General features: G+C 36.2%; 5 protein-coding genes across 7 annotated transcripts in view; all 5 read right to left on the reverse strand.

Moving 5' to 3' along the window:
- Positions 1-786: 786 nt before the first annotated feature.
- Positions 787-6095, reverse strand: LOC136805719 (stromal interaction molecule 1-like). Its single transcript, XM_067062265.1, has 14 exons — positions 5941-6095; positions 5501-5667; positions 5286-5403; positions 5040-5151; positions 4766-4881; positions 4417-4523; positions 3892-4003; positions 3456-3567; positions 3184-3299; positions 2844-3018; positions 2585-2669; positions 2126-2377; positions 1927-2027; positions 787-1763 (listed from the first exon to the last, which is right to left on the reverse strand). Exons 1-14 carry the CDS (start codon positions 6029-6031, stop codon positions 926-928), a joined length of 2502 nt encoding a protein of 833 aa, XP_066918366.1. The 5' UTR covers positions 6032-6095; the 3' UTR covers positions 787-925.
- Positions 6096-7425: 1330 nt separating this feature from the next.
- On the reverse strand, positions 7426-13726 carry LOC136805738 (rab proteins geranylgeranyltransferase component A 1-like). Its single transcript, XM_067062284.1, has 2 exons — positions 13648-13726; positions 7426-9034 (listed from the first exon to the last, which is right to left on the reverse strand). The coding sequence occupies exon 2, from the start codon at positions 9024-9026 to the stop codon at positions 7515-7517; it is 1512 nt and encodes a 503-aa protein (XP_066918385.1). The 5' UTR covers positions 9027-9034; positions 13648-13726; the 3' UTR covers positions 7426-7514.
- A 9453-nt stretch (positions 13727-23179) lies between these two features.
- LOC136805746 (uncharacterized) lies at positions 23180-24842 on the reverse strand. The gene is made up of 2 exons (XM_067062292.1): positions 24667-24842; positions 23180-24215 (listed from the first exon to the last, which is right to left on the reverse strand). Exons 1-2 carry the CDS (start codon positions 24783-24785, stop codon positions 23681-23683), a joined length of 654 nt encoding a protein of 217 aa, XP_066918393.1. The 5' UTR covers positions 24786-24842; the 3' UTR covers positions 23180-23680.
- A 238-nt stretch (positions 24843-25080) lies between these two features.
- Positions 25081-32091, reverse strand: LOC136805722 (grainyhead-like protein 1 homolog). The gene is made up of 20 exons (XM_067062267.1): positions 31731-32091; positions 31414-31561; positions 31101-31132; positions 30934-30982; positions 30767-30831; positions 30621-30666; positions 30410-30468; positions 30235-30329; positions 30077-30132; positions 29522-29722; positions 28876-28932; positions 28214-28315; positions 27801-27873; positions 27496-27626; positions 27202-27257; positions 27039-27087; positions 26853-26922; positions 26676-26764; positions 25934-25998; positions 25081-25678 (listed from the first exon to the last, which is right to left on the reverse strand). Exons 1-20 carry the CDS (start codon positions 32000-32002, stop codon positions 25561-25563), a joined length of 1833 nt encoding a protein of 610 aa, XP_066918368.1. The 5' UTR covers positions 32003-32091; the 3' UTR covers positions 25081-25560.
- Positions 32092-50081: 17990 nt separating this feature from the next.
- Positions 50082-63852, reverse strand: part of LOC136805731 (hsc70-interacting protein-like) — an 18223-nt gene continuing 4452 nt past the window's right edge. Inside the window, exons 2-16 of one of the 3 annotated variants that reach the window (XM_067062276.1) lie at positions 59279-59363; positions 59001-59085; positions 56235-56308; positions 55948-56014; positions 54881-54965; positions 54683-54793; positions 53689-53791; positions 53477-53547; positions 52381-52420; positions 51973-52060; positions 51716-51751; positions 51468-51512; positions 51103-51165; positions 50534-50628; positions 50082-50386 (exon numbers count right to left, since the gene is read on the reverse strand). In XM_067062276.1, the coding sequence (XP_066918377.1) occupies positions 50249-50386; positions 50534-50628; positions 51103-51165; positions 51468-51512; positions 51716-51751; positions 51973-52060; positions 52381-52420; positions 53477-53547; positions 53689-53791; positions 54683-54793; positions 54881-54965; positions 55948-56014; positions 56235-56308; positions 59001-59085; positions 59279-59363 (1186 nt within the window). In that variant the 3' untranslated portion in view covers positions 50082-50248. The remainder of the gene's footprint in view (positions 50387-50533; positions 50629-51102; positions 51166-51467; positions 51513-51715; positions 51752-51972; positions 52061-52380; positions 52421-53476; positions 53548-53688; positions 53792-54682; positions 54794-54880; positions 54966-55947; positions 56015-56234; positions 56309-59000; positions 59086-59278; positions 59364-63852) is intronic. The other 2 variants (XM_067062277.1, XM_067062278.1) reach the window with 2 other exon arrangements.

The raw sequence follows: 63852 nt of genomic DNA on the forward strand, positions 1-63852 counted from the left end.
TAAGGTTAGGTTTTTCAAGTCCTTTGATCCACTGTAAGGGAGCACTTTTGATTGAGCGTACTAAAGGGTCTCCTTTTAGCCTCGCTTTTATATCTGAATGCATTAACATTGCAAGGGTGTAATTTTGGGGACAGTGACATCTTTATAGTTTCAACTCGCACCCATTTAGCATTTCTGATTACTGTTTTACACATTGCGTCAACGTCCGGTCTCATTTTCGGGTGGCTTCAGCAAAATAAGACATGAAATTCCTTTTCACTGCTCATAAGGGTCCAATTTTGACAAAGCAGGATTGGGCGAAAGACGTGTATTACTTGTATTCAAAGTATCTTTTAAAATGGCGATTTATAATTTAGTACAAAAAATATATAACTAGTAAAACAATTAACCATAATTTTACATTAAAAATTTACGATTTATGAGAATGATGTCATAATATATGATGCTCGAAATATACTAATATACCGTTCTATCTTTGATTTTTGTAAAATTTCAAAAAATCTAAAAAACCCTGTATTTTTATTATACTGAATGAAAGATATTTGGTAAAAGTTGCCCAACAAAAACTAACTAACGAGACAGATTGATGGTCCAAGAATTATTAGGGGCCGTCCATATAGTACGTACGCAAAGATTTTCCAAATATTTGACATGACTTTATTTAAACAATAGATGTACGCTTTTGCTAAACCCCCCTCTCCCCCCTTCACTGCGTACGTACTATATGGATGGCCCCTTAGAGAGCAGACTTCCACACAGAGAAACAGAAGAAACATTCGTCTAGTCTAGTTTGTATATTGAGTCTCTTAAACAGAGAAATAAGACGTTTTAGTCTGTTGATACCAAAGCGTCAAAACCCAAGCTTTGATATCAAATAACGTTTATAAAAAAGAAGAAAAAAAACTAAAATCTTTGTAAAAAATTTTCATCTATCCACTTTCTGTTTGCGATGAAAAATATTCTTTATTCCGTGAATGCCTTTCTTTTTCTTTTTTGTTGTTATGGAAACAGATGACGCCACCGAGCCATCAGACATGTCCCCATTTGTCGAATTACCGTCATTGTCATTAGTATCTTTAAGACTGTGGTTACTGGCCGATCGATTCAGTTCGTCAACAGATTGGGCGGTAAATATTTTCCCAGAAGAAGATTGTCCGTCACCACTACCACCACCAATGGCGTCAAATTTTAAATCGCCTGAGCTCCGAGGTCGACCATTCATAGCATTGCTCAAAGCTCTTTTTGACATATCGATAGGTTCAGTATTAACACGTTGGAGCTTCTTTTCCTTGCGACCATCCGATAAATTACCGAACTTTTCTGACGAGACTCTACGAATTCGTGAATTGCTTTGATTTGAGGAGCGACGATTAGATTTGCCACCGAGTGAAACACTATCCGAGTTGTCTTTGTTGGATAGAACAGACGACTGAGTGGAGATCATGGATACTTGGCGTGATGTTGCAGACGATGAACCTCCTGAACCGCTATCGAAGCTATTCTCTCGAGAGTTCTTCACATCAGAAACATCTGATTTTTCACTGACACTTCCCTCCTCATTAATGGTGTCTTGTGTGGGCGGAACCGAAAGCGCCAGAGATGTGACGTCAGCCAACGCTTTTTGCAAAGATGACCTGCGACTTTTTTTGGATATGTTACCATAGAGGCCATCACTGGCGATGGTGAATTGACACAAGTCTTCAATCTCCATCCACCGATGTTGACGCTCCTGCAACATATTCGTTACCTCTGCCAATGCACTTCTACAAGGAAACATACACAAGTCACAGAACATATTGAGAATAAATTGTGGATTTTTATTCAAGAGCTTCCCTAACTAACCAAGTATACAAAATCTAGCTGGGAAAAAAGAAACCTGCAGATGTACCCTTGCATTTGCAACACTAATTGAAAGAGAACACCTACTTGGCATTGATGATTTTTTGATCCACAACATCGATCGTCTGTCCATGTGCCAGTCTCAATGACCCAAACATTGTTCTTCGTGCCTTGCTTACTCCTTCACACTAAAAAAAAGAACAATTCTTCCTTATTACCAAATCCTTTTCTTGACTCTCAATAGTGTTAGATTTTTATAATCAAACATCAAAAAAGGACAACGTACAGCTTCTTTAGCCTCATTCATTTGTGTCATAGCAATATCTTTCCTCAATTTGAAATATTCCGATTCCATTTGATATGTCTTTTGAAGCCATAGTTGAAGCGCTTGTGGTGGATGCGTTCGACTTGCTTTCATTTCAAGTTCAGCTTTAGCGAGAGCCAATCGAACTTCTGATAACTCCTGCTCCACCAAGGCTAATTTGATTTTCTCCTCTTGACTTTTACTTCGTTCCTGGTGTAATCGCTCTGCCTCTTTCTATCTCGAAAAGAAACAATAGAATAAAGGGAAAAGGTAATCAATGTATTTGCGTGATGCGCTTTTCACAAGTTTCATACTTGCAGGATGAATGAACAATGAGAAGCTTTGTTATCTCGTAAAACTGGCATGGCTAGACTGAAAGACTGACTGTGGCGTGGCCAGTGCATGGAACCAGTGAACATTAAACAAAAGAAAAGTTCTTACCTTGGCCTCTTCGATCTCTTCAAGAAGTAACTTTTCACGCTCCGAGCTATTTTCACCGTTCAGTGATTGCTCCGCATCTGCCAAACTATAAATGAGTTCAGATGAACAAACATTTTTAAACTTTGAAGCTTTTGCAATAACACGAGTCTGCTAGTAAGTGAGGTAGTTTTCAGATGATAATGACAATCTCCTCGTTTCTTGGTTGGTGGGAAAACTAAACAAGAAATGAGCTGAATTTAAATTTTCAGGGAGGACTTACGTTTCCTGCATGGCTTTGAGATTGTCTTCAGCTTGTTGGAGAGCCATCAAATCTTTGGACATGTTTTCAATTTGTAGTTTGCTCATCCTCTTCTCGCGGAAGGCGTACAAACACAGCAAGGTGGAGATGAGGACGATGATAGCAATCACCATGTCTTTGTGGTGATTCGAAGCAACTGAAAGAAAAAGAAAACAAGTTCGGAAAACAAACCCCACCATCAGGAACCAGGGGAGCTCACTAACGGAGTTCAGTTGATTTCGGAAGATATCCTGGTTTGCAAGAGGATCTGAATAAGTCAAGCATAATAGCATTGTCGATGGCATATAAACTAAGAACTTACTTTCCGGAGCTCCAAACAAGATGATATCTGATGCTCGAAGGTAAATTTTCCGTCGATGTCGAGGGTTTTGAACTCCAAGTTCAATCTGTAGGAAAGAGGACTTGTCTGTTGCAATCCTAGAATAAACACCCGAAAAAAAGAGTATACTTTCGGGAAAAAGTCCAGGATATGAATTGGGAAAACACAGATACGAAAAGTAAAAAATTCACGTAGCAAATTCTTTGTACTTTGTTCCGGTTTTTCCTTTTACGAAGAATTTTACCACTACCGACCTTGGTATGCATTTTCCGTTGATTTTCTTTTGGCGAAATTTCTTCTCATACTGGGGAAGCCCAACCACATTTTTCAACCAATCAATCACTTGATCGGTCGTCCAGCTGTAAACTATAGGAAAAATGAAAAACCAATTTTTCTTTAAATGGCAGAACAAATTTCGTTATACAGAAAAAAGTAGACGAATAGATAAATCGAAAAGTTGGGTACAACTCTGTAAGAAATAAGCGGGATTAGGTTACAATCCATAAGATTCAAGTTCAACTGTGATATGAAACACCACTATTTGGTTATCAGCAATTGAAGAGAATTATTGGAAAAGTGAGCGAAGAAATCCAGTAAGAATGAATGGTTTCCTGTTGATGACAATCGAAACGGAAGAATTCGAGTCACCCCAGACAGCAATAGCAAGCAACCTTTTTGAGGAAGGCTCACCTGGACTTTCTTGCCAACTTTCCCACAATTCATCAACGGAAACGAAGTTATCGTGTGTGTGCAATGCTAAATGTCTTTTGGAGCTGGAAGCTTCCAATTCTTCATCTAAATACTAAAAGAAAAGAAAGGTGATATCATGAAGTATCTGTCAGAATGGTGAGAATATTTTTTTCTTTTTTGCGAAGGTTACAGTTAGCTTCTGTTGTGTCTAGATCCTAACTGACTGAGGATGACGGTAGATTAGCACTTTACCGTCCTCGATTTTGCGGGTCAAAACTGCGGATTGCTCACAATCGTTTCAGTTACTCAGCCGTCCTCCAAAGCGCAAAGACATAACCTCGCTTATTTTATCAGACACGAAGTGTTCGAATGATAAATACTTTTTTTGATAAGTTGAATTTTTTATTCTCGTATATTGACTGAGAGTTGTTTTACTAATCCGAAAACAAACACTTCGTAGAAGAGGATAGAAGTCTGATCTTGCAATAAACAAACAAACGCAAACAAACGAGCAAGCGGACGAACCTCTTGCGATTCACCAGTGTCTATAGATCCGTCACTATCATCGTCCAAATGCTGATGCACTGCTCGAATGGCCAGAAAACTCTTGTCGCTTTGTAACGGTTTGTAATCTAAACATAAATATTTGTAGAAGGTCCAGTAGTCCTTTCTTTCTTTAAATTGTATGAATTAGAGAGGAGCAAACCACTTGAATAGAGACATTGAAACATTGGAAATTTGGATAACTTCAACTTTTTTATTTACTACAGCCACGCTTGCTTTCGCGTAAAGCTGATGGTGAATCTTAGAACGAAAGCCCTAATTAATTACAATATTGGAATACAAAAAAACTTTTTCCGAGGTTTAAAGTTACCGGCAGGAACACCAAATAATATGAGGTCTGATGCACGAATGTAAATTTTCCTTCGGTGTTGAACGTTACTAATCTTCAATTCCTTTTGTAAATATGAATCTTGTGGTGTAGCAAGTCTGTGCAAAGAAAATCAAGTGTTTATTTATTTTTTTTTCTTTTTACATTTCCCACGAAAAGGTTTATTAGATACACATTATAATAACGAGAGACGTAAGAGACCAGCAAAACCTTAAAAAAAACTACTTTACTTTTTTCATTGTTAACGTAAACATACCTTGGTATTTGTTTTCCGTTGACTTTGTGTTGACGAAAGATTCTAGCGTATTCAGGAAGGTAGACGGTGTATTTCAACCAATGAATCACTTCCTCCACACTCCACTTGTAAACTGTAAAGAACGATACAGGGGTGTTACAAATAATGAAGGGAAATTCGCCCACTGACATTTTGTGACATAACATGCTTGGCATAGTATCTTTCAATTCTAAAAAAAAAAAATTCTCACAAAGCTAGATTTGTTACCTTTGTTACGAGTCCACTTGACCCATAGTTCATCGACAGAAATCTTTTGATCAGAATCGTCAATAAACATATAATTTTGCTTCGTGTCCGTGTCTTCCAATTCGTTTTCTCTCATATACTGTAAAAAGTGAAAAAGAATTTCAAATTACTAAATTCATTTATACTCGATTTCTAAAAGGATTCCCGAGTATTCGTCAGTCATAAATATTGCTTACGTCAGCAGATTCGTCATGGTTAACTATCCCGTCTTGGTCATCATCAAGAACTGCGTGTAAACTTTTGATAGCGTCGAAATTCTCATCATGTTCCTCTGACGTTGTGCTGGTGGTCGTTGTTGATTGGTTCCCCTTTGTCTTTGGCTTTGGCTTGTTCTCCTTTGTCTCTGTAACATCAATAACAAGAAATTGAATGCTGGGAATAAAATCGTACTCGAAATCGTTTTCAGACTTTTCACTGATGATTTGTAGACGCTATGAAACTATGAATTCAAAATTAGGTACGAAACTCTGGTCAAACAATGAATTCAGCATTATAAATATAAAACTTTAAACACGAGTTTATTTCGATTGTCACAAAAAACAAGCGTGTTGCGTCAATCGGCTTCAAATCTGGTGTGAATTGAACTGTTTTTGATAAGCAAGAAGTTGGTACTCACTAGTGGTTGTGGATGGTGTGTTGGTGTCCGCAACAGTGGCGTGCCACGATATCAACGACAACAACAAAATCAAAAGTAATGGAGATCGCATCCTCACTCAACCAAGCCATCTAGTCAGACATTCTTTTCACAGGATTTAATGTATCTTTTTTTCACTATAATATAAAATACGAAAGAAGTTAATTGAGTGAGAGACAGTCATCAGAATATAAGACGTCAAACAGATCTTTTCCTCTTTAAACAGAGAAATCACACAAGAAAAAAATGAAGAAAAAATTGTTTCAAAAAGACTGATTGGTGGTGAGAAAAAAACTGGAATATATAATTGAAAAGTTGAACAAAACAACAAGATATATATTTCTTCATTAGATTAAAATTGAGCAACTCTTCACATATACGTTGTCTCTACCTTGCATATCAATATACGAAATTAAAAAAAAACTACATACGGTAAAGCAAAGTTATTATACAAACAGGACTCTCTACTAAATGAATGTTTGTTAAACGATCAGCTAATCCTCTACTTCTCAAACATAAAATATAAATGGTGATAGAGAAAAACTTAGCAAGCAAACATTACAGATTCTTTAGTAGTACTAACCGTAACCGTTTAACCTTTTTAGATCTTGTGACAAAAGTTTTCCTCTGGGCTAGACACTGCTACAATTTTCAGCAAAGAGACCACATTAAAATGTAATATGGAGTTCACAAAAGACGAGGTATTATTAAAAACAGATCACTTTTTAATACTTATTGATAAAATTCAAACTAAAAGACAAAAAGACAGAATAAACATGACAATATGTAGGAAGTTGAGCGGAGGTGTTATAATAATGTGAAAAAGTTGTCGAATTTCACGTAACATGTAATATACAAGCCATCCAAAATTGCAAATTAGAATGCTCGTAATTCAGAACAGTTTTTCTTGTTTATAGAGAGAAGAGGTAAATCGTTCACGACGAGTTGAGTGCTAAACATTTCACTAGTAGAAGATATTCATTCAATAAGAGATTCTCTAAAGCGCTAAAGTTAAAGTAAAAGCTATTTGTATGCTTATCCAAATAAAACGAAAAAATATTCTATTATATTCAAAAGTTTAATTTAAAATACAAAAATTCGAATAAATCATATATATAAAAAGAAGCTTTTCCTTATGGAATGACATTACGTTGTGTTTTCAGTTTTGTCGCCATCTTTTTCTACTTCCTTTCCCCCCTGTTCAACTTGGGAAAGCTCGAGATCTTGTTCATTTTGCTTTTCTTCTTCCGTTGTTCCGTTTTCATTCCCCTCCTCATTCTTCTCCTCTTGAGTTTTATCTGTGTCCCAAACGATGTCTTCCGCATTGGGCACTGTCATCAAGAACTCACCATCAGGGAAAATCCTCTTCGAAATCATCTCTGCATTCTCAACAACGTCTTTGAAACCTAAAGAAGACCCTGGCATTGTTGTCACTGAAAGGTTTTCTGGTAAGTCAACCACATCATTATTATCCGCTAGCTCATTGAAATAAATGGACCATAATAACTTTGGTTTATCATCACTTTGTGTTTCTGTCAATAAGTGAACATAATCTTCTAATCTTGCAAAGCTTTACCAGTGGACTTACATGTCAAATACAAAACATAAAGACCAGCGGGGCAAGCAGCAGCAGAGGGTCCTAACTCTATAACACGTACTAGTTCTTCTTTACCAGCTAATGGAGGTATAGTTAGGAAGGATATAAACTCAGTCTCTGATGGCAATATTGATCCGTTCGTTATGAGAATGGCTTTTGAAACTTTGTTCCTGCTAACTGATGGATTCAGATAGGATTGAGGTAAAAAGCTACGGTTCATAACAACATGAGCACACTTAATGGTTTGATTCTCCAGCACTACATGTGTACATTTGTTCTCCTCGATTTTGAGTTCAACAGGTGATTTCCCCAAGCAATAAAGTGCGCCAAAGACAGCACTCATTCGGCAGAAAGCCTGTGGTAGTTCGCCCACACCATACAGAGGCCAAATAAAGGGGGATTTGCCATAGCGACCAAGTGATTTTAGGAATGAACAAGTTTCTTTGAGACCTTCGAGTGTCGAGGTGTTTGGCTTGACCATTGCTATTGAAAAGATGATGAACTTTTGAAGGTTTTCACTCAACCTTCTAGATTGAAGAAATTCCACAAAAGATTTCTCCTGGTACTTTTTCACATCTTCGCTCGGTGAATCTGCATCAAACTCAAGACAAAGTGTAAGAAATTTCATAAGGGTTCTTTTCTCTATCATTGATAGAAAGGAACTACTGAAAATATCACTTCGATTACAAGGTACTTCAATGATACTGTCGTTCTTGCATGTCAAAATTCGGTTTACAACTTGGAATTCTGAATAATGGGAAATGTTGGCTTTAATGATAGCATTGACTAGCGGACCAGCAGAAAAAAGAAACTTTGGATTCACATCTAAATTGAATCTTCTGGATAAAGCATTGAAATCTTCTAATGAAATGTCAGGAGATTTTTGTTTGATTTTAGCCTGGCTAACAATGGTAGATTGTTTTGGTGGATTGAAGAAACTTGGCTTAGGTTTTTCTTCAGATTTCTGTTGTTCATCTTCTTGTGGTTCAACTCCTTCACTGTTATCAGTAACCGCTTCTTGATTTATACTTGGTTGTTCTGTGCTTTCATTTTCACAGTTAGCCTCTGCTGGTGTGTTTTCATCGTTTGAAGGAACATCTTCTTTCTCAGAATTTGAAGCAGCACTTGAGTCTTTCTCAGAAGAAGTCTCCTCGCTTTTAGCTATATCATTTACTGGAGATGTTTCAGGAATAAAAGACCTTATTTCAATGTTTGAAATAGCAGAGTCGTGAGAAGGGACTTTATCATTTTCATCTGATATTTCTTCTTCGTTGCATTTCTGATAACAGTCTGCCCATTTCAAAATGGAATCAAAGTTGAAGGTAGCCCAATGGGAACCATAATAATCATTTCGGTCGATATGAAGTACACTTTTTCCAATCCTTGATAAAGACGCAGCTACAATAGCCTCACCTAACCCTGTTCCAATGATCACTACATCAAAACTATCAGGTAATTTATCGCCTTCCATTTTGTCTTCTAAAACGAGACAAATTAAAACCATTATTTGGTCAATTAAGAATTTTTCTACAATAATTGGCCACAATTAAAGCCATGTAATAATATTGTTATTATTCTATACCTGTAGGCAAAAACAATTTTCTTGATATTTTTACTGTTCTTATCAGAGAGAGTCATTTTAACATGCTTCTGGGTGTAGGATAAAACATGATACTCAACAGATTTTTGTTGGTTTTTGGATTTATATCAACCCTCAATTATGTACAGTATGTCACAAAAAAGTGGAAACTAATTTTTATATAAAGTAAAATCCCCATGATTTTTGTGAAATTTTATAACTATACATAATATTTCGATATCCAAAATCTATTCAATAATCTTGAGAAATGAAAATCAATTGATTGAGTGAGTTTTGATTTTATTCAATTTTTCTAAGCCCAGTTTAGATAATTGAGGATTTTACTTAAAAGAACATTTGTCTGCAACAATATATAATGAAAACTACGCAATAGTAATGACTGTTCATTTCTGAACAGTCAAAAAAAATTGCCAAAAGAAGACATTCTACCAAAAGCTTCAAAAATTTTGGCTTCGATTTCTATTCAAAGATTATTTGGATCTTCAGAAAGACATAGGTCGAATCAGATGGTGTAAATTGTCTTTCTTTTCTACTTGTCAAAGCAAAATCAGATGTACAATCAAGAATTGTTGAGTCTAGCTATAAGCTATTTGGAATTTGAATGTGATTCTAGATTTGATCTCAAAGACTTTAAACGATGAAAGTATACAGAATGACTGACAGAATGATTGATGTCTTGTCAAGACTTGCTTTACTTCATTTTATGCTGAAACCCAGGTTGACAATACTATTTTTGTAAGTTTTGAATAGTTCAATAACAAAAATTAATAGTTATCGGACAGTTGCTAGTACAATATGAGAAATATTTTACAAGTTCCGAGATTTTTCTGCTCCGAAAAATCCAGCCAGAAAGAGTGAAATATTTCCATATTAAACGAGCAAATGTCTGGCACAGTCAGTTTGTATGAGATATTAAGGGTGGAATCAAGTTGACCAAAAGCCCCCTAAAGGGCAACCTAAGCTAAAAATAGAGCTTTATTCTACCTACTTTTCAAATGTTTTTACTTGAGAAAAGTCTATTTTTTAAAAGTTAATTCCTGTGGAGATAAATTAACCTTACATTGGGTATTTTCACGTTGTGTAATCATAGCAAATGTCAACGCAAAAGATCCAATTTTTATTTATATAATAATTGACTGTATGGTATGGAAATTTGTATGAAGTTAACTGAAAGCACACAAAGTTGACCAGGCTGAAAATATTTTGGGAAAGACCAATTTTTGTGTGGTCTCAATTCACCCATTAGAGAGTTTCCGCAGTCACAACAGCAACTGCAACGGTAACGTGAAAACGTGTGAAATTGCATATGGGTGTTAAAAAAATCAGTGTTCCAATTGTTGCCCTTTTTTGATTCTGAAATTATTTTTCACATGGGACGGCAATTCGGCCACCCTTTCACTGAACCTCCAAAGTCATTTGATTCGAGTTAATGAACGGCGTATTAGAAAAAATACACAATTTCTCTTCCGCACAGAGTAGGCTTTTAAATCGAAATATGAAAAAAATTCGTAGTGGAACATTTTCCCCTCTACTCTCGGGTACCTAATAGCCGCCCCCCCCTTAATTACTTTTTTGAAAATTTTCCACCCAGGACATTCTTATTCCAACCTCCCGCTTATTCATTTTTGGGAAAATGTTTTTTGAAAGTTCCCTCTTTTTGTCCCAATTCTTAGCAACTCCAGAAGATTTTTCAAATTTTAATTTTTTTTTCAAAACCTATCCTATCTTGTAGAGCTTTGAAAAAGAAAGAAAATGAGGGGTCATAGGCCTGCAGAGGATAAGTGGTTGTAAAGATTTTCAAATTTTAGTGTCAAAAATTTGACTAAAAATGTAAAAAAAACGGAGTGGTTGTATCCACGTCAGGTTATTTTTAGAAAGGACGTTGACCTAACACCGTTCGCGCAATCTTGTTATATCCACGTCAGATTGAGAAATCGGCGATTCGCATTGTTTTACTTATACTTTGCATTTTCAGTTGGGAATCAGCTGCAGTGGCCGAGTGGTTAAGGGAATGCCCCCGGAGCTATTGGTTCTTTTCTTGTGCGAGTTCTAGCCCCAGTAAAAGTCTAAAGTTTTTAAAAAGCGAGAAAAGATCCTGCTCAGTTCATCACGGCTCAATTCACTGCTGCAGCTGAGCTGGCTGAGGCTGAGAATTGGCAGACAGCTTGACAACTGAAAACACAGAAAGATAGTATAATATTCTTAGCTTCTTGAGGCATTTTGTCACACTATTTGGTGAAAGTTTAAGCTTGCTTGACACTTGAGAAATCAAAACAAAAGACTAGATATTTAGCAATAAAGTCAAGGTAAAGGGTCAGTTTATCTGCTTATGCACTATACAAAGTGTACGTGGAGCGAGTTTTTACTGCGGAGGAGCCAGGAGGGGGCGGGAGTCCTGTCCTGTTCTTGCATATCTCTTTTTCTAGTGTAGCTAGAGACCTGAAATTTGGAGGGAGAATTCTTTGATGGTGTTAGAATATTATTATATAAAAATATTTGTAAAATATTTAGTATATTTATCAAAATAACAAGATATATATTTTTTTGAAAAAAGAAGACAGTTGCATTGTTTTATTTTTGTTTTTGAAGAAAATAGCTTGGAAAAGGTTGAAATGAGTCAAAAAAGGTGGTAGGACCCGTTTACAAGGGGCCTCTGGAAATGGAGGAACAAAAACTTATGAGTAAAGAATAAGTTTTTTCTGAAAGGAGAAACCCTAAATGAAAAGAAAATCCATTTTGGCAGAAATAAAAACTTTTTTTTGGGACATTCCCATGCAAAAGAAGCAAAAAAGTGAAAAAAACTACATGAAAATGAAAGAACTAAAATTAGCGAATGTGATTTTTGAATTCCTCACCCTTTTTCTGATAAACATACAAAGTTTCAGCCTTCAAATACATTTTCCTCCGTTTCCAGACACATTTGTTCATCGATAGTTGCATTTTTTTTTCTCCCGTCGGCAAAAAATTTTCAAAATGTTGCAAAATGTTAGGCATTTTACCAATTTGCCGTCTAGCCCGTGTCCACAGTGTTATATACCGCTGGAAAGCTAAGATTAAGGGCTTTCATTTAGTAAAAACCGGAATGCATACATAGAAAAAAAGTGCGAAGGGTTCAAAGTTCACGGAAAAATTAAACACTTGGTTTGACGTCAACGAAAGTTGCATGACTTCTGGAGTCGCTACAATTCTGCTGTATTAGCCTCCTTTTCAAAAACTTTCCACCCAGGACATTTTTATTCCAACCCCCCGCTTATTAAGTTTTGAGATTTTTTCCAACCCCCCCCCCCGCTTATTCCAACCCCCGGCTGTTAGGTACCCGAGATTCAAATCCTAGACGCAGGACACAGATGTTATGCGAGGTAATCGTTACAAGCCAAAATCCATGTTCAACAGATGTTGAAAACGAAAGTGTAAAGAATAAACATTGCCGTAAACGCGTTTAAAACGCGGGTAAAAAGTCCTGGGCCGAGTCCCGCGTTTGCTCATTCAGCCAATCAGATCACACAATCTAGCCGGTTCCCAACTCTCGCTATAAAATCACATTGTAAATATCGAAATAAAACCGGGGGTTTAAATATTTACTAAAGGCTTATTTCGCTGAAAGAAAATAGCTTTAATGAAACAAATTTTGGTTAAATATCTTTGTTATTATATATAAAACCTGAATTTAAATGGTTTTGAGAAGTAAAAGATTGTACGACTGCAAAATAGACAAAGATCGTTTATGACCCCCGTCTCAGATGAGGTTTTCAGGCTTTATCTAACGATAGAGAACTAAAACAAGCTTAACCCACTAAACTATATATTCAGCACCAGACTCTCTGACATTCTGAGAAATTATTTGCCCGGGAAGAGCAGCAGATTTCAGCGAAATGCTGCTTTTTGCTCTAAAAGTGTATGGTGGAAATGGTGCTTGTTTTCAAACTTAAACATCAATTCATTTGAAATATTTTGTTTATTTGGATTATTGAAAGGTTAAAGGTTTGTTTTCTTTTTATTTTTTGATGATAGCTTCACTCAATCACTTACAATGAGCCTTTGAAATTTGTTTATTTTGGTATTCTGTTTGCTCTCGCACGATGCCGCCATTATAGAGTTTTTTTTTGCGTTTGCTAAATGCGATTTTGTGAGACTTTGCATTACCAACTTTTGCTTACGGCAAACACCTGTGAGGACCGACCCAAACATTCCCGCCATACATACGTGCGTGCCAAAAAAGTTCGAACCATATATACCATGAGTCTAGATGTTCCAATCATGTTGACTATTACCAGACTCTCCCATTTGATACATTATGATCCAATCGATGAGCAATTGACCAATCAATTGATATCGATTGATTTTGATGGATGATGACATGAAAAAAGAAGTGAAACAGCATTTTCCAGAGCAGGCTGTCCCCAGCCTAAGAGGAGGGGACAGGAGGAGTCAAATTTTAAGGAGTAAAAGACGAAGGTCAAAATCATATTTAGAAATATTCAAGAAATATTACCTGTGTAACCCTGAGAGTGAGTACCTGTGACCTTTGTGGCAATGACGCCTTGACTTAACCATTGACGTTGACTGTTTGTTTGGAATTAAGCAGTCGGGTCAAACTGGAGAGTATTTGAGTTATGTAAATTATATGGGAATGATGTTACAATTATATTACGAAAAAGACTTACGAAGACAAAGGGTACGCTAATGATAAAATGGTATTGTATTATTTTGTAATATTATTTGTTTTATTTTAACGGATGTAGTAATTTCTAGTCGAGCCCGACTAGAATTGGAATTGTCTCGTCATGTTTTATTTTGAACTTTAGACATCCCTGCCTGGTGCTGGGGCGCTTTGGCACCTTCGAGGAGCCGGGCGGTTGGGGGCCTGGAATTCCCGAGTTTTTTTCGTGCCTTTAACTTTTCGAGTTATTTTCCATTTGTTAAGTTAACTCGGGTTTATTTCGTGCCTCAAAGTTTTCGAGTTATTTACATTATATTTTTAAAATAGATATTCGATTTAGATTTATTACCTTGAAGGGGTAGATTTGTGTTAAATATATCAACAAATAACTCGAAAAGTTGAAGGCACGAAAAAAACCGAGTTAAAATTTGTCAAATAACTCGAAAAGTTAAAAGCTCGAAAAAAACTCGAGTTGTCATTTTTGTGGTGACGTCATAAAAAATGAAATTATGACGTCACATGCAAAATAACTGAAATGAATGAAAAATGAAAAAAATAACTCGGGAATTCCGTGCCCGCCCCAGGCGGTTGGTCTCCGTTTTTTGTAACGATGAAACTATATAACTGACGACGAAACTGAAAATGGATCAGGTGCACTTATCGATACCTAAGAGTGGTTTTATTCAAAATACTAACCAGATTTCACTGGTGAAGAATCTTACCTAAGGGTTATCTCCTTGCACTACTGGTAAAGAATCTTACCTAGGTATCTTGAGGGTTACTGAAGAATCTTACCTAAGTATTTTGACGATCACTGGTAAAGGATCTTTACAATTGAAAGTTAGGATCAGGTCCGGTTATCGTGGTCGCTGGTTGGATTCTTTAACAGTGAACAGAACTGTTAAAGAATCCGCCCCAGCGTATTTTACTGACCAAAAACTGTTTAAGAATCCGCCCCCCTTCAGTTAAAGAATCCACCCCTACTGTTTAAGAATCCACCCCTCTTCAGTTTAACAATCTGCCCCTCTTCAGTTTAACAATCCGCCCCTCTTCAGTTTAACAATCCACCCCTATTGTTTAAGAATCCGCCCCTTTTCAGTTTAAGAATCCGCCCCCCTTCAGTTTAACAATCCGCCCCTTTTCAGTTTAAGAATCCACCCCTCTTCAGTTTAACAATCCACCCCTTTTCAGTTTAAGAATCCACCCCTCTTCAGTTTAACAATCCACCCCTTTTCAGTTTAACAATCCACCCCTTTTCAGTTTAACAATCCGTTCCTCTTTAGTTTAACAATCTCCCCCCCCCCCTTATTAATCTGATAGCAGCTCATTTGATTCATCAAAAAATTTTACAAATCCGTGCGGATAGTCTAGTAACTACATGACAGGACAAAGACTTTCCTTCAATCAGATTATTTTGCTTACTTTAAAGCAGTCGCCCGTCTGTTAACCCAAGAAGTGCCAATGTCGGATATATCCAACACGGCTTTTGGAGATGAGGATAAAACCATCCTGACAATTATTTTTCAACTTGAAATCTTTGTTTTTTGCCTAAGTTGATGGCAATGAAATGTATGAATTACTCTTTCTTGCCCTGTCACCACATTAAATTCGTGAGCATGTCACATTTGGCTAGAGTTTTGCGGGTAATTTAACAAAAATTATTGTTGGATAATGGTCGGCGTTTCAACCTAACCAAAGCCTTTATAAGGTCACAAAGACCGACAAAGACAAACAAATTTCTCTAAGGGTCTCGTCGTTTTAAAAATAGACCAAAGTGTTGTCTCTTTAAGCGTTGAAGTTTTGGCGAAATTATTCGAAATCAATGTTTCAATGTTTCTTTTTTTTTAAACCTATTTATAGGTCGCTTTATCGGCAAATTTTATTTCAGTGAAAATGAGTCTGTAACGTGTAAGGTTTAAATTCACAAATTCACGCGCAAAAATGTCTGCTTTCATGGTCACACAAACACTTTGTTTCACGCATTCACGCACACGTTCAACTCAATTGACGCACAAAAAAAATCCATTTAACGCATTCACGACAGCAAAAAAGGCCATTTACGCAGACCTCAAAGCTCCCATTCCGAAAGGGTTGAAAAGTAGCCCACTATTCCGAGATAGGATCTAATCCGTTCTGTGGAAGGCTTACTTCAGAAGCTGAAAAGTTTTAATGGTTTGTGCAGCAGGCATTCATGTAATCTTTTCAACAATTTACGGACGGATTTTTAAAACTTTCACGCTAAATCGGGGAAATCGGGCAAAATTCTTCAATTCACGATATTTATCGAACGAAAGTTCTCCAATGCATCACGTGCAAAGATAAATTCAAAATTCATGTATCCACACAACGTATAACGTATCCGTATTATTCACGCAATCCTCCAAATTACGGAGAGATCTGATAAAAAGATCCCTCGATTTAGATATAAATTGCCACATCCTTTTAGGGCAGAGCGTGGTGTGCGCAGAATTTTCATGATCTGTTATGATATTAAGTTATCACGGAATTAATTAATGTGAATGAATAAAACCTTAAAAATCCAATCCAAGTAATTTGAAGGTAAATATAGCCAAATACGGGCCTTTATGTTGGCAAAAGAAAACTTCTTAGTCTTCGTTTTGGAAAATCACCAAAGTTTGAAAAGAAAATGCAAAAGGTCACAAAAAGTTTTCAGTTTTGCGAAATTTAATAATGCGAATTTGTGCCCATTACTTCCGCATTGAGTTATTTCACATCGATGTATTCTCGCATTGATTTATTTCATTGAGGTAAGCATATCCAGCCTGAGATTTGGATTTGAATTTGGGTCTGATTTTTTTAAAGCTAACATCTACCGCTTATCCCGCTCTGCCTAAAACAAACTGCCTTCGAAGGCCTAAAAGAAAAAGTTATTAGCAACGAGCTACACGCTTTTTTTTTATAAGAATACACTTTATAAGAATGTCCATGATGAAAATGGCCAAAAAAGTAAGAATATGGTAAGAATATCACCATCGTAGAATTTAGCAACTGAACCTAAGAATGGCATTTTTAATGCATTTTAACCTGTAGATTGCCAATTTCGATCTTAACCTAAGAATACCGTAAGAATATTTTTGGATGATTTTCGCCAAAAAGTTAAGAATATCCATGATGGAATGAAAAAACACCATTCTTATAAAAAAAAGCGTGTATTAACCAACCTCTTATTAATTTCTAGTTTAGGGGGTATCAGTGTTTAAAGTGCGACAATTTAAGAGTTGATGACTCTAGTCTTCATTACAATAGTGGAGGGGGCGTACTGGTTGATCGGTACATCGGTATGAGGCCTTTATTGATGGGTATTTCGGGATTAAAGGAAAAAGTCGATCGGTACTCGGTATTCAAACCACCGCTCGGTATCGATAATTGACACCTTTTTGTGTCTGTATTTCGGTATTTTCTGACTATTATCGGTATTTTGGGATCTTAAAGCAACCTTATTTCAAATTTACTGCCTTACATAAGGAACACACTTAACCCTTTCATTGTGACTCAATTTATGGTCAAAATTGTTCAATGTCATAGTAATAATGAGCGATCGAGTTAAACCTCTGAGCGCCAATATCGGCTCCAATGTCGGCTATAGCCAACATGGGGTATGCAGGAGGGCGAAGCCTTCCTGCCAGTCCCATTTTCGACTTGAAATCATCATTTTTAGTTGATGGAAATGAAATGCACTTTCAGGATCAAGACAAAAAAGTTGCAAATTTGTTCTTTTTGGAGAGATTTTGGCCTTTGAAGTCAAAAAATGCCAAAATTTCCCAAAAACTCACTTTTTTGAGATTTTGACCATTTTTTGGCCATATTTGGACGACGAGTGAACGAAACTCCAAAGAATTTGCCTCAGATATTCTAGATTCTGTCCTCTAGCGAATAGAATTGAAACAGGAGTGATCTGAAGCCGCACCACCTAAGAAATTTACCGTCAGGTAAGTCAGGGTCACGCAGCAGCCCTGACTTTTTTAGAATGAATAAACGCCGCCCACCCCGCCCTGCCTAAAATAGGCGGCACCGAATGCGCCTTAAAAGAATAAGAAGACTCTCAGCTATCTAACGAGCTATAAATCAACCTCTTCTTGTTCAGGAGATAGTCGTTTAAAGTTTGAGCTAGCTCATTTTACCAAAAAAACAACCAAAAAAGGGCCCTGGCAATCAACGGGTTAAGAACATTGATCTATGCTTATGAATAGTGTTTCTTATAAATTATAGTTCAAAAATTGGGTTTAGTCATTATCAAACATTTCACAATTCCACATAAGTAAAATGTCAAGCATATCTAACTAATCTGAATCGAAAAACTGTTTTTTTTACTAATTTGCTTATGAAAAAGATCAAATTAGGGTTACTTTCTTATGAAAAACACTGCAAGTGACCCAATGATCCAAACCGAAACTCAGAGACTTTCTTGAAATTCAGTTTCATGACCAAAAACACATTTGTCCAATCAAAACAGTAAATGATTTGATTTAGTTTAGAACGTTAGTTTATGCTCATAAATAGTGATTCTTATGGAAAAAAGTTCCAGTTCTAAGCCTTGAAATTTTTTCAAAATAAAATAATAAAATCTACTTTAGCCATCTTTTACATATGATGCTAGCCTACTCAAATACAAAACTTTAGAAAATAAATCGTTTTTGTGGGAACTGCTCCAAAAGCAGGCTCTTAAACAGAGGGGTGAATTGTTAAACTGAAAAGGAGCGGATTCTTTAACTGAAGAAGGGCGGATTCTTAAACAGTAGAGGCGGATTGTTAAACTGAAGAGGCGGATTGTTAAACTGAAGAGGGGTGGATTGTTAAACAGTAGGGGTGGATTCTTTAGTGAGTTTATGTATTCGAGATAAATCGAGCAGGACGGTATAAAGCAAAGCTGACATGGGGCCGAAATCGCCGTCCACTTTGCTCGACGACGGTACAAACACCAAGATACCGTCGTCTGTTTAGGTGAGCAAAGGCGGAGCTGTACATCAACTATCGACTTTGTTTTGTATCGATTTCACTTACCGTCGCCGTCGATATCCTCCGATGCATAAACTCGGTTTTAACTGAAGAGGGGCAGATTGTTAAACTGAAGAGGGGCAGATTCTTAAACTGAAAAGGGGCGGATTGTTAAACAGTAGGGGTGGATTCTTTAACTGAAGAAGGGCGGATTGTTGAACTGAAAAGGGGTGGATTGTTTTAAACTGAAAAGGGGTGGATTGTTAAACTGAAAAGAGGTGGATTCTTAAACTGAAAAGGGGTGGATTCTTAAACTGAAAAGGGGTGGATTGTTAAACTGAAGAGGGGCGGATTGTTAAACTGAAGAGTGGCGGATTGTTAAACTGAAGGGGCGGATTCTTAAACTGAAAAGGGGTGGATGGATTCTTAAACTGAAAAGGGGTGGATTGTTAAACTGAAGAGTGGCGGATTGTTAAACTGAAGGGGCGGATTCTTAAACTGAAAAGGGGTGGATTCTTAAACAGTAGGGGTGGATTGTTAAACTGAAGAGGGGCGGATTGTTAAACTGAAGAGGGGCGGATTCTTAAACTGAAAAGGGGTGGATTCTTAAACTGAAAAGAGGTGGATTGTTAAACTGAAAAGAGGTGGATTGTTAAACTGAAGAGTGGCGGATTGTTAAACTGAAGGGGGCGGATTCTTAAACTGAAAAGGGGTGGATTCTTAAACTGAAAAGGGGTGGATTGTTAAACTGAAAAGAGGTGGATTGTTAAACTGAAGAGTGGCGGATTCTTAAACTGAAAAGGGGCGGATTGTTAAACAGTAGGGGTGGATTCTTTAACTGAAGAGGGCGGATTGTTGAACTGAAAAGGGGTGGATTGTTAAACTGAAGAGGGGTGGATTCTTAAACTGAAAAGGGGCAGATTCTTTAACTGAAAAGGGGCGGATTGTTTAAACAGTAAGGGTGGATTCTTTAACTGAGAAGGGCGGATTGTTGAACTGAAAAGGGGTTGATTGTTAAACTGAAGAGGGGTTGATTGTTAAACTGAAGAGGGGTGGATTGTTAAACTGAAGAGGGGTGGATTCTTAAACTGAAAAGGGGTGGATTCTTAAACTGAAAAGAGGTGGATTGTTAAACTGAAAAGGGGCAGATTCTTAAACTGAAAAGGGGCGGATTGTTAAACAGTAAGGGTGGATTCTTTAACTGAAGAAGGGCGGATGTTGAACTGAAAAGGGTTGATTGTTAAACTGAAGAGGGTTTGATTGTTAAACTGAAGAGGGGTGGATTGTTAAACTGAAGAGGGGTGGATTCTTAAACTGAAAAGGGGTGGATTCTTTAACTGAAGGGGGGCGGATTCTTAAACTGAAGAGGGGTTGATTGTTAAACTGAAGAGTGGCGGATTCTTAAACTGAAAAGAGGTGGATTGTTAAACTGAAAAGGGGTGGATTCTTAAACTGAAAAGGGGCAGATTCTTAAACTGAAAAGGGGCGGATTGTTGAACTGAAAAGGGGTTGATTGTTAAACTGAAGAGGGGTTGATTGTTTAAACTGAAGAGGGGTGGATTGTTAAATGAAGAGGGTGGATTCTTAAACTGAAAAGGGGTGGATTCTTAAACTGAAAAGAGGTGGATTGTTAAACTGAAAAGAGGTGGATTGTTAAACTGAAGAGGGGTTGATTCTTAAACTGAAAAGGGGCAGATTCTTAAACTGAAAAGGGGCGGATTGTTGAACTGAAAAGGGGTTGATTGTTAAACTGAAGAGGGTTGTTGTTAAACTGAAGAGGGGTGGATTGTTAAACTGAAGAGGGGTGGATTCTTAAACTGAAAAGGGGTGGATTCTTAAACTGAAAAGGGGTGGATTCTTAAACTGAAAAGAGGTGGATTGTTAAACTGAAAAGGGGCAGATTCTTAAACTGAAAAGGGGCGGATTGTTAAACAGTAAGGGTGGATTCTTTAACTGAAGAAGGGCGGATTGTTGAACTGAAAAGGGGTTGATTGTTAAACTGAAGAGGGGTTGATTGTTAAACTGAAGAGGGGTGGATTGTTAAACTGAAAAGAGGTGGATTCTTAAACTGAAAAGGGGTGGATTCTTAAACTGAAAAGAGGTGGATTCTTAAACTGAAAAGAGGTGGATTCTTAAACTGAAAAGGGGTGGATTGTTAAACTGAAGGGGGGCGGATTCTTAAACTGAAAAGGGGCGGATTCTTAAACAGTAGGGGTGGATTCTTAAACTGAAAAGGGGTGGATTGTTAAACTGAAGAGTGGCGGATTGTTAAACTGAAGGGGGCGGATTCTTAAACTGAAAAGGGGTGGATTCTTAAACTGAAAAGAGGTGGATTGTTAAACTGAAAAGAGGTGGATTGTTAAACTGAAGGGGGGTGGATTCTTAAACTGAAAAGGGGCGGATTCTTAAACAGTAGGGGTGGATTCTTAAACTGAAAAGGGGTGGATTGTTAAACTGAAGAGTGGCGGATTCTTAAACTGAAAAGGGGTGGATTCTTAAACAGTAGGGGTGGATTGTTAAACTGAAGAGGGGCGGATTGTTAAACTGAAGAGGGGTGGATTGTTAAACTGAAGAGGGGTGGATTCTTAAACAGTAGGGGTGGATTCTTTAACTGAAGGGGGACGGATTCTTAAACAGTTTTTGGTCAGTAAAATACGCTGGGGGCGGATTCTTTAACAGTTCTGTTCACTGTTAAAGAATCCAACCAGCGACCACGATAACCGGACCTGATCCGAAAGTTATATATAATTTCTTTTTTTTACATAATAATTTATTTATTTATTTAGTTTACTTATTATAAATAGGACGAATAGCCATTGAGATATATGGAAGTGCCTGAAATACAATTAATAATAAATAATAAAATCTTACCTAGGTATCTTGAGGGTTACTGAAGAATCTTACCTAAGTATTTTGACGATCAATGGTAAAGAATCTTACCTAAGTATCTTGAGGGTTACTGAAGAATCTTACCTAAGTATTTTGAAGATCACTGGTAAATAATGCCCTTTGGTAACCTCTTGGATACCGTCGAAAAAAATCGAGAACGAAACTAAAAAATATTTGAAAAGTGGAAAATGGAAATAAATATCACCGGTGTCAGTAGAATCATTGGAATTAATCAATGGAGCAAATAATGGAATCAATGGTGCAAATTATTTTATCAACTAGAGGAATCAATGGTGGAGATGATGGGATCAATAGTGCAGGCGATGCAACCAACCATTGATTCCTTCATTTGCACCATTGATTAATTCCAATGATTCCATTGACACCGGTGATTCCAACATCACATCCTTAAGGTTCACCATTGCAAGCATCTTATTCACAAATACCATCTTCACCAGCATTGCATTTCATCAGAACTATGCGGGAGTGGTCAGAAAGTATTTACTAGGGGGAGGATATTTCAAAAAATCAAAAAAAAATCCCCCCCTAACCTGGAAAATTCTTTCTAACCCCCCCCCCTCAAAAGGGTTAACAAAATTTTGCATCCCCCTTACTAAATTTTTTCCCCACACTCTGACTGACTAAAAAGGTGAGGGTTGTTATACATATTTATATGTATAAGGGCGACTTGTCACAGATAAATCGGGCTTTAACTACGGTAAATTTCTAGATCGTGAGTGATGCTGTAAGCCTCAATATTAAAATGTTGTGCACTCATATGGGGAGAACTTCATTTTTATATAGAAAGCATAGCAAGTGGCTTGTTATCAAACGTGCACGGGCAAATAAAATTCAGTGATGAAGCAACAAAAAAAGAGAATTCTGGCGGAGAGGAAATCTTGGTGAAGGAGCCCATTCGCCAATTTTGCAAACGACCCATTTTTGTTCTTTATTTTAGCTGAGAAAAGAGGGAAAAGAGGATTTTTAGGAGAAAATAGAGACTAAATTGAAAGAAAATTAAATTTAAAAGACGAGAATTAATTTTGGCGAATGACCTATAAATTTAATTTTGGCGGAAAGAAATTGTTTCGAATTTGGCGAAATTTTTAGGCAATTCGCCAAAGTCGCCAAAATATCTTTCCGCCAAAATTTCTTCCCTTAAGGTAGTCCAAAATTTATCACAAACGTCAAATGTAAAATGGGAAATTCATAAAATACACCCCTGTCTCACGCAGCCCCTGTGAAACTTTTTCCTACAGCGAGGATAAAAATTTCGATTGAAATCTCAATGGGGACAAAAATTCTATTCTTTTAAGGTTAAAAAATTATGGTTTTAGAGTGCAATTTCTAAACAATGAATTTCGAATGGGGATGAAATCAAAGTCAATTTCTCAGTGGGGCTGAAATTTTAGGGTATTTTCCCAACGGGGACGGAATATTTGCCAAATTTTCCAGTGGAGATGGGCCCCAGCGGATCTGTGACACAGGGGTGTTAAAATATGTGTAATGGGAAGGTATGTATGTCTTAACCATCTGTCGAAACTAATGGCTCATTTTCGAAGGTGTCAAAGTCGATTTAGCCTATAGTCAAGGTTAACTCATTTCATAAAATATACTTCTTCAAATATCCAGATTTCTCTTGTACTTTTGAACAAGTGCAGAAGCACGAAACTTTTAAGTCTTTAAGTTTTATTGAGTTTTATTGAAAGAAAACTATATCAATTTTTCTTCAGAGATCCACCTCATTTGATGGAGTAAGTTTTTCGTGTTTGACAATTCTCCCCATTACTGTCAGGATGAGACGTTGAATGCCAACTTCTACATCGAAGCATCGTCTTTTTTCGATGTTGTCGTACAGAGGTGGTGTTACTACGAGACGTCCTCGCTACGAATTCTTCTTTATATTGTAAACGATTCTGATGGCAAATCTTCATGATTTGCAGTTTACTATCGAGGTTCGTCCGCCGTAAAATTAAATCCTCCGTCGTTTTGGATACCTTTGGAAGTTTCAGTTCGTGAGTTAGCCTCTTTTGTACTGCTTCTCGCTCAGCTTGTTTTTCTTTTTTAAATGTTCTTTTCGAAATGCAAGGTCTGTAGTAAAAGTGTTCAAGAAACGTTGCCGAGAGATGATTTGCTGGTCTACGAAATTATTCCATTTTGCTCTTTTTAAAGGTTGGTTTTCGTTGAGTGGCGGCTGTTCCGATTCTTCTCTTTCTTCTTGAATGGTGTTGGAGTTTTTATCCATTAAATGACATTGGTTCAAATCGAGAATGATCTTGCGCATTGTGTTAGACATAGGAGGTCGTGGTGTAACACAGGCTTTAAAAAGTTCTTTTTCATCTTCCACGACAAAACTATCACGTGGCGTAAAGAGATCATCAAACGTTGTCGTCGTATCATTGGAGATGTGACCTCGTTTGATGGATTTGATGAAATGGTTGCCAATAGTAACATACAAGCCGATGGTTTTGAAGGACGCCTTTTTCTTCTTTTCATCGCGTACTTTCCTTCGTTTCTCTCTTTTCTCCATCTTCTTTCTGTGATAACGTTTGCTTCTGAAAATACCAATGTGAAAAATAAGGAGTAATAGAGTAAGTAGAGGGAAATCCGTAAAAAAACCTGTTTCATCAAAAGACAGAACAAGTGAAAAGAATATCAGACCCCGTATTAAATAATTTATAGAAGCTTGAGATATCACTTTTTGATGTCGAAAACAAAAGCATTTGACACTATCTTCACATTTCGCGATAAGAATAGTTTCACAACTTAATTCTTATTTGGTTTTTAGTTGTGATTTCATTTTACTAGTTGTTCCTTCAAATAAAATTGCAAAACGATATTGAAAACGTACTCTCAAAACTACGGCGAAATTGTAATAAGTCATCTTAATATGCTAAATGAAAAGCTTTTATGAGTTCACGGCGAGAACTTCATAGTGCCTTTACTTAAAAACTAAATAACTCTTTTTGTTAAAAATTGATAACACGTTTAATAAAGAGCACTTACCTAAAAGTGTGTGAATGTTCGCTTGGCATGTAGAGGCGTTTGTTAATAAGGATAAAACTTTGTTCAGGTGATATATCAAGGTAGAACTGATTGCTCCCTGGTATCCGCTTCCTTGACATCTGAAATTTCTTGAATATAACAACAAAACACAAAATCAAAGAGTGAGAAATTTCTTTTTCAGTTTATGCGAGTGAAAGATTTTATTTCAAAAACAAACTGATTAAATTTTTTAGTGAAGTAAACATCCAAAATTATTTTATCTTCTCATCTTTCAAAAAACTCGAAATCAGACAAACCACAATTTTCAAAAACTTCAAAAGTCTTTTGGAAAAATGATAAATTCGATGGGCTTGGAAGTTTCTTTCTATTCAGGGGAAGGTAGTAGGAGTTCATGAATTCAAGAGAACTGGAATATTGAGGTGGATATAATATTTGATAAAAACAAATCATCTTTCTATGTACAAATGTTATGAGTTATCTCTTTTTCTCTGTTACAATATAATAAACACCTTCTCATAAAAAAGACTTCCAAAAAGTTTATCAAAATAAAAAACAATATTTTCTGGGGGAGAAGAAGCAATTGGGATTGCTTTCTGGAGTAGAATTAATTCTAGCCTTTCTACCCTGAAAAATATTTTAGAAAAGCTAAAGTCAATAAAAAAGTAAATTTTAAATATTACTTTGAAATGCATGCATACTACCAGTAAAAAAGATTGCCACTAAAACACAAAAAGTCTGCAAAAGTAAAAAAAACGGTCGAAACAAATTTTGAAATAAAAAGCAATGAAAACTCTTATTGTCGAGGAACCTGTTGGAAAGATATTTTGAAGTAGTGGAATGAGCGAAATTTTTCGACTGATTTACCAACTCGAAAAGCCTACTAATTAAATTAAATCAGCAATTGAAGACCACTTCAAAATGACCCATTTGATTATCGAAGTCGATGGAAATGAGGAAGTCATCTTCATCCACAAATTGCTCCACCAACTGATCGTCAACAAACACCAAAATCCTGGAAAAGAACAGATGTTCAAAATTGCATTACTTTTTATGATTTTCTTTTCTTCAAACAGTTTTAGTAGGATTCTGACCAAAGAAGAACTCAAAATTGTTTCTTCATGAAGGCACAAGGTCATTAAGTAAAACATCACACAATAAAATGAAACAAAATTTTGAAGTTTGAAACATCACAGTTAACATAAAAAAACAAACAAAAAAAACATCGTGAAACAAGTAATTGAAGAAATTATTGAAAAATAGGCCGTACCCTTTTTTGGTCTTCTTAAAGACCTGTTTGATCATCTCTTCTGGAACATTATATTTGACTGAAATCTTTAAATGAAAAACGTGAGAAATTGTTTATTCAGAATGAATGAGCCACATGAGTTGCCACTTCCGTCTCACTGACGAATACAGTAGACTCCCGGTTATTCGAATAATTTGGTTATTCGATGTGAGATGGCGTTCCCCTTGGATCTGCTTACTCAACCCAGGCAAAAACACTCTCGGTTATTCGAACTTCAGTTATTTGAACTTCAGTTATTCGAAGCGATTTCTATTCCCCTTGGGGTACATTATAGGCTAAATCACCCTCGGTTATTCGAATTTCTCTTATTGGGAGATCGTCGAGTTAGAACATTAATTTTCTGCGATTGAAATAATTTTTTTCTTCAAAAAACCAAGTTTCAATATTCAGGGCTATATATCGCTATTCAAGCAATTTCTTTGTGTTTCTGTCTTTCAACTGAACTGCCTCAATTACTTCAGAAAAGCCCCTCCAATTAAGGTTAAGTTTAGAATCTGGTGAGAAAATGAATTTTGCAGTTATTTGAACTCCCGGTTATTCGAAGTAAATTATCAACCCCCTTGGAGCTTCGAATAACCGGGAGTCTACTATAACACTATAATTTAAAGCCTACCAGACAAGTTAGAGTGACACGCTTACTAATACTTCGATCACTTAACAACGACTTGGAAGGAAATATCAGGAAACAAAAGATTTAACTTACAGCATTTTTAAGCGAGTCAAGAGTTGCAACTTCTAACATCAAAGCATTGTAAGCTTTTTCTTCTTCTTTGCGTACATATATTGTGACGGCTAAAAAAAGGTTTTTTGATGGAGTTAACGAACTGTCAAATGTTTGAGATTAGCAAGGAGAAGACGAGAACATTCATCAAATCATTACCTGGTGATTTCTTCATACAAAAGTTGGCTTTCTTTGACCGAGGAAGAACATCTAGTTGTTCCAAATCGTCCTAAAGAGAAACACAATATACAAAACTCTGCAAGTAAGTCCTCTATGACATCAATATAACATGAAAGGTTTTTGTAAATTTCTAGTTTAACATGAAACATAAAGTAAAAAAATTACCTTTGCATTTGAAAGGGCCGCATTGAATCCTCGTTTGTTTTCTCGCTCTCTGAAAATTTGACACGAAAAGGAATACTTAAGTCACTCTACTGTTAGCGATAACCGTCCCTACAAATTGTTCACACAGAAACTCATGAAAAAAACCCATCATCAATTGCTTTACCTTAACTGCGAGAAGAATCCACCAGTATTAATAGAAGTTGCTCCGTCTGTTGATCTCTAGAAGAACACAACAAGCGCAAGGGTTATTTTGTAAACTAATGAAGAGGCAAGTGCAATGTGATACGATGATTTACTGATCAATCATCAATCTTAAAGCTTAACTAGGAAACGCTCTTAACATTCTTCAAACTATTTTGTAACCAATAACAAAGCTCTTTTATGGGCGTGGAATCAGTACATAAAGAGAAAAGCTCGATGGATTTTTCAAACCGATTAAGAAAATAATTCATGATACCGTTCGTTCTTTTTCACGTTCTTTAGGAGGGACGAAGACAACGGACTTGGACAGGATGTTGGTTGTAGGATAAAGAAATGTCACTTTGTTCTGCATCTGAAAAACGTGCAACATGTCTGCTTGTGCGTTGTCTACGAAGAAAAGTAAATTAAATTGAATCAATAGCTTCCATGAAACTGGGCAATACACACCGATGTAAATGTGCTGGCCCTCACCCCTAACATGAACAGATATGAAGAAAAAAATTCATTGTTGGTGCTTGATATCAGTTTCTCTGAAGATGAATTAGAAGTAAGAGAACAAACCTGATCCTTTCAAATATTTGACCACTCTTTTGTTGACAGTTTTCGCTTCATCTTTGTTCTTCCTTTCAGCACCCTATTAGGGAAGAATGGAAAAGCTTTATACTCGATGTCGTCTCGTTATACACGAAGAAAACAAGGAATAGTAAATGAACTCGTTTTACAGGAGATCTTAAACAGGTTTGACTTTTAGTTTCCTTACTTGCCTGTACTTTCTATAAAATAACAAAAACCAAGAAACACGTTAGTTTTGCTTCCATCGAGGATACGAACTTTTTATAAGCAACTTCAAACGCAAGTCGACGTTTTACTATTTCCCAGATTAAACAGTAGTCTTGGTTAAATGTCTTCGAAGTATTCAAACAACAAACTGGAAACTCCAGCATTCAAGCGAAGAAAGCGATTTTTCTAGTTACCTTGTCTCTGAACACTTTGATTTGACAGAATGCTCGATGTGTGGGGATGGTAGCGTCAGAAAAATCTTCGAAAGTGTCAATTTGTAAGTGTAATGGAATGCCCTAGATTACATTTTAGAAGAAACAAAAAGTCGCTTCGTATAGCGTGTCATGTCTACAAAAGAAAATGCAGATACAAATATTGTGCTCTAAAAAATTCTGCTATGCTGGACAAAAGGTTTGTAGACTTCTGCAATATTTGCAAAATACTTCAATATCGATCAAAAACAAGTTCCCAAGAGGTTCTGGGTGCTTTCCAAACCCATCCAAAGCTGTTATTTGAAAGTCACCCACTGCAGTCTAACCACAAGGGCAAACCACAAGGGCTTGATTAACTGGCTTACACCAGTATCAAAACGCTGATTTTTTGCTTGCGGTTCCCTCAAAAGCAATTCAAAAGCAATGCAACGACTTCAAAAGTATTTTTCTTGACTTCGATCCCCTTTCAGACACATCGAAGAGTCATTTTGCTCTATTTCTCATCATTTTTCACTGAAATTTCATTTGTCTACAACCTTTTGTCCAGCATTGTGCCATAAATTGATGGCACCAAACATGAAGTTATCTAATCGAAATCATCTAAAGAGTACAAACAAGATCTTGTAAATAGTGAGATGATATACCTTCACTCCTTTTTGGGCGGAAAAATCGGTACTCAAACAGTTGATGCGCAGAGAGACCTGAAATGGTGAAAAATGAGAACAATCTGTTTTAATCCAAACATATCTGCTCAAAGAATTCATTCTAACTCACCATTAAATTGCAGGGAAAGTCACAAAGACTTTATCCATCAAAGAAATAAATCTGTTTCACCTGGAGTTGGCATTTTCAGCAAACTCTTTTAACCTACATCTTAAAAATGGCTTATTCTAAACATTTTGAGCTTAAGTACTCTTAGGTTCCAAATAAGCGGCCCCCCCCCCCCGCTTGTTAATTTTTCGAAAATTTTCCAACCCCCCCGGACCTTATTAGGACCCCCCCCCCCGTTTATTAATCTCTAAGAATATTTTCAGCTGTCAAAGAGAAGGCCCCTTATTTTGCTCTAAATAGCCTGATTTTAGCCTATTTTTACCTTATTTTTGGGTTTCAGAAGTACAATTTCCAACCCCCCCGGCAATTAGGTCCCCCCCGTTTATTGAAATCTAGAAAATTTTCCAACCCCCCCGTTTATTCGAACCCCCCCGTTTATTTGGAACCTAAGAGTAAAGTGGTCAAAGCCCAATTTTTCATTTCAGACAGAAAATGGAAAATTGAGTAGGAAATAGATACCTTTGATTTTGCATTAGGGTCCCAGTAAACAGCGAGAGCGTTATATCCGACCTCCTCCACATCTTCGATGTTTTGACAGGACTTCATATCGATGTCCAAAGCTCGTTGGTTGGGATTGGGTTGCTGGTTGTACCAGTACCTCCAATGAGTCAGCTCATTATCGGGTTCTTTCTCATTGCGAAATACAAGGTGGATGATGGACTGAAAGTAACAACAAGATAAAATAGAGAAGAGAAGGCATGCTACCAAACTACGGAAGTAGTAAAATGTTTAATTTCACTCCATCAACGTGTCACCGCAGTTGCTTTAGTGAGTAAAATCAAGAAAAACTTCTATGATTGAGCCCATTTTCAAAGTATTCAAATGCAAAGAAGGGTCTAGCCCTAAAGTGAGCTATATAAACCTCGATGTGAAGTCACTAAAGTGGGCAACAGTTTTACTTTGGTAAATAGAATGTGGACCATTTGGGATAAGTTGCTGCAACATTAATTCAAAAATGAGTGTGATGTTGATGACGTAGTTTGTAAAAGGAGTAATTGACGTCGCTCAACTTACCTTAACTCGGACTGCTTTCGAATGTTGAGCCTCAAAACTGATGAAATAAAATTGACCTGTCATACGAGAAAAGAGGGAAAATTAATCAGACTAACATCATGTACCAAAGAATTATTTAAAAAGAAGAACTCTTATTTCAAAGCATGGTATTGGCTTACCTTTGTTGAGGTATGTCAGAGAATCTTCACCACGCTTTTGCACCAATGAGGTTTGTGCTTCCAAAACGTACATGTATCTAAACGACAATTGATTACTGACAACACAAAAGGTTTGTAAACAAGTTGAATGCATATAAATGATGAGTGGTGAGAAAAGAAAGAAAGTGATACATACTTGTCTTCATAGTAAAGCATAGGGCGAGAATAGTGGTTGAAACTGGACTTAGGTGCAGACTAAATGAAGAGAAAACAATGTAGTCGTTTAAAATATTTTACAATGAGTAACATGACTGGTCGAATAACAAAATATTGGAGTGGTTTATTTAAAAGCAATTACCTAACAAATTTTACTAACTAACAAATGGAGGCATAGAAAGATAACTTACTTCTGTTTCGATGACTGGCGAGCTAGTATTCGCATGACTGCTTGAGCTGCAAGGAATAATAAGATTCAATAAAGTGAGAAATTTAAAGGAGGAAAATTGCATGGCGATAAGTTTATTAATAAGATGAATAGAAGAGTTATAAATACCTTTTCTCGTTCTTGTTGAGAGGTGGAATGGAGCTGTAAGACTTCCTTTGATTGTTGGCTGACGACTGTGTGTTTAAAAAAACAAGTTAAACTGGTTACCCTTATTTCAATAGGATGCGTGGGGAGTTGCAATTAATTATTCACTCAAAAAGGAACTTTTATTTTACCTCAGAAGCTTGCGAAGAGAAGATGGATAATGTTGGTTTTTCAGCGAAACTAAAAAAAGAAGAAAATGTTTTTGAAACTTTCAATTCTGTTCATTTTGATTAATGACTGTCTATTGATGTAGTCTTATTTGAAGGTCTTTGAAATTTTTAAAGTGGTAAGTACAAACCTATGTCTTGGCTCCAGTTCTGGACTCACATTCTAAAACAAAACATAACAAAGTTATCTTAAAATGCATATGACTATGATTGTTATTGAAGACAAGCCAACAGTGAGACGAGTTTATCAAAGCTCCATAAGTACTTGCCACTTGATAGCCTTTAGGATCTGCAACGCCGAAAACTCAGATCGATAGCCTAGCCAATGCTGTCCATTTTCCAAACAAGTTTGTTCTAACCATAACCAAATTATTCTAAACTTAATTCAAACTTTAGGACATACAGTTTGTTTGATATGTGAGGAGATTACAGCTAACGACTTACATCTTTGGAGGTTAAGGGTATATCCACATTGTCCGAGACATTGATATGGTGGTGGTGATGGTGATAGGCGTGGTGTTCCTCATATTCGTGCTCTCTTGACGAAGATGAGCCTTCCTCACCATGATGCTCTGCTATCTCTTTTGAAGTGCTGAATGAATGAATGAATAAATAAATAAATGTTTCTCTCATTGCACTCAACGATCACATAACTAAGTATATACTGCGTACTAAGAAGAAAGAAAGTCCTCGCAAAATTCAGTATTGTTACCTAAATTCTAGATAGAAATTGAAAAAAAGGAAGTCATGCAACGACTTACCCAGTGACGGGGGAATGACCAGGAGAGGGAGGTTCTTGTCTCGTTTCATCAGTCATTCCATAATAGTCGTACAAAAAGTTGACTTGATTATCATCATCAGGCGAAGGGTTGTTAATCTGACTGAAGATGGCAGATGCAGTAGTCATCAGTTCGGAGGAGGTAGCGTACGACCGCCATCCTTTCTCCTCGCGATCACGCACGAAACTTGGTGAAATATACAACTTGTTTTCTTCAGGGGATGAGTCAGACTCGGAGTGCGTCTTGTTTGACATTCCTCTCCCCTCAAGCAAGCCAAACCATACCAAATCTTTTCTTGTTTTTATTAAATATGTGCTACAACGAGAGTGAAAACATTTTGTGCAAGAAACGAGAGATGACATTGTTTTCTTTTCAGAATAATAATAAAGATCAAATTTCAATAAGAAAGCAAGAATAAGGAGAGGTTTTATAAGCATTTAAAGAATGCCTTTGTTTTCAGAGAAAAGATGGATGCCTTAATTTCAGGGCAAAACTCTTCTAAACGCAGAAAAACATTTTTTAAATCGTTAATCATAATGTTTTAGAAGCAATAAGCCTTCAATAAGTCAGGAACAACTCCTACTGTATTTCGTCTTGGAACGACTACCGAGTTGATCAATGAAATGCCTTAATACCTAATATATTTAGTGAGTTACTCAAAACCCGTCCTTCCAGTGTTATTCCACACAACTTAATGAGTTTCCCACAGCTTTGGAATCCCGATTTTGTGAAAGCACAATAAGAGCAGTACAAATTCTCATCAATACCTAAACTCACTGATTAACAGATGCTGGAAAAATTCATGCTCAAGAATTATTGAAAAGGTGCGAGAAGTCATGAAATTTACATACAGACATACCCTAAAAGCCCGAGTTTAGGGTATGTATAATATGGCATGGCAAAGAAAATGGTAGTCTGTTCAACTTGAGTATCTTTTTTTCCAAAAGAAACTCAATACTTGTTAAAAGCTAACCTACATTCAAAATAATGATATGTTGTTCAAAACGAGTTTAGAAAGCGAGTTTAATGTCTTTAAAATCGGGAAAAGCTTTTTATCCTCAAAAAGGCTAATATTATCAAGTTAACCTCAAATTTTTAACCCTACTTTAAAGCTAAGTGAAAAAATTTAGAGACTGGTTATTGTTCTTATTATTGAAGATTAGTTTTGAGCTTTATTCTCTTCTCAAAATGTTAACTGTACTTAGGAAAACGCCTGATAAAAATAACACTTCTGCAATTTTTTTTTCCAGAAAAACAATTCAACCTAAAAAAGTTAACTTTCGACGTCCACTTGTCCTTATCTGCATATTTGTGCAAATTCATAAAAATGTGGGTTACCTTATTACATGAAAATAAGTAGACATATAATTAACAGCCTTGAAATTAACACAAATTTTACTTGCTTTTTCAAGGACATTTATCATCAAGGGGTTTTAATTTTGAAGGAAACTCACTCTATGTATACTACCAAAGTGATCACTAAGTACAAAATGTATACAAGCACAAGCCAACAATTCCATAATATAACAATATAACAAGTGTTTATTAACATTATACACTTTTGTGTTTTGGTGCTACATATTTGATACCCCCTACGTTCCAATCCCCCAGCTTTTCACGCAAAACTTGGTACTCCCCCCATACCAAAGGCCCCCAAAAAATAAAGGGGTGCAGACTACGGATAAATCCTAAAAGTTAGGCGATTTTAGGGGGTTTAGATTTGTGATTGTCCAAATAAAATGCCCTTTTTAAAATTAGAATAAAATATGAAATTTCCAAAATTGTACTTTTCTAAGATTTTTTCAAAGATATTTTCACAGACTTGTCCACTATTTTGTTGGTATTTTTCAATGCAACAAAATTGAGTGATGTTGCATAATTTTTATTTTAGCAGAATTTTTCATGTGCTATGTGAAAGACATTTCCTCAGAATCAGAATAAGCATTACGTTTTAAGATTAATGATTTTAGATTAGTCAGCCAAAGATTTAACCCCAATGATCTAGCCATTAAAACCTTATAAACCAAACAATTTTCCGTTAGTACATTCCCTTACGGAAACTAAATGCTCGTATTCCATTGAAAACGAATATAAAATGCATTAAAATAGAATAAAATTCTAGGTTCAAAACTTTGATGAATTTCTAATTCATTGGGTATCAAAATGTATTTAAATTCTAGACTTTAAATTACATATAAATGTATAATAAAAGATTACGTTGAACTTGAGCAAAGAAAATACAATTCAAATGTTGTTTCAATTGAATTCATTTTCCATTAACTTTTTTAAACGTAGTAAAATTATATTTTTAATGTGAACCACGGATTCACTAAAATAAAATGCAATTCAGATGCTCTCACAAATAAAATGCATTTTTTATTCGATTTTTTAAACGCATTTAAACTAAATTTTTCGATATGCTGATGAATTGACAAAAAAAATGCAGTTCAAAATATTTTTAAAAATAAAATGCACTTTCCATTCGATTTTTTAAACGCATTGAAACTAAATTTTTCGATATGGTCATGAATTCGATAAAGTAAAATGCAGTTCAAATAGTTTTACAAATAAAATGCACTTTCCATTCGATTTTTAAACGTATTGAAACTAAATTTTTCGATAGGTCACGAATTTGATAAAATAAACGCAGTTCAAATAGTTTTACAAATAAAATGCACTTTCCATTCCATGCTGTTTTAATTTTTTTTGCTGAAATTCATTTTTTTCTAATTTTTTAAAATCAAAAAAAAGAGTAAAAAGATAAATTAGTAAAGATTAATACCAGAGTAAATAGTCACGAGACTAAATGCAACCTAATATATTTTAAGTAAAACTATAGCCAGTCTATTTGGTATTCAGAAAAGAGATAGAATGATTAATGGTACAGGGATTACCAAAAATTTTCATTTTCACCTATTTGAATTGTAACATTCTATTTCAAGCTAACCTTTTCCGTGGTGAAGTGAAAGACCCAGCGTTTTTGTAATCTTAAAACCATATTTGCCACAAAAGAATGCGGCTATCGCGAAATCGCACCCTTACAATGAAGATCGTAATCGTCAAAAATAAGGCACGCTGATGACAGTACAGTATTTCGCCATCAATTTTAAATCTTTAATCCATGTTTATCATGTTTTGTTAAATCTCCTCCTTGATTAACTCTCTCGCAGCTGTTCACAAGCTAGAGGAAACAGCCCCTAGAAACAGACTCGGTGTGACCCCTCCTCACTGGAAAAAGCCGCCAAAAAATGGTCCCGGTGATAAAAATACCCTGAAATTTCACTAAATTTCATCCCCATTGAAAGCTACAAGAGCTCTCATTGCCGCTCGGAAAAAAACACTGAGACACTGAGGCCATCCTCACTGGATTTTTGAGCTGTAAACATTAGAAATTGAAATCCCCACTCATTTAAAAACAAGCGGTTTTCCACTCCCATTGGCATAGCTCATTTTATCTTCACTGGCTAAATAACTTTAACAGGGTCACTGAGACAGGGGTGTCAGGAAATGGATCTGAAAATAATATATAATGTTATATTTCATTGAATATGCTATTTTTCATGAGTTAAAAATTACAGTTCATTATGGTAGGTTTCAAAATTAAATGATGTCAGAAAGTACTTTTCAGGAGTTCTGTCTTTTTGAGAGCACGACCAGTGCACGAGTTTTAAAAAAATCAAATACAGCTTTTTGTGCACAATGCAGGGCGGGTCGGGAAATCATTTAAAATTTTTAAATTTTAGTGACCCAGCCGCCCTCACGATTAATAACGAAACTTTTTTTCTCTGAACCAGATAAACTTTTGATGAGTTTTTTATCGGATAAAAAGTGAATATTTGTCTAACAACAAATACTTTTAATATTCGAAAAAAACTTGGAAAAGCGAGCGCGTAGCAGCCATTCTAGAAGCTCTACGCGCAAGATAACAGAATATATGTTAGCTTTTAGTTACAAGTAGCGCATGATCCTGAAGTAGGATGAAATTTCTTCCGCAAATTATGAACAAAAGTTTTTGATGTTATTATTATCACATATTATAGTATTTCAAAAAAATGGCGCAACTTTTTTTCTGATTTTAATCATAAGTTTTTTGTCTGACAAAAAAAATGAAAATCTAGGGTCAAATTTTCCGTCTTACTTGTAAAAACGAGACTAGCACAGTATTTCCATGGATTTGTAAGTTGAGTTAGTTCACAATAATAAGGACAGAAATTTTGTTTTTATCACAAAAAAAAGATCGTTTTTGATGTTTGATTTATTCTTCAATGCAGAAGAAACTTAATTAAAATTGTAAAAATTTGTGACATTTTTTTTACGTTTAAAATTCTTAGATACGTTTAAAATACATTTATTTTTTTCGAATAATTTGCGTAAATTGCTCTGCTCTATTGATAATTGTAGCAAATTAGTTTGTGTATTGGCGGTTTAGTTTGATTAAATTACGAGCAATTAGAACACAAAAGATTTGAGAAAATTTATGTTTAAAAGTTTTATTTTAACAAGCCAAGTTGTCAGTTGTGTCAGTCACATGTCCGTCAGGCCATGAGCTATGTTTAGAAATGATGTTAAGGAAGTGTCTCTTCTTGGCTTAAATTTAACAGCTCCAATGTTATTTCCAAAATTTATCAATTAATATTTATTTTCTTTCTAACTTTTAGGTAAAACCATAATATACCGACGGAATACTGACACACAATTGAAGGATGATTAAAATCACGATACCAAACAAAAGACGAAGATGCCATCTTATTTTTCAGTTTTTTAATTTTTAATCTTTTATTAGAATTTTCTTTGTAAATTTTAACTTTAACTTCAGTTTATTCTACTAAATAAAAAACCTCGGAAAATAATCAGAAAATGCCCCGATAAAATCCATATAAGGACCCGAATACTGGTAGTGGTATTCTTACAAAGAAAAGAGAAAAATAATGCATTACAAATTCTCAATTCTTATGAAAAATCTTTCCTATAAGAAATATTTCGGATATTGAAAAGGCATTTTAAATTTGGATTTTCAATTCATTTGAAATCTTGTCCGCTATTTAAATTGCATTTTAATTTTGACGCCGTTCATTAAAAATGTATTTATAATTCTCCTCAATTCTCTTTTTCATGTTAAAAATGTATTTGTAATTGTGAAGTATCAAAAAATTATAAAATTGTTCAAAAAATTAAATGCATTTTAAATGAAATCCTAATGAATTATATATCCTATTTTTTCAAATGTTATTTCAATGCAATTAAAGTGCATACTGTATGCTATTCCATAATGCATTTTATTTGCAAAGTTTTTACTCTAGCAATGCGATTTAAATTCGTTTAACATTTTTGTCCAGGTCCAGGTTTCACTACATTTAAATTGCAATTAAACTCAAATTTCAATGAAAAATTCGATGCATTTAAAACGCGTGGAAGTTCCGTAAGGGTTGGGTTCTTCAAGAAAATTGTAGTCGAAGTGACACCCAATAGTGAATTTCAGGAGGTGTGCTTACTGGAAATCAAACTCAAAGGAGCGGATTCTTTGCTTTTTGGATGTATGTATCGAAGTCCAACCAACACGCTAACATCAGCAAAAAACAATACAGCACTTAATCTTCTTCTGAAGGAAATAGCAATGAATAAGAAATACAGTCATAAGTGTATCGTCGGTGACTTCAACTATAAAGATATCAATTGGGAAAACTGGTCAACTCCTCACGATGACACGAAGGAAGACGAACAATTTCTCGAAGCTTTAAGAGACTCCTTCTTTTACCAACACGTCGATGAACCAACAAGAGCTAGAGGTACCGATACGCCATCAATTATTGACCTGATTCTGACAAATGAAGAAAGCCAGGTTAGCAACATAACCTATCTTTCACCACTTCATAAAAGTGATCACAGTGTTCTATCATTTACGTTCGAATGTTACCTTGAAACAGAATGCATTATTGAAAACTATAACTACAATAAGGCAGATTTTGAAGCAATGAAGGACATCTTGAGAACTCTGACTGGGTTACAGGTTTCCATCAAAAAGCAGAAAATGCAAACGTAAATGATTGCTGGAAGATGTTGCGAGATAAATTATTCGAGCTTAGGAATCGGTACGTTCCTCGTACGAAGGGGAAACATGCCTACGGAAAAAAGGGAAGCTTTGCAATCGATCAAGATATTCAACAAAGCTTAAAAGAAAAACGTCGCCTTCATCGCAAATGGATAAGATCAATAGGTACAACTTCGGAACAGAGAAATAGAGCTATTTACGCTACTGCGAGAAACAAGGTTACAGGAAAGATCAGACGAGAAAGAAGAACACTAGAAGAACGAATTTGTGGTCAAGCAAAAAGAAGCCCTAAGAAGTTTTGGAAGCATATCCGGAACTCAATGAAGACCAAAACGGGAATTTCCCTCTTCTCCTTGATCCAAATGATAAATCATCACTTCGTTTTACTGATGAGGATAAAGCTGACATCCTACAGGATCAGTTTTGCAGTGTTTTTACGAATGAACCTGCTGGATCACTACCTGAGTTTCCATCAAGAACAGACACAGATGTAGCATTCGATCTAACAATCGACATGATCAAAAAGGAACTGAAAGATTTGAATCCTAATAAATCGCTAGGACCTGATGAGATTCACCCAGTCATGCTGAAAAAGCTGGCCTTTTACATAGCCGGTCCTTTACATACTATCATGGCCAAGTCCTTCGTAGAAAGTAAACTACCTGATGATTGGAAGACTGCACATGTGTCCCCGATCTACAAGAAAGGAAAAAAGAACCTTGCAGAAAATTACAGGCCCGTTAGTTTAACATCAGTTGCGTGTAGAGTAATGGAAAGAATCCTAAAGAAACAAATAATGGAACACCTCACGAATGAGAAATTGCTATCAACCAAACAACATGGGTTCATGGGTAAACGATCGACAGTGACACAACTACTTCACTACTTAGACAAATGTGCAGACTCGATATCCAATGATAAGGTTGTTGACGTAATCTATTTCGACTTCGCAAAGGCATTTGACACCGTTCCACATCGCAGATTACTAAGAAAACTCGAAGCGTATGGTATCAGAGGAAGGGTACTTGGTTGGATGAAAGCATTTTTGTCCGATCGTTACCAATATGTGAAGGTCAATGGAAAGTTATCTAAGAAATGCCAGGTGCAAAGTGGTGTACCACAAGGAAGTGTCTTAGGTCCACTCCTTTTCGTTATTTACATCAATGATCTAGCTGAAGTTACCAACTCAGAAATGTTTCTCTTTGCCGATGACACAAAGCTTGTTGAAGAAATAAATAACGCTGAAGATGCAATTAGACTTCAGCACGATATCGAGGCAATGGAAAAGTGGTCTGGTGACTGGTTGTTGAAATTCCATCCTGACAAGTGCCACGTGCTGACACTAGGGAAATTCTGGAACATTCAACATGCACATCCTTACGAGATCGCTGGCTCTGTCCTAGAACATGTTGATCAAGAGAAGGATCTTGGAGTGATTATTGATAGTGAATTGAATTTCGAAGAACACATCTACACCAAGATCAAGAAGGCTAACTCGATCGTTGGATTGATTAATAGAAGCTTCGACTTCCTTTCTCCCGAGATGCTCCGCACACTTTTCATTGCATTTGTGAGACCTCACCTTGAGTACGCGCAAGCTGTTTGGTCTCCACGACTGATCAAACACTCTGATGCAATTGAAAGTGTCCAACGTAGGGCCACAAGACTTGTCGGTGGTTATAGAAACCATTCATATGAAGAACGTTTACAAGTCATGAACCTACCCAGCCTCAAGATCCGGCGTAAAATCGGGGACATGGTGGAAGTATATAAACATCTTAATGTCTATGATAAATCTTCCCTATGTCAGAAACTCGTTCTTCGAAATCGACCTCAACGTAAGCACAATCTCGAATTAAAGAGGAATTTCGCTCAAGACGGCATTAGAGGATACCAAACGAATTCACTTTACTATAGAAGCATTGATACTTGGAACAGTTTGGCAACCAATGTTGTAAATGCACCGTCCGTAGGGAAATTCAAACTAGAATTGACAAACGAATGGAAAGATAAGATCTATAAATTGTAAAGATGTAAGATTGTTTCATAGAGGTCAATAGACCTGAGAAATACACTTCTATAAATTAAATTATAAGAAAAAATTTGAATGTGGGGGCTGGAGGGTATAATATTATTTTGGAAATTTACCCTTCTCGAAAAAGCATCAATTGATCCCACAACATTCAAAATTACCCCCCAAACAGAGCAAGTTTACCCCCCTGAAGGTGCGTTTGGTTAAACAACACATACAGATAGACATCTTAAGGTAAAGATGTTGTGGGATTTGGGTTAGCGAGGCAAAAATTGCTAAAAAGCTTGTAAAATCGTAATACCCGAATATCAAAGTTCCTACTAACTGTACGTTTTTTTGGGGATGTGATAGTTTTTGAGAAAACGTTTCTGAGAATGTAACAGTCAGCTTGGCAAATCTGTGTGTTTAACGCCCCCTGACAGCTGACAATTAGGCTAGGCTAGGCTAGACTTACCTCTTTTCTCTTTCCTATTGCAACAATATATACAATGGTTACATAGTTGACACACAATACACATTGACAGAAGTATTCCCCATGCAATTTTTATATCGAAATCTGCAATAAAAACGATAGTGGTCTCTTCTTTTCAGTGGATTCTGTGAGTCGCTCCATCAGAAAGTCTTTTTCAAATTTCAACCAATGAAATTGCTGTATGATGAAGGTTAACGACTGGCCATAATTTTTGGTGCTTATGGCCTTGCGGTGCCTTGGACAAGCAGTTATATAGCTTTATTTGTTTCAATCATTAATTCTAAGGGTTGAATTTTTTCTTATCTTTATTTCTCAAACAAGTGAGAATATAATGCAAGCATTATAATATATATAATCTTTTCAGATTGGATAAAAGTACTTTACCTTCATTTGATTGGATACTTCTTTTTAAACAATCGCACAGCAATTTTTTGATTGGACAAAATAAAAAAATCGACATCACGGTGATTGGATAACAAAACATTTGGCGCTTTCAAAAGTGTTTGTGAACAAAATTAAATTATCTAAATATTTTTCTGAGGGTGAATTTTTAGCTAACCTAATTTTGAGTTTGACAAATCCCCAAGATTGGAAACAATCAATTTCCCACTTTAGAACGGCAAAAAGTGGCCAGTGGCTGGTAATTACCGGTCATTTCGTAGTTTCTACCAGTCACTCTGAAGCTTATTTTTTTCACTTTTTTCAGTTAAAATTTAAAGGTTTTAGGTTTATAGGCTTCTTTCCTAATTTTTAATCATGTTTTTAATTACAATTATTTAGTTTCTTTCTTTAAATCAAAATAGATGACCCTAAATCTAAGGGTAATTTTAGACTTCAAAATTTTGTAAGGGGAACCAAACCAAAATGCTCCAAAAATTACCGGCCAACTGAAATTCTGTTATTTGAAGCACTGACTTAGGCGGCAATCACAAATATCTTTGTTTTGCATCACCCAACTAACTCTTGATAACTGAGTAAAATTGAGTCAGGGAGTCGGTAAATTCGTCAAACTTTTTGCGTTGACGTTGCCATCACTCAAAAATTTTATTATTACCATTTTTTTGCAAGCAATTTCTAGAACATTCACAGCATTTTAACTTTGTTTGTCATTACATGCGCCACAGTGTTCAAAGGTCATAAACTGAAACCACGCAAAACATTAAGTTAAAGTTGGTTTGATATTCTACGTTTGACGTTTGATATTCGTTGATATTCTCAAATTAGCTTTTTGAAGTTTTTGTGATTACTGTGATTACTGAATTGGAAACTATTGGAAGCCAATAGAGTTAACTCTCAAGGGTGTTTGTGCCAAATTTCACCGCTCTCCGTCGCAGCGTGCTCCCTCTAAAAGTTTATAACCGTAAAACTCCATTTTGGCTGAAATGACAAGTTGGGCTCCTGTGGGGGAGAGCACTTATCTTTGGAATTGGAAACTATTGGTATTGGTTTCATCTTCATTGTATATAATTCTTTATATTGTTTCAGTCAAACACTCACTAACGTAAATATTACTAAAGTAGAAAAACCTCCTAGTTATTATTTATGTTTGACTTATAATCAACTGGATTGGAGGAATATCTCGACACAGCTATCCGAGAGGCAAGCTCAGCTAGACGATTGGGTCATCAATATACCCAACCAGCTAGATTCCAACGACACACTGGCTGTACACAAGTCTTGCATCTCTGCATCAACTGTTCATTAACTGGCAACTCTGCTATGCACTTCAACTAGCAACTCTGCTATGTCACATCAACTAGCAACTCTGCTACATCAGATAAACTGGCAACTCTGCTACATCACATAAACTGGCATCTCTGCTACATCACATCAACTGGCAACTCTGCTGTTAAAATTTTGTGGTTACATCTGTTTGGTCCAGCACAACCGGCTTTAACTGCCACCCAAAGCTTCTCCACATGGGTTAGCCCTGAACTATACAGGTATAAAGTTTATTTTACCTTATTCCTTCGTACAATACCAAGACGTTTCGTTTCACTTTGGTGTCTGGACCAACATTAGACGCTCACCCGTCAAAAAAACACGTTCACAAATCGGGTTAGCCCCGAACTACACAGGTCAGAGAGTTTTTATCTTACACAATCTGACACCTTGAGTCATGGTTGTGGTCCAATGCCCTTTTCCAGAATGTGACTATGCAACAATAGACACTGAGCCTGATCTTGCAAGCACACTTTTCAAGATTCACGCCTCTGCTGGTGTCCACACGCCACAACAGGGACTTGCTGTTCGAGAAACTGCACGTATTGAGAAAGTGAAACGTCCTATAATAACAACTGGCGGTTCCAGTGAAGATTGGTCTTACTTCACAGTTTGATGGCAAGACTACGTCACAGCCACTAAGATCACTGGCTCAGAATTGGTCATACAATTACTTGAATGCTGCGATGACGAGCTCCGAAAGGATCTAGCTGGCCTTTCCAGAGGTACACTCACAACAAAGACACAAGAGGAAGTACTGGCAGCAGTCAAGAGCTTAGCTGTTCGCGAAGAAAACACCATGGTAGCAAGGGTGACACTCAATGAGATGAAGCAGGACCGTGACAAACCAATAAGGTCCTTTGCTGCATGTATCAAAGGACAAGCTGGCATATGCAAATACATCCTCTCCTGCCAATGCAAGCGTGAAATCAACTACAATGACCATATACTGCATGATGTAGTTGTTCAAGGACTATATGCTAATATGACAATGATATCCAACTTGATCTGCTCAGTGACCAAAATCAAGACATGTCACTTGAGGAAGTCCTTCAATTCGTTGAAAAGAAAGAAGCTGGTCGGCGCTCAGCCAACAAACTGCATGACCCAGTTTGCAGAGTGTGGCACGTTTGCTCGAGATCTCGAGTGCACAACTCGGAAAAAGTCGAGTGCAGGTGCAAAAATTTGAGGTATTCAGGTGCAAGTTCAGACGAGTTTTTAACCTCAAGTGCAGAGTTCAGCTATTTTTTCCTCAAGTGCAGGAAATTTTAGCAATTTTTTGCCTTTTTGGGTGAATTTCCGAGGTATAGGTGCACCTTTTCCGGATCAAAATTCATCAGGTGCGTTTTTCCAGTGCGGAACTTGGTAATTCCGAATTTTTCCTCGAGTGTAGCCTTGCCATACTCTGCAAACTGGTGCATGACTCCTAAGCAGCTGGAATCAGTCAATACAAAAGAAACCAGCGAGAACAGGTCAAAGAAGGGTCCTGTAATTACTGCGGCAAGAAGGGCCATGGAAAGAACTCATCATCAACCATCAGAAAGATGAAGTGTCCAACATTCAACAAAACATGTGATCACTGTCAGAAGAGCCATCACTTGGCAGTGGTTTGCAGACAGAAGAACAAGGCAACCACTGAAAGCGCCATCATTGGAATCTTTCCTTTGTTCTACAACCTCCAACACAAACGCTCTTTCATCATCCACTGCTCTCGACCACCACTTATACACAGACAGATGGATCAAGAGAGATTCCCAGCCACAGTCATACATCAAGCTCTCTGTCTCGGTGGCAGCTGAAGATTACTCAAGACTTGGGTACCATCTTGATTAGAGAAAGCACACCACATCAACATTTGAAGCAATGGCTGATACAGGATGTCAGAGTTGTGTCATTAGTGCCAAATACCTGCAAAGACTTCAGTGAAGTCAAGTTTAAAGATATTCTTTATTAGAAAAACAGTTAAAAGCAGTCAAAACGCAATTTACCTTACCTCCTGAGTTTGTCTTTGTTATGCTAAAATATAACAAACCTTTGTCATGCTGTCTAATAACAAAAACCTCCAATCACTACTTCTCCGCCATCTTGTTTCACTTTAGATGCCGTGTTTTAAAATTCCTTAGCTACATTATATGTACGGAAAAGGTTTTCTCCAGGGTTTTTCAATCCCGGGATTAAACTACGAGGGCGGTTCCGCCCGCTTATTTTTCTTTCGGCGTCGAGCGCCCCGGGGATACTTAACGATAAAAGAGATTTTAAGATCAATGTTGAAAAGCATATTTTTTTGATAAATCTAGGCGATACTCAACAAAAAATAAGGTGTTTTTAAACAAATCTTTGACAAATTGGCGTTTCTTTCTGTTCTAATATATGCAAATCACGTCGAAAAAAGAATATATTTCCGCCTTCTTTCACTTTCGCTTTCGTGTTACGCGATTCCAATTGGATGAATACTGCTCGCTAACAAATTCTGATTGGCTGTAAGTCTTTAGCTTCGGGATTCTGATTGGATCGTCTCCCGCGTCACGGTTGAACTTTGATTGGTTGAAAGTTTCTGAGCGTGAATTCTGATTGGATGAATACCTGAAAAGTAAACAATGGTATGTAAGTATTTTGCTTATTAAAACCTAAAGATTTCCAGGGGGTTTCATTTACTTTGCATGACGATAATTAAGCCTACAAAACACCGAGAAAAAAACCCAACATAGAACAGGTGTATTTTGTAATGTAGAATATGATAGCGTGAATCTTTTTGAAATTCTATGTCAGGATTTTTTCTCAATGCCCCGTAACTATGCCTGGGGTACCCGTTGCTAAGACCTTATGTTAAAAACGAAAGCGATTACGGCAAAAAGTAGCGATTTTCGTAATACCTCAAATATTGATACTTGACTGTACTGGACTTGGCCTTGGAGAAGAAGACCTGATACCAGCAACAATGAAAATCAAGGCAGTCAACAAAAATTCTATGCCAATCCTTGGAGCTGCCATCTTCCTCATCAAGAGAAGTTCAGCCAACAGTGACACCAAAGAGACAAGACAAGTGGTTTACACAACTGAAGTAATCAATAGATTTTCCTCAGCAAATGGTTATGCCTCAGGAATAAATCCCCTAAAATCCCACTTGGTGGAACATCCTTTTTTTGGGACATTTTTTTTTCCCCAGGCAAAACCCTAAGGGCAAAATTTTTTGAAAATTTCAAACTCATTTTCAGACATTATCAAGTATACCATAGGCCTTTTTTCAAAGAGGACGTCCTGTTGAATAATTTTGTATTCCAGCCATAAAAACAATGATAGAGCCATGCATAATTACTGTATCATGTATATTGTATACATTATAAACGGGGGGGGGGGGTGGAAAATCTTTGAGATTTTAATAAACGGGCGGGACCTAATTGCCGGGGGGTTGGAAATTGTACTTTAATAAACGGGGGGTCCTAATAAGGTCCGGGGGGTTGGAAAATTTTCGAAAAATTAACAAGCGGGGGGGGCCATTTATTTGGCACCTAAGAGTACGCACACACGGTAAACAAACCTCTGAAGGCGCTTGAAAATTATACATCTGAGGAAAATAGTCCAGCGTGGTGTGCAGAAATTATTCACAATCTAATCTCAGGTTAACTGACTGCTGACTGACTGACTCACTATTATAGACCCAACAAGGACGCACGCACACGTGAAATGAAGAAATTTGTGATTGCTGCCTTTTCAGCTTTTCTCTAACTCTCTTTGATCTTTTATTGATTTCTCTTGTTGATTGTTTAGCTACTACATCACTGGGAAAATCTAAATAAATAATCCTCCAGCAATAGAAAAGAAAGAGAAGGAAGGGTCTTCTACACCCACCAGCGTCCAGCTCTACAGTCCCCCGCCCCTGCTGGCCCAGTCAGGAATCTGATATGTTGATTGTCACTTTCAATTGAAAGAAGCATGAATCCTCTTCCTTCTGATCAGGACAACAATCAGTTCATCTCAACAAAGTAAAAAATAAAATTTAGATCTAAATATAAACCTTTTGAAGACTGTGAACTGTTTTTGATTTTAACTGTTTGACTGATTTTCTCAAACTCTTGGCAGTATGCTACCCTCCAATCATAAACCGCTTTAGATCAAGAGACGTCCGTCGAGCCGTCGATCAAATCAAAATACAATTTTGATTAAGATATAGACACTTCGCGTTTATGGACGTAACTCGATCGGAAAAAAGTGCTCAACTGTGTGTCCAACATGTCAGCTAAAAGCTACACGAAAAAGATGGCTTTCCATATTGCATCTGGAGGCCCGGAATCTTCGAGTCAGAAAACTTCGAGTTAGCGATTTTCGAGTTAGGAATTTTCGAGTTAGCTAAATTATGACGTCATAAAAGTGCAAATTATGACGTCACTCGGCTCTAACTCGATTTTTTATTTTCAAAAAATATCTTTCGAGTTAAAATTAACTCGAATTTTATTCTTAGATAAAACCTTTTCGAGTTAGCTAACTCAAACTTTTTTCACAAAACCTTTTTTCGAGTTAGCTAACTCGGAATTTATTTTTCGTTCACAACTTTTCGAGTTAGCTATCTTGGATTTTTTTAGAAAATTTGTATTTATTAACCTTGACTTTTGAAGAGATAATTTCGTGACCTTTCCCGATAAAAAATATCTCCTGACCATCGTGAAATAGCACAGGTCAAAATCATTGAGTTTCAAGCCGAAGGCTAGAGGTCAATCTCTAACCTTTCTCAGGCAAGAAAAATTGAAGCCTTAAAATATGCGCCGTATTTTTGATGACGGATTGAATCTAGCAATTCCTTTGTTTTCGAGTGATATATTTTTCGAAATTAAGCGGTAAATTTTAGTTTCAATCTGTCATTTGTGTAAAAACCAGGCGGGTCGCTCAAGGCCGCGCAACTTTGGTAGGATTTGTTGGCTTCAAATCCTACCAAGGAGATTGACCTCTAGCCTTCGGCTTGAAACTCAATGGTCAAAATCATATATTGACGCTGTGCCGACGAATCGAGATTCTATTCAGCGCGCAATCAACGAAGACAAAAGTAACCATGACGACCATCCAAGATCTTGGATGAGGTTCAAAGTTGATATTTTTATTCCCGTCGTTGAAAACACAACTTACAAAAAGTCATCAATGCTTTGTAACAAGAGTCAGTGATAGAGAATCATAACATAAAGTCTGTCTATTATTTCGATTCAATTAAAGTGACATTTCCATAATTAAAAGTTTAGTAATTACTGTTATACATTTGGGGATCTTGTAAAAGATTTCTTTCGAAATAAACTCATTTAAATTACACTTGGAGGTTTCTGGGGAATTCGTAAATAGTAAACTGCATACAGTCTGCTAGACATTAACGAGTCTGCTAAATTACGTGGGTTACGTGCGTATCGTGGGTTCGTGGGTTCGTGCCCTCGTGGGTGTTCGTGGGTTGAAATGTCTCGTGGGTTCGTGGGTTCGTGGGTCAAAATATCTCGTGGGTTCGTGGGTTCGTGGGTCCAAAAAAAAAATCACGTGGGTTGAAATTGCTCGTGGGTTCGTGGGTCAAAATCGCTCGTGGGTCCAAATTTTCCCGTGGGTCCGACAAAAAAGAACAATACTTTCAATTTTCTTACCTTGTGACGCCACCCTAAAACCCTAAAACACTTAATAATGATTCAATTATTTCTAATGTAAATTTCTTTGCGATTCGCGTGTTTCGATATTTGAAACCAATTTTACCGTCCGAAGGACCGTATTTCAGCTAAGTTGATAAAGAAGAATTGTTAATGTTATAACCAATAGACATGAATTTTTATAAATACCCAGGAAATGTTTTTATTTTAATAATTATGATGTGAGACCATTCTTTTAAAAATATCTTGTATTAATTGTGTGGTAGGAGGAACATGGTAAACCTTAAAGGGAAATAAAAATAAGATTCCTCATAGTGACGTTAATTGGGCTATATATATACATCGTTTCTTAAGATCAGCGGTAGAAATATTGATATTAAAATCAGATCAGCTGGAGATGTTTCTTGACATTTTCCATTTTGCTCTTTCTTCTCATAAAAGCTATTGAGTTAATTATAGGGTGAGAAGAACGAAGAATGAGGAAGTTTTTTAATTTTAAACTTTTACAATTTTTGCTTTACTATAGGTCGTAGATAGCGTTTTCGACTACTCTAAAAAATACCCGATGACCCATATGAACTTTTATTTTTATTTTTGGAAAATTATCGGAATTTTTGAACCCACGACAAACTCTGGACCCACGAACCCACGAGTAATTTCAACCCACGTGATTTTTTTTGGACCCACGAAGCCACGGACCCACGAGATATTTTGACCCACGAACCCACGAACCCACGAGACATTTTAACCCACGAACACCCACGAGGGCACGAACCCACGAACCCACGACACGCACGTAACCCACTTCTTCAAAGAAAACAAAAAAAAACACTCCAATCTCTTCAAAGGAATTGAAGCTAAGTACCTGAAAAAGATAAACGCAAAGGCCACGCAGTATCGAAAAGAGAAATGCCAAAGCTGAAGAAAAGTTATAGGTTTGTTTTATAACAGCTTACAAAGGAACAACAACACTCCCTTTTGAATTTGTAGAATCATAAAGAAGTAATGTTAGAAATATTCAATATAACTCTCAAATGTATTGTATATACATAACTAACATACCTTGAAATAATTTTATAACAAATATAAGAAAAGAACACCCAGTGTGGTAGAAAATCATATACTCATGCAAGTCGAAAATCAAGCATCAAAATGTAGTTTTATGAAGCAAAATTGTTGGTGCACACAGAAGATACATCAGGGCACTTTAAATTCAAAAATCTCATCTTTTACAAAATCTCCACTCCACATTAAACAATAAGAAGAAAGGAGGAAGAAAAACAAGCAAACTTCCTTCCGCCTACTTCTTTTCGAAATTATTTTTCTGCTACCATACAAAAAAATCCAAACTCGAAAACTTGTGAACGAAAAATAAATTCCGAGTTAGCTAATTCGAAAAAATCGAGTTGGAGTCGAGTGACGTCATAATTTGCACTTTTGTAACGTCATAATTTAGCTAACTCGAAAATTGCTAACTCGAAGATTTCGGGCCTCTACTTCTACCCATCTACATGTTTTTTTTATAAGCAAGTGTCTGTCCGTCCCTATATCAGGCTCGCATTATTCTATTGCTCTCAAACAATGGAACCATTGTTTAGGTACCAAAAACTGAGCCTGCATATGCTTATAAACCAGTAAACGTTATGCTTATAAAAGAAAAAAACATGTATGCTTCTACGCTGATCCCTTCGTTACAGAGATTTCGAAAAACCTAACTGTCAGTAAATATATCACGTAGCGTAAGGAAACGTCTTCATTTCATGACCGTATGTGCGGCCCAAAAATAGGCCTTTGAAACCGGACCCTTAGTACACACTTGAAGTCAGAAGCCTTAGTTGATAATTCCGCATTCAAGATCTTATTACTGTAACCTTTCTCCGCTGAAATCATAAAAATTGGATTTTCATTGCCGTTAGTCTAAACTTTTCGATATCAAGGCATCTTGTAGAACAATAGCGAGATTATGTATCGGAGATATTCTACGGCCACGGTTGGGGGGCTGCCTGTACGGGTCGTCAACAAAGGCGACATGTCGTTGTCTACTTTGCTCTGTACGGGAAAAACACCAAAAGACCGTACAAGCAAAGTCAACATAATGCCGTACGTCAAATATCGAACTTGCTTTCACCCGCCATTACTTGCCTTACTCGCCATTTCCCTCGCTGCTTTAGCCGTAGCCGTAGAAAATTCCAGATACATAATCTCGCTAATGACTCCAGACACATCACTCCTACACTCTTAAGACGTCGAAGGATTTCACCCTTTAAACTCGTTATTTGGACTTTTACTGACAGTCAACAACTAATGAAAACTAGACAATGAAAACCAAGTTAGTTGGGATGTTTAAATTCAAAAGCGAATCTTTAGACAAGGAAAGCCTTTTGTCGATAGTGGTCTAGCTAAGGTCATATCAAATTTCCCCACCAAACAAGAGGAAACCCAAATATTTAAATATAATATATTGATCTTTTGACAAATGAGTGTAGCAAAGAAACTATTTATAATACCGATGATAGAAAAAGAAAGTAATTTTTTAGCAAAATAATTTTATAAAATAAGACGTGTTTGTAGTGGTGGTTATTGACTGAACAATCGAACAAAATAAAAGCTGCTCTATTTCGCACCACCTGCACCACCAAACTTAGATTGTAATTTTTCAATCACATTCTTGACCTTTGGGTTATTTTCATATTTCTTGATATTTTCTGGGTTTTTGCTTACATCTTGGAAGGCGGCCATAACTTCGGGATCCTAGAAAAATTAAGTTAGCCCATTTTTAACACGTTAATAAAACTAGAGATTCTTTTTAGATTTCATAATCTTGATCTAAATTTCAGTTCAGATAGGTTCAGAGAAAAGTACAGAAATAAAAGAGCATAGAACAAACAGAATATATACCTGCATAGCGCCCATGAGTTCAGGATCGCTGAAAAGAGCACTGAAGTCAGGCATTCCTCCTCCACTTGCACCTTCTGGCATACCTCCACCCATACCTGATGCGAAAAAAACATGCAGTGAAAAGTCGAAAAGTGTGCTAGGTGAAAAAGAAAGTAGGTACCTTATTGGTATCATATTTCGCGGGTTACAAAATTTCGCAGGTACTTAATTTCGCGATTTTTCAAGGCAAATTTTTCAAAAATACAAAATTGCGAAATTAAATACACGCGAAAAATTTTCAAAATAGGTCGAACATCGAAAATACTTATTTGATACACTTAGTTACTATTTTGTCACTAGTTTTGTTACTATTTTTGATATGTTTACACCCAATACGTTGTGTTTCAAGCGAAATCAGTCATTTTCTCGCTTTATTCCCACTATATGTAAATGCCCAATTTAGTGAATCGCGAAAAACGTTTCCTCGAAAAAAAATCGCGACTCGCGAAATTTTGTAACCCGCGAAATATAATAAGGTTGTCAAAGAAAAGTAAAAGCCGACCAATGTTTTGCATGATGAAAGAACATACCTTGTCCCATTCCGCCTGGCATTCCACCACCCATTCCGCCTGGCATTCCACCACCCATACCACCTGGAAAAGGAAAACAAGTTAATGAGAAGAAATACGACAATGTTCAATACAAGGTATGTACATGTGTTGCAATTAGCTCTGGTCAATATATGCGGAAGTGGTTGGAACTAAATTCCAAAGTGGTGAAAGTAAGGGAGGGATTTTCTAAACTATTTTGATGCCTTTCCCGGTTGAGAATAGAGTTCAGTGTAGACTTTAAATAGGGATAAAATTTCAGTGCTTTTTTTTCATTAAAGACCAATTTTCTCGGTGATTATCCCTATCAAGTCTAACATAGAGCTGCACGATCCACTAATATTTACCTGGCATTCCACCGAAACCTCCTGGCATACCACCTCCCATACCACCTGAAAAAAAACAAGATAAACTATCTTTAAGTAATGAGATATAGCTGTTATCTTCAATGGAAAATCGAAATTGCTGACAGATCTGTGTAACAGAGGCTGCAGCTTGCATGAGAGGCAGATGATAAAATAATACATGTTTCCAGTAGAAAATTATTTAGATTTGATGAAAATAGGCATTAACAGCAACAGAAGTGAAACGTTACCTGGCATTCCACCACCCATTCCACCTGGCATTCCTCCTACAAACAGAAACGAAAGAAGAAATTTAGCCCATCAAAAAAGGAAAACTTTAAATTTTATTACATTAAAGAAGCCACAGGAAGTAGCTCAATTCCAGTAAAGCCTTAGAAAAAGCCTTACAAAAATGATAACAAAAAATGAGCAATACACAACCAAATGGTTAGGGAAAACATTCCATTTGTATATTTGGTCAGTCAGAAATGGTAATAATTCAGCAAACCTGGGAAACCACCGGGAAAGCCACCAGGAAAGCCTCCAGGGAATCCACCAGCTGAACTCTGCTGTTGTTCTCTTTGCTGACGCTCATACTGGAATAAACAAATACAAAAAATAAATAAAACCATCGTAAGAATTCAAGCCTTAAATACAAATATTAAATTGAATCTTTTTCAAGATATGAATGAGACTCCATTCAAAACCTATATTACCTTTTATTTGAGAAAATACTTGAGAGCGAAAATAACCATTTGAATGCGTAAAATTAAATCCATGCGAAAATTTGTATGGATAAGGTAGAAGCTGGTTATTCATTTAATTGCACTTTACTCTTCTTTCATTACTAAGAACAAAGAGCTCTAATACGAAGAGGGTTGTCAGAGTAGGTTCTCCATTTTTAAGCATCTCTTACTTCTTTTTGGGCTTCCTCTCTCCTTCGCTTTGCTTCTTTTCTAGAAAAAAAAAAAGAATTACTTTTGAAAATCAATGGTCAACTTTTAAATGATGATAAAAGGATTGAAAATTCTACACAATAGAAATGGTAATGAAAGGAACAACCAATCTCATTTAAAAAATAAACAGAAATAGAGGCAAAGTGACCAGTATATTTGCTACGGTTTTAAGTTTCTACATACAATGGTATGGTATGTGTTTTATGATGTTTGACCGTTTGTTTACATATATATTACAAGAACAGTTCAGCCATCCATTGTAAAAATTAGTGATTTTGCGCTTTAGGGTCGTACGGTTTTCACTCAAAAGATATTGGGAGGGACATATTTTTACGACCCTTGATTTATAACTGAAGTCTGTTCGCGATAAGTGTGCACTCTTTTTTCATTTACCTATAACTTTTGAAGGAATTCTTCAATCTTTATAAATTTGGTATCGTTGGAGAGATATTTGTGAGTGGAACAATTTGAAATAAAAAAGTCTTCAAAAAAATTCTAAAAACGAAGATGAAAATGAAGAAGAAAAAAATGAAGATCTTGTAGAGAAGTGCTATAACTTTCATTTTCACTGGAGAGATTCTTTAATCTTAGGAGATCATCACTGTGAAGAAATTTCACTAAAATATTTATTCAATATAAAGTTATGATACAAAGTTAATAAGTGATTGACCCCAAAAAACAGCAGAAAACAGCGTTTTTAGACGTCAAACAGCTTATAACTTTGCTTGATATCTTTTGACTGAATGATTATTTTTGAGAAATTTTTTCACAGTGATGATGTTCGATAATCAAGGATTCACTTCAGTGAAAATGATAGTTATAGCACCTTTCTACAAGATCTTCATTTTTTTCTTCTTCATTTTCATCTTCATTTTTAGAATTTTTTTAAAGATTTTTTTATTTCAAATTGTTCCACTCACAATTATCTCTCCAACGATACCAAATTTATAAAGATTGAAGAATTCCTTCAAAAGTTATAGGTAAATGAAAAAAGAGTGCACACTTATCGTGAATAGACTTTAGTGCTAGATTTATCCACGAAAAAAAAAACCTTACATTTTATTTTTTCTTTCTCTCTCTTCGTGTAGTCTTTCGTATTTGCGGTTATGCTCCATTATTTTCTTGGCCTACAAGGAAAACGGTTTATTTTGTATCCATCATCAAATGTGAAATAATTTTCCGAGTTACATTCTATAAAATTAATATTTATTTAAAACCAAGGAAAAAGTGTTGAAGAACAGAACAGAAAGAAAGATCCATCTTCTTACGTTTGCTTTAACTTCATTCAACCATTCGTGTACAGAGTCATCATAATCCAGCCCATTTGAAGTTTGGAAATCATGGAATGCCTTCAAATAATCACCCAACATTCTAATAACAAAGATTCAATTATTTTCTTACAGTAAGGCAGGGGAATGAATCTGCTGGCAGTTGTTCAAACAACTACTCTCAGGTGCCTAATAAACACAGAGGGTGACAGCTAAGTTTAGGATAAATAAAACGTTAATTCTGTGCGCATTTAATTTTTGTGCTCTAAATTTTGTACACCCTTTAAAATTGCAAATTTCAATGTCGGATTTATTCTGATTTCTAGAAGCTTAATTCTTTTCACCTTGATTGATGTGACACAGATGAAGTATTAAAAAAAGATTCACCCCAAAATATAACTATTTTTACATTTTTCCAGGTGACAATAAAAGTGACACGTAAATTAAGCGGAAGTATTCAAATTGGTCATGCAATGCAATTAAATTTTGATGAAAGGAAAAGGTTTGTAATTCAGAATAGATGACTAATAACAAACATGATATTAATCAGATGGTAGAGATAGCTGTGCCATTACCACACGGCCACTGATTAAATTAGCAGAGGATAAAAATTCCAAAACTTTTAATGCAGCTGAAAGCTCATTAGTCTACATACTAGACAGCTCCAGGCTTTTAGGCCTTACTCTTGGTTTGTAGGCACTGCTATGAGCGGCTACCAGTGACCACCACCGGGAATTTGATTCTAATAGGATTAAACATAATAGAGGTTTTTAACAATAGAAGTTTATCAATAGAGATTAAAATAAAAGAATGTTTGAAACACAATTGATTGGCTTAGGTTTCGGAACTTTCTATTGTTTCATAAAATCCTCAGTACGCATGCGATGTATCCGGAGATCTTCAATATTCAAAACAAGAGCAGTGCGCATATCCTGAAGAGTAGAAGTTTCACGCTTAAAAACGAAGGAAGATATGACGTAGCTTAAAAGCTTACCTGTAGGCACGTCCCCTCCATTTGTATGGTGCAGCACTGTCTTTGTTTATGGAAATTGCTTTATCACAGTCTTTTATTGCGGCATTAGGTTTCTTCATTGTTATTAATACTCTGTAAAACAAAAAAAATTCTATCATAGTTACTTCTTTAATAGAGTAAGGTCTGTTGCAAAAAAAAATAGAGTTCAAACGAACTTACTGAGCACGTTTTGCATAAAGTGATGCCGATACTGGATTGTTCTTGATTGCTTCTGTAAACAGTGTGATACATTCATCAAGGTTACCTGCAAAACAAAATTCAAGCAATCAATCAAGCAGGGGTCATCATTAGAGTGCCCAGTTTATGGTATGGCTCAGAGAGTATTTTATTATAATTAAAGCTCTTCTAAACCAATTTAATTTAAGTACCTTAAGGGAACAAATTTTCACGGTTCACAGCTAAAATTTGTGAAGTTTTGCAGAATTTAATTTTGTGGTTGAGAGAATTTTTTGTTTTCAATATGGCCTATTTTGCCCTAAAAAGACACATTTTGAAGGTGATTTTTTTAATCCTGAGAGTATTTGTCAAAAAAACGCGAAATTAAATTCCACAAAAATTTGTTCCCCGAAAATTTGTTCCCTTAACGTATTTCAAGTAATATCCAAAAAAATTGTCTTATTAGGGGAAGTGGATTAATAATTCTCAATCCATATGTTACTTTACCCAGGGTGGGGGGTACCGAGTCAGTGTACTGGCCCATAGCTGGTGGGGTGGTGTATTTTTTAGGTTAAATCGAGTTAGTACAGTGTACTAGAAGGGTAGTCATCTAAGAAAATTACAATGAAAAAGTTAGTACAGTGTACTAAAAGGGTGGTGTCAAAGCCCCGGCTGTGGAAGAAAGTTAGTACAGTGTACTAAAAGAGTGGTGTCGAAGCCCGGTACAGTGTCCTAAAAGGGTGGCATCAAAAACCTGGTCATGGAGAAAAGTCAGTACAGTGGTACTGAAAGAGTGGTATTAAAAATTCGGTCGTGGAGAAACGTCAGTACAGTGTACTAAAAGGGTGGTGTCAAAGCCCCGGTCGTGGAAGAAAGTTAGTACAGTGTATTAAAAAGGATGGTGGTCTAATTTTTTGGAAAAAAATCCAAAAATCAAGTTAGTACCCAATGGGCCAGGACACTGACTCGGTACCCCCCCCCTGCTTTACCATCAACATAATATGATACCAAATCCACCAATCCCATGTACCAACTTAAAAAATCAAGAATGTATGTTGTACTTTACTTACCATCGTTCTTTGCTCCCATTGCTGCGCTACGTTTGTCATTTGACAATTCAAGCATCTCATCAGTCACCTACATAAAAATATTTCATTTTAATGGTAACAGCTTAAATAAAAAGTAAGATTTTTAAAGGAAGCCCTGTGAATCTAGATGGACTCAGGTCAGAAAAGATAAACGATTTGGTTGAGTTTTGTACATCTTAGGTCGGCTTTAAGGTCAACACTACCAAATGATGAGTAGGATTTACAGGAATGATGAAAGGTTCAAGAAATATCAGATTTTCCCCACTTACTTCAATAGTTTCGTCTCCCATTTCAAGACTAGTTTCATCCTCATCTTTTATAATACCATCCAGTTCATCTAAGTCTGAAAAAAAAACATTCGACTAATTTAAACAGTTAACAATATTGATCCAAACAGCTCTGTCACACTTGTACTCTCATCATATCGTCAAACTTCTCCAAACACAGATTACTTCACAGATATACCTGGAATAGAATGATAAAACGACTAGAAAAATTCCAAACTACATCCTATGTGAAAGCTACATTCAACAACACATGGTCAATTGTTGCATCTATAGCACCGCAGTTTAGATAACGAGACTGATTATTGCCTATTAAAAGCCACCACAAAGAAGTATCCGGGGGGTCGGGCTCAAAATCGTCGAATCGATAAAGCATCCGGGATGAGCATCCGGCCGTTGAACCGGAATGAGCATGCTCGGTTCGACGGCCGGATGCTCGGTTCGACGACCGGATGGTCATCCCGGATGCTTCATCGATTCGACGATTTTGAGCCCGACCCCCCTCATAAAGAAGAGTCTAAAGAGATTCTGCAACAATTCCAAACCCCCGAGACAACATGTTAAATCAAAGATCCCCAAGTTTGACAACGATACACCACTAATCTTGACGCATCACTACGAATGAATAGAGATTATTCAGCCGATACCTCTACTTAGATCAACACACTTAATACAACTCAACACACAATTCGCTTTACTCAGCTTCATTCGAAACGCTTCTGCTAAAACAAAACGTAACGAATCCGAAGAAGACTTCAAAGACGTCGATTGCTTCAACAGAATGACCTTCTTGAAACCTACCCAAGATTCAAGAAAGCTACCAGGAAGATAGAGAATTGTATGAAATACCTACGTAGGATAAACCTAAGACGCAAAGCTAGCACACAACACGTAGAGAAACTGAGGAACTGTTCAGAAAGATTAAAAATGTTAGTTCTTCGTTCAAAAACCTTTGATTAACAAATGCAACTACCAAAAAATTTAGAAACTATTTTCTGAATTTCTCAAATACGCCATAGACTCTGTCGAGCTACTATGGAAAAGAACCTCAAGGGGAGTCCATCTGACCCTGAAAAGCTATTGAGCGTTACAAATCGACTCAGTCCTATGTTAGATTCTTGTCATTCTGATTATAAACAGAATCAAGTGATGGAACGATAAAACACTGATTTACCAGTAACAAGGATTTCGTTACGGGAGAAGAACATCTGATGGTATCTATATAACTAAACGAATCCAACAAATAACTGACTAATAAATAATTAACGACTCCATTGGAAAGTCGGTACATTTCTCATTTGTCGACCTCAGCTAAGCCTATGATCTTCAACTTTGAGTACATCACCAGTTGATGTACCCTAAGAGCCTGAACCTTTCATTCCCAAAAACACTGAAAACACTTTGTCTGAAACACTTTGTCTGAAACACTTTTTCTGAACCTTTCATGCTTTTTGGGGTGTTTTTAGCAAAAATCATTTCCCAGAAACACCTCACTTCTCGAGGTGATGTGTTTTCAGTATTTCCTGTGTTTCTGGGATTTCCATAAATCAACTCTCAATTTTTTCCATAAAATCCAAGCCAAATGCATTACCTGAAACACCAGCAAGTTTCTGAACCACTCAGTGTTTCTCTGGCGTTCAAGGTGTTTTTCAAGACGATTTTGAAGCTATTGCAGTGTCCTGTCGGAACCAATCAGATGAAAATCGGGTTGAAAATCGGGTTTGAAAATCGGGAAAATTAGCCAGTCGAGACTTTGTTAACAGTCGGCTCCAACAGGACATTCGGTGTTTTTAAAAACTTTGAAAACTGAACCATTCGTGTTCAAAAGTGTTTTCTGCAAACCAGGTAAGCATTGTGCTTTTAAAGACATGAATGGTTCAGGCTCTAAATCTATTGCTAAACTACAAAATCTAGCGATCGAAAAGGTTAAAACTTTTCGATACCTCAGAGAAGAGATAAAATATTACGAACCATCGACAGGCAAAGCAGAAATAAACCTTCGTATATCACTAGCTGAAGCTAAATTTTATGAACTGATAACTAAATTAATGAATTATAAAATTCATTTAAAAACAAGAGCAGACAAGAGTATTAATTTTCAATTCAATGGTTTGCAGTAGACTAACTTATTCTTGACTTGGAATAATGTGAGTACTACAGAAATGAACAGAATAAATTCTGTATGTTTACAAAACTTTTACAAAATGGCTCCAAGACTGAGGAATTTCGGTTTGTTATGACATACCAAGACATTCTATGAATTTGTGAATTTGTAGAACCAATGATATTATTGCAACTTTCGTATCAAAACAACAATAAGTCATCTCGGACACTTAGCATGACATTCAAACCAATGTTTTACTAAACGACTCTTGTTCAACGCAAACAAACGTACAAAAATTGGTCAACGAACTGAGACACTAGAAGACAAAGTGATGAAATCTACTTGATTGACAATTTCTACAAAGAGGCACTAAAACGCAAGGGAAATGGTTCATCCCAGGCAAAGCGCCAACAGATGTCAAACAGACAATTTGGCTAAACCAGCAAGAAAACTGATGGTATGAATTTAAAATTAAAATTTGTCACAAACAAACAGATTTAAGTAAGTTGGCATGAACCACTGATGATTACCCAAACAATTTCTTTATACATAATCAGTGATAATTAATTATGTCATAAAAGGAAAGTAGCTAAATTAATAAATAAAATTATAGATAAAAGTAAATCAATTAAACAAAAAAGTCAAACCTAAGTCACTTTCGACTTCTTCTTCACTTTCAGGTTCTTGTTTTTGTGGTTCAGCTGCTGGCTCAGCTGCTGGCTCCGGTGATTTCTAATATCAGAAATGATTCCTTTTAAAGCAAAGTACCAAATGCAAAAGCAATTAGTGGAAAGAATGAATTTTGGATCAATTCAAGGGACAACTTTTAATGATGTTTTGCAACCATGTTCTAATTAGATATTGATTGCAACACTTCATTTCTTTTTATTACTCACTTTTATGTTTAGAGAGATCACTTACTTACCGTAGGTTTTTCTTCTTCTTTTTCCTCCTGTGCTGGTTCATTGCTTGCTTCCTTTTTCTCGGCTGCAGGGATAGTTGCCCCTTGACTAAATAAATTAAATCAAACTTATGTAATACTTTTGAAAGAACCTAAATGAAATAATGACAACTATTTAAAAATAACTTCTTTATAGAGAATTAACATTTGTAAGTAACCCTTGAAATATTTTCAATATTCTCTAAGAACCAGGCAGAATTTTGTTTCCCTTCGTATCTGGATATTTGGCAGACAATAGAAAAACAAGTGACACTTTTATGGAACTATCTGGTTATGCATTTAACACATATATATAAATGACAGTCAGCCTGTCCCAAGCCAGGATAAAGACAGAGGGACCCAGAGAGGACTAATTACCCTTTCATTGTAATATGGTCTCACTAAGAGGAAAAAGAATTCGGCCACTCTTTGTTGTTTGTAGGTCTGACAGGAGAGAACATTTATATTTTCATACTACATATATAATTGATATCTATGTGAGCGTGACCATTAGCATTAAACAATCATTCAGATCACAAATAGTGACGATCTATTTAAATTAGTCGTTTGTTTCTTATAAAAAAAACGTTTAGAAACAAAAAATTCATGCTCTTGAAATATTCTTTCATATTCAAGACTTTGTGAGCAAAAAACATCTATCTCATCAAAAAATTGAGTAATTGGCCCAGCGCTAAGCGAGTGGGCCTTTCATTTGCAACGTTCTGTTCGTACGTGTGTGTGTGTGTCTGTCCGTCCGTTTTTGGTAGAAGCGGCGCTTAAAACCAGTACCACACGTTTTGCCGTCTGGACAGGGAAGAGCTTGCTAAAGTCAGGTACTGGCTATAAAAGATATATTTTCTGATTCCGCGCTCCTTCAAAACAATTTTCAAAACAAAACAAGATGGCGGTCGAAGCGAGGAGGTTGATTCATACTTTCTTGAACATTTTCTTTGCTTTAGTGGTCAAGAGATTTTCAAACCAAAGAAATTTTGTAAAGATTTTTCTTTATAAACCTTTTTCAACATTCTGCCATATCTTATAGTCTTTGCTCAAGTTTTCATAAAGTTTTATGAGTGAAAAGTCTACCTTAAATCACTTTCATTTTTAGTTTCTTTTTTTCAAAAAGACTTTATTTTTAGGAAATAATGGCTTCTGATATAGAAATGAATAAACTGAAATGAAGCTCATGTGTAAATTTGAATAAGATTGGAACATTTTTCTTGATGCTACAGAAGAAAACAGTCACTTCTGGATCTGTCGCTGTTAACAACAACGGTCAGTACAGCAGTGGTGGGACGTGGTATGATTTTCAAACCCAACACATAATTATTTCAAGTTAACTGATTCTGGAATTTGGTAATGGACACTAAAATGGAGCTCATGTTTAAATTGGAACAAGATTGGAACTTTTTCCATGATGCTACGCGTTCGTGAAAATGATTTTTTCTGGATCTGTCTCGTTTGACGAAAGGTGCGATGGCTTAATTTTTCAAACTCAACACAGAATTATTTCAAATAAGCTGATTATGGAATATGTTAATGGAGACTAAAATGCAGCTCATGTGTAAATTTGTCCAAGATTGGGACTTTTTTCATGATTCTACACATTAAATAAAATGTGGATCTGTCGCATTAAACAAACGGTCAGTCGGTTTCAAACTCGACTCACATCGATCACATAATTATTTAAAGTATATAAACTGATTCTGGAATCTGTTAATGGACACTTAAATGCAGCTCATGGGTAAATTTGAACTAGATTGAAACATTTTTCATGGTTGCAATGCATGAACAGTGAACATGGTCATTTCTGGATCTGTCACATTAATTGTTAACTCGAACATTAATTGAATTTTATTAGCCTGGATATGCAGACCGTAAACTATTTCACTGTCTAGTTTTTTAAAGATTATTTTTCTGGTTTACGGTCTGGTCCAACTAACATGCATGCAGGGATATTTCTCCCTGCATATGTGAGTGCAGGTGAGTGCACTTTATTCGTTAAAAAGCGCCCACTCACTAAGCAGAATATTTGCGAGATTTTTTTATATTTTTCCAGTTTTTCTATGGGTGCGCATAATTTATGGAAAAAGCTGACCTTGTGATAAAATTAAAAATTTTAGAAACTTTGTATTGTTTTTTTTTTCTGAAATTTTGAGTCTGGATACCCAGGCTAGAATTTTATTGGAAAGTTGAATGTAGTTGAAGACATTTTCGCGAGGGGGGTCTGCTGCTAAGGCCTGGTAAAATATTTCATTGGCCAAAGACTGACGTTACAGGCAAAACTGTAAAGGCAAAAAAATGGGTAAAAAAATTGACGATTTTTGAAACTCGTACTCTTGGGTACCTAATAGCTGCCCCCCCCCCGCAAATTAATTTTTCGAAAATAATTTTCTACCCAGGACATTCTTATTCCAACCCCCCTGCTTATTGATCTTTGCGAAAATGTTTTTAATAGTTCCCTCTTTTGTCCTAATTCTGCTGTATTAAATGTTTTTTATAAGCATAACGTTTATAAGCATACCAAGACCTAAATTTGTCTAAAAAATAAGCATATTACAAGCATATTACTGAGCTTGCTTTTGAGGTGTGTTAGTGAAATTTTTTTTTTCTATTAGAAAACTTATTATCCTCATGTATAGCAATGGCAGATTTTGGAAAAATTGGAGACTCGAAATAAGCATATGATAAACATACTTCAAGCCTGAGTCTAAAATATCTCTAAGCATAACTGAGCTTGTTTCCCAAAAAACATATGCTTATAAAAAAAACATGTAGCCTCCTTTTCAAAAGTTTTCCACCCAGGACATTTTATTTTTGAGATTTTTTCCAACCCCCCCCCCCCCGCTTATTCCAAAACCCCCCAGCTATTAGGTACCCGAGGAGAGTATTCAACCGGATGAGCCTTATTCGCCTGTGTAGTCCCGGTTGGTAGGGAACCATTCAATAAAATTTCAAGCGTCTAACCAATGAGAAGTATCGCGGTTATTTTGAAAATTTTTTTCCTGTCTTCACTTCGATCCATGTCAACGGGGTCATGCATTTGCTGTTTTGCACGCTCGATTTCAACACGTTACTTTTCGCTGGGCCTTCACGCCCGACGGGCTTCTTGTTTGGCTAAGAACATTGATGTAGCTGAAAAATTCTTTTCTTGCAAAAATCTGCTTGAGCCATCTTTTACCTACTTTCATGCAAAAAATCAGAAAAAAAACAATGCACAGTGATCTTTCATTGGAACTTTTGTAAAATCGGGATTTTTTTGGCTAATATCCCTCGTATCTCCTTAAATAGTGCTCATAAGGAGATGGAAGTTGGTATATAATGTCTCCTTATAGCAATGTAAAAGTAGGAAAAAAAGTTTTTTGATACAATAAATTGTTCACCAGTTATTGGGCACTTTCGTTTTCGAGAGATCCCTCTATCCCGTCCTCATCCCGGTTAAGATCCCTCTAAATCGGAATCAAGATAATTCCGGATAGGAAAGTGCTAGAGACTTCAAATTTTCACAGAATGTACTTATACTTGTCCTCTAAAGGATAAAAGAAAATGAAAGCATTTCTTTTCAGTTAATTTCCTAAAATTTGGCTGAAACAAGGAATTTGAATCCGATTAATCCAATCAAAGATTGCTGTGACAAAGTCCAAAAAACCCTTTTTTAGCCGTTTTTTAGTAATTGATAATGTGCTTATAAAAAAATATCGAATTTGGCCAGTTTTTCTATAAAAACACGCCAAGCAACCAAAATTTCATGTCTAAACACACATATTCTTCAAAAGTAAGCCCTCATAAGCAAAAAAAACATCTATCTCATAAAAGGTTTGAGTATTTGACTAAGAACATAGATTTATGCTTATTAATAGTGATTCTTATAGATAAACATGCGTTTTTTGAGCCAACAAAATATTTTTTGCAAAAATGGAGCTCTGTCACATTCGAGGGTTTATAATAACACATCTTTGCGCAAAAAATCAGAAAAAACTAATGAGCCAATCTTGAGAAAAGTTGGTAACAAACGGATGGACGGAGGTTAATTTATAGGACCTACACTGGGGTAGGTCCAAAAACTCCATAATGGCTGCTTGAGGGCTAGTGAATTTTTTGCTTTTTTTGTCAAGTGTGAAAGAATTTGGGAGAAAATGGGTCAAATGGGTTCCTTTTGATTTTCTGAAACTACTCACTCATGATAAAATGTCAAAAAAACCACCTGACCTTCATCTCACTTTGAGGGGGTTTATCTAAAGAATCCTGCATTACTAAAAATAGACAAAAAGAACGACAAATTTCATAAAAAAACGACATATTTCGCCGTCTACCGAAAGTGACTTACCACCCCTAGCGATTCATTCCCCTTCGTTTATCACAGGAATTAACTACATGTGGTCTAAAAGAACGACAAATAACGCATGCGTGTTACAATGCAGGATCCTTTAGAGGAACAGACTGTTTCCATAATGTAGCCTAGATACTGCAAAAACTAACTTTTTGAATAATTCAACCCTATTTTTATCAGGGGGTGTCTTCAACCACCCTGGAATTCTTTTGTTAATAGCTCACTGAAA

The sequence above is a fragment of the Clytia hemisphaerica genome, unplaced genomic scaffold, assembly GCF_902728285.1.
Source record: "Clytia hemisphaerica strain Z4C2 unplaced genomic scaffold, Clytia hemisphaerica genome assembly, whole genome shotgun sequence".
NCBI classification, from domain to species: domain Eukaryota; kingdom Metazoa; phylum Cnidaria; class Hydrozoa; order Leptothecata; family Clytiidae; genus Clytia; species Clytia hemisphaerica.

Bases quoted from the DNA above. Each gene is read 5' to 3' on its own strand.
- LOC136805719 (XM_067062265.1), bottom strand. From the start codon at position 6,031: ATGCGATCTCCATTACTTTTGATTTTGTTGTTGTCGTTGATATCGTGG. The intron at 2,670-2,843 runs GTAAGTCCTCCC...ACTCATTTATAG, and splicing joins CTCAAAGCCATGCAGGAAAC to TTTGGCAGATGCGGAGCAAT. The intron at 2,028-2,125 runs GTACGTTGTCCT...TCTTTTTTTTAG, and splicing joins TGAATGAGGCTAAAGAAGCT to TGTGAAGGAGTAAGCAAGGC.
- LOC136805738 (XM_067062284.1), bottom strand. From the start codon at position 9,026: ATGGAAGGCGATAAATTACCTGATAGTTTTGATGTAGTGATCATTGGA.
- LOC136805746 (XM_067062292.1), bottom strand. From the start codon at position 24,785: ATGTCAAGGAAGCGGATACCAGGGAGCAATCAGTTCTACCTTGATATA. The intron at 24,216-24,666 runs GTAAGTGCTCTT...TGGTATTTTCAG, and splicing joins GAACATTCACACACTTTTAG to AAGCAAACGTTATCACAGAA.
- LOC136805722 (XM_067062267.1), bottom strand. From the start codon at position 32,002: ATGTCAAACAAGACGCACTCCGAGTCTGACTCATCCCCTGAAGAAAAC. The intron at 30,983-31,100 runs GTTTGTACTTAC...TTCTTTTTTTAG, and splicing joins GAACTGGAGCCAAGACATAG to TTTCGCTGAAAAACCAACAT. The intron at 27,088-27,201 runs GTAAAGCAATTG...TCAAATTTTCAG, and splicing joins GGATTCTTCTCGCAGTTAAG to AGAGCGAGAAAACAAACGAG.